This window comes from Lepidochelys kempii, chromosome 20, assembly GCF_965140265.1.
Source record: "Lepidochelys kempii isolate rLepKem1 chromosome 20, rLepKem1.hap2, whole genome shotgun sequence".
NCBI classification, from domain to species: domain Eukaryota; kingdom Metazoa; phylum Chordata; order Testudines; family Cheloniidae; genus Lepidochelys; species Lepidochelys kempii.
This window is the reverse complement of record NC_133275.1, coordinates 6,045,367-6,115,226: the sequence shown is the minus strand read 5'-3', so window position 1 is coordinate 6,115,226 and position 69,860 is coordinate 6,045,367. Positions and strand designations below refer to the sequence as shown.

The following is a 69,860-nucleotide window of genomic DNA, read 5'->3' as shown; positions in this document are numbered from 1 at the left end:
GGGCGCCAGCGTAGCTAGGTGTGGGGGGATCCCAGGGCTGGGACAGCAGAGGGCGGGGGGGGGATTGAGGGGCACCGGCGTAGCTAGGTGTGGGGGGATCCCAGGGCGGGGACAGCAGCGGGCGGGGGGGGGATTGAGGGGCACCGGCGTAGCTAGGTGTGGGGGGAGCCCAGGGCGGGGACAGCAGAGGGCGGGGGGGGGATTGAGGGGCGCCAGCGTAGCTAGGTGTGGGGGGATCCCAGGGCGGGGACAGCAGGGGGCGCCGGGGGGGGGATTGAGGGGCGCCAGCGTAGCTAGGTGTGGGGGGAGCCCAGGGCGGGGACAGCAGAGGGCGGGGGGGGGGGATTGAGGGGCACCGGCGTAGCTAGGTGTGGGGCGAGCCCAGGGCTGGGACAGCAGCGGGCGGAGGGCGGGATTGAGGGGCGCCGGCGTAGCTAGGTGTGGGGCGAGCCCAGGGCGGGGACAGCAGAGGGCGGGGGGGGGATTGAGGGGCACCGGCGTAGCTAGGTGTGGGGCGAGCCCAGGGCGGGGACAGCAGAGGGCGGGGGGGGGATTGAGGGGCACCGGCGTAGCTAGGTGTGGGGCGAGCCCAGGGCGGGGACAGCAGAGGGCGGGGGGGGGGATTGAGGGGCACCGGCGTAGCTAGGTGTGGGGCGAGCCCAGGGCGGGGACAGCAGAGGGCGGGGGGGGGATTGAGGGGCACTGGCGTAGCTAGGTGTGGGGGGAGCCCAGGGCGGGGACAGCAGAGGGCGGGGGGGGGATTGAGGGGCACCGGCGTAGCTAGGTGTGGGGGGAGCCCAGGGCGGGGACAGCAGAGGGCGGGGGGGGGATTGAGGGGCACCGGCGTAGCTAGGTGTGGGGGGAGCCCAGGGCGGGGACAGCAGCGGGCGGCGGGGGGATTGAGGGGCACCGGCGTAGCTAGGTGTGGGGCGAGCCCAGGGCGGGGACAGCAGAGGGCGGGGGGGGGATTGAGGGGCACCGGCGTAGCTAGGTGTGGGGGGAGCCCAGGGCGGGGACAGCAGCGGGCGGCGGGGGGATTGAGGGGCACCGGCGTAGCTAGGTGTGGGGCGAGCCCAGGGCTGGGACAGCAGCGGGCGGCGGGGGGATTGAGGGGCACCGGCGTAGCTAGGTGTGGGGGGGAGCCCAGGGCGGGGACAGCAGAGGGCGGGGGGGGGATTGAGGGGCACCGGCGTAGCTAGGTGTGGGGCGAGCCCAGGGCGGGGACAGCAGCGGGCGGCGGGGGGATTGAGGGGCACCGGCGTAGCTAGGTGTGGGGCGAGCCCAGGGCTGGGACAGCAGCGGGCGGCGGGGGGATTGAGGGGCACCGGCGTAGCTAGGTGTGGGGGGAGCCCAGGGCGGGGACAGCAGAGGGCGGGGGGGGGATTGAGGGGCACCGGCGTAGCTAGGTGTGGGGCGAGCCCAGGGCGGGGACAGCAGAGGGCTGTGGGTCAGGGCTGAGGGGCACTGGTGGAGCTGGGGGCTGTTCTCCAGGCTCAGGGGGTCGTGGCGTCCGGCTGCGGCAGACGAGTGGGGCTGACAGCATCCTGGGGTCCCTGTTCTGGAGTTGGTGGACCTCAGGCCAAGGGGGAGTGGGTCTGGGGCTCAGAGTGGGGCTGGATGGGAGGGGAGAGGAGCCCCCCAGAGAGAAGGTACCGTGGGAGGAGAGCAGGAGACCCCGCCAACTGCAGCTCAGAACATCCCAGGGCCCCCATGAGCAGCAGGATCCTTCCTGCCCTGGCCCAGCCCCTGGCCCCAGCTGGGCTCCCTGGGGGCCGTGGGGCTGCTCAATGAGCCGGCTCTGCTCTCAGCTGGGGGGGATCCCTTCGCGTGTGTTCCCTCCCCCCAGTGCCCATGGGCACTTACCAGCGCTTTGCACCAGGCGCAGCTGGGCTGGGAGCGGATGCAGTCGCGGCAGGAGGCGCGGGGCCAGCAGGAACCTGCAGGGAACCGGGGATACCGTCCGAGTGACCCCGACCGCAACGTACAGCGCAGCCCGCAGCCCTCCCAACCATACAAACCCCCCCACTGGGGATACTCCCTCCCCACCGCACAGCCCCCCACTGCACAGCCTCCCAACCATACAACCCCCCCCCACTGGGGATACTCCCTCCCCACCGCACAGCCCCCCACTGCACAGCCTCCCAACCATACAACCCCCCCCACTGGGGAGACCCCCCTCCCCACCGCACAGCCCCCCACGACTGTACAGCCCCCCAACCATACAACCCTCACCTCCACTGTGTTGACCCTGTCCCCCACCACACAGCCCCCCACTGCGCATCCCCCACTGCTCAGAGCCCGTGACCTACAGCCCCCAGCCCGCCTCCCATCACTCCCATTCCCCAGACATGCATTGCCCTGCAGCCGGGCACTCAGGAGAGCAACCCTGCCATGGCAAAAGCCTTGACTAGGAGTGAGGCCAGGTTGGACTAGTGTCCTGGGCCACGCTGGGGGACGGGGGGGAGAGCAGGGCAGGACTGGGGGAGGCAGGGCAGTGGGGCCAGAGCTGAGGGGCAGGCTAGGGGGCAGCACAAAGCTGGCGGGGAGGCTTGGAGGACAGGGCTGGGCGGGTGAGCAGGGGACAGGCTGGGATACAAGGCAGGGCTGGGCAAGGATTGGGGGGCTATACTGGGCTACCCCGGGGGGGCGGGGCAGTGGGTGGGTTCCACTCAGCCAGAGGCTTCTCCCTGACCTCACCGATGGGGCCCCAAAATGGACACAGGCCAGGGCTCCCCACACGCTGCCCCTGGATTGAGTGACACCCCCAGTCCCTTCCCCAGCACCCACAGGCGTCTCACCCGCTGCAGGGCCCAGACAAACCAGAGACAAGTCTCCTGCCGTGCCCCCCCCCCCCCGGCCATCCCACTGCCTCCAGCAACATGCTGCCCCATGCCCCCCACCCCGACACCCCCATCTCCTCTCCTTACCTGTTTCCAGCGCCTTCTCTTCCTGCCCCATCGCCAGCACCAGCAGGAGGCCCAGCCCTGCCACCAGCCCGGTGCCCCTCATGGTCTGGCAGAGAGGGGAGATGGTTAGGGGTGGGGGGCAGCTGTCTGCCCGCCCTCCCCGCGGCAGGCAGAGGTGTCTCCTGCCCAGAGCCAGGCCTCCCTGCCATGGGGAAGTGAAAGTGCTGAGCGGGGGGCACGGCCTGGCCCCCCCACCCTGGCCTGGGGAGTTTCACTTCTCCCCCCACCACACACACACACACCGTCTGGATCCCTAGACCACTCCCTGGGGCCAGGCAGCTCCAGGATGGGGCCCAGTCCATAGAGGGGCTCAGCTCTGGGCAGCTCCCACAGGGAACAACAGGGAAACCCCCCCTCCTCACACTGGGAATACTGGAGAACCTCTCCCCCCTGCCCCCTCTTCCCCCCCCACACCCCAGGAACGATGGAAAATCTCTCTCAACCCCGTATTGATGCAGATGGAGGGAGGGACACAGGATGCAGTGTGGTAAATGGCCTCCTCCCTACAGCAGGCCCAGACACACACACGTGTATCCAGGCCCCTCACACACCCGCCCTGCACACACACACACACATTACATGTGCACCCAGGCCCCTCACACACCCAGAGACACACACACACACAAGCTACACGTGCACCCAGGCCCCTCACACACACGCCCTGTACACACCCAGAGACACACACACACACAAGCTACACGTGCACCCAGGCCCCTCACACACACGCCCTGTACACACCCAGAGACACACACACACACAAGCTACACGTGCACCCAGGCCCCTCACACACACGCCCTGTACACACCCAGAGACACACACACACACAAGCTACACGTGCACCCAGGCCCCTCACACACACACCCTGTACACACCCAGAGACACAAACACACACACACACACAAGCTACACGTGCACCCAGGCCCCTCACACACACGCCCTGTACACACCCAGAGACACACACACACAAGCTACACGTGCACCCAGGCCCCCTCACTCACACACCCTTCACACACCCAGAGACACAAACATACACACACACAAGCTACACGTGCACTCAGGCCCCTCACACACACGCCCTGTACACACCCAGAGACACACACACACAAGCTACACGTGCACCCAGGCCCCCTCACTCACACACCCTTCACACACCAGGACAAAACAAACACTCACCCAGACACACACTCTACACGTGCACCCAGGCCTCTCGCACACACACCCTTCACACACACACTCTGGCGTCCCTGCAGCAGTAGCCATGGCGTTTGGCCTGGGAGGGAGCCGTCCCAGTGCAGACGGGCCCAGGGGCTTTCACCTCCAGGGAGCTGGTTGGGGTCACCCCAGGGTGGGCTGTGGGGACAGGAGCTGACACACACAAACCCCACCGCTTCTGCTGCAGTGAGGACACTGGCTCAAACCCATGCCCCCACCTGCCCAGCTACACACCGCCCTGGAGATTCCCACACATGCCCTCTCCCCGTGCACTGTGTGACCACATCAGCCCAGGCTTCCCCCCGTGCCCCCGAGTTTTTGATGCTTCCTTTCCACCTAAGGGATATGAGCAGAGGTGGCCCAGAGCCGGGCCTCAGGCACAGCCCTGCCCAGAGCCTCCCCCTGCTCCCCCCACGCCAGGTGCCTGTCAGAGGCAGGAGCTGTGGTTAGCACAGGTTTCGCCCAACTTTCCCTCCACACGCGATCACGGCAGAGCGGAAGCAGGTGGTCAGAGCACATGACTAGACCCAGGACTCCTGGGTTCTGTTCCTAACTCCACCGCTGACTCACCGGGCGTGGCCCTGCTCTGTGCCTCAGTTTCCCCCTCTAGCCGGTGGGATTTGGAGCTAGACACGAATGAACCCAGCCTCCCACCCTCTCCTAAGAACGCACAGGCGAGGAACAGGAAGGTGATTGATTTCGCAGATACAGAATGCGTCCAAGGCCAAGCTGGGAATAGAACCCAGGAGTCCTGACACTCAGCCCTGCCCCCTGCTGCTCTAATCACCGGACACCACTCTCCTTGCAGAGCTGAGACTAGAACCCAGGAGTCCTGACACCCAGCCCCGCCCAGCTAGGAAATTGCATCTTATTGCAACTGCAGCTGCTAGCAACTGGATCTTACAGATTCAGCGATTCCAAGGGCAGACGGGGCTGTTGTGATCCGCTAATCTGAGCGCCCGTAGCCTGGGCCAGAGAACTGCCCCCAGCTCATTTTGAGAGCCGACCTCTTAAACGAACATGCCCCAGCCTGGTTTTAAAAGGCAGCTTCCTTTGGCAGCGAGGTGGAGAGAAGCCTCCAGCCCTCAGCCCTCTCTGCGGCGTGTCAGTACCGGACACACAGCTCAGCTCCCTCTCAGCCTTCTCTCCCATTCAGCCTCTCATCAAAAGGTTTCTTTGTCAGCCCCTGGATCTGTGTTTTGAACTCGCTCCACCCCCGGCAGCGTAGCGCCCGGCACTGGCCTCAGGATTCCAGTACAGCGCCGGGCGCAGAGGTGCGAGCGCGTCCCTACGTTTGCCTACCAGTCCCCTTCAACGCCTAGGGACCGCACTGACCCTTCCGGCCACGGTGTCATGCTGGGAGCTCACACTGGGGCGATTATCTACAATGGCCCCTAAATCCTTCTTGGGGGCACAGCATCCCCAGACAGAGCCCACGCCCTGGAGGCAGTCACCTGGGCGTCCACCTTGCCTGGCATTTGCCTGGGTTAAAGGGCATGGGGTTGCACGGTTCGCATTTAACCAGGCCATAACAGCAGCCCGTCGGGCCCAGGATTGACTCCCCCACCAGCCTTTGGTCCCCAGCAAAGCTCTTGCGGCACCATTTCGCTCATTGCTAGTTCCTCGGCTGCAGAGCGGCACTTCCCCTTTACAACCAGCCGGCCCCTGGGGCTGGTTCTGTTCCCATGAGCACCAAACTTCTAGGAGGAGATGGAAGGGGAGTGGGGTCTAGTGGATAGAGCGGGGGTCTGGGAGTCAGGACTTCTGGGTTCCTTTCCCAGCTTGCAGAGGAGAGTGAGGTGTAGGGAGTTAGAGCTGGGAGTCAGGAGCCCTGGGTTCCATCCCTGGCTTTGGGGTGGAGTCCAATCGGTTAGAGCAGGGGGACCTGGGAGTCAGGACTCCTGGGTTCTCTTCTTAGCTCTGGGAGGGAGGTGGGGTCTAGAGAATTAGAGTGGGGCGGGAGCTGGAGAAGTCAGGACTCCCGGGTTCTCTTCCTAGCTCTGGGAGGGGAGTGGGGTGTAGGGAGTTAGCGCTGGGAATCAGGACCCCTGGGTTCCATCCCTAGATCTGGGAGGGGGTGGGGTCCAATCAGTTAGAGCGGGGGAGGGGCGGGAAGCTGGGAGCCAGGGCTCCCGTAAGTCTACAAATCGGAAATAACAAAAACTCAGTGACAAACAACATCCTCGATGCTCCAGCCCACAGCGTGACACAGAGGCCAGCAACGCCCTGGGAAAGGGCCCCTGGCTTTAGGGGAACGAATTTCCAACCCGGCTGAGAGCCCCTGGCCCAACCCACCAGGCACTGAACCGGGGACGACCAGAGCTAAAAGACAAGATGCTCCAGAGGGAGTGAAAGACCCAAAACTCACTGGTTAGAGGCTGCAACAACCCATCTGCGGCTCGGGCATGGGATGGGGGTCAGATATCCCACTCCCCAGTGGGGTACAACACCCAAACCGCACCCTAGGGCACGACACAAAGGTCTGTCGCCTGGCACAGCCCTCTGCCAGACGTCCATAGGAGCGTTCACCAACGTGGGACATTGCCCGAATTTTTCCATGAAAGAATAAAGGTTTGAACTGATTCCCCCTGGGCCTCAGGGCCAATCCACACACAGGCTTGGCAGCAAAAAGGGCAAATCCAAAGCAACTCTGCCATTTCGGGGTGTGAGCACTCCCCTTCGGAATCAGAGCAGCTAAAGCTGGGGGAGTGAAAGGCAGTTTGTTCCTGACCTCAGCTCAGGTCGGTTTGGGTACAAGTGTTCCCACCCAGACTAGCCTGGAAATAATGGAATTGCTTCGAATTTACACCAGACCAGCTTGAAATGAGCATCACAGCTTTCTGCTCCTGGGGCTGGGGGTCTCTGGGGTGTGAATTGGCTAGCTGGGACCCGAAGGCTGAGAAACCTCAAATTTAACAAAGAACGCTTTTCTCCACAGAGTTCATTGGGTGCTGGAGTTTCATAGGGGCGAAAAGACAGCTAAGGGTTTTAAACAAACCGAATACAAATCTCTCCCCCTCTCAGCATCTGCAGTCAGTGTCTGAGCCCATCTGTCCACCAGCTCCCTAGTCTTCCTTAGCGTTTCCCAGGGGAGAAAAAAATTGAACTTTCTAACATGCAAACAAACAGCAAGGCCAATTCTGGCTCTCACAGACCCCTCCCCAGACCTTGCACATTCAACATCAAGAAGCTAAAAGCCCGTTGCTGGTCACCTTTTTATGGGCCTCAGAGCATGGCAGTGCCGGGGCAGGGGTGGGATCAAAGCCTTTGGATCACACAGGTTCTATATCCCCATTGCATGGGGATCTGTCTGCCCTGGGACCTCACAGCATCCTGCACCACACCCGGGTAAGACAGGGTTTGGTACAGCTGTGCGAACCCCGACAGTGAATGGACAGAGCATGGAGCTGGCTGGAGGCAGATCGGGCTCCTTGCCCACAGTGGGGAAATATCACCCCACCCCTGGGGCAAAGTGGAGAGGATTTAGCAGGCTCAGACTGAGGGGGAGCTGAGGCTGATTTTGGTCCAACGCTCTACAGCCCTGGCTCTAGCTCAGCCCCCGGGGATCGGGGGGATGCAGGGCTGGCTGGCGTGATGTCCCAGGCCTGTGCTGTGGAGTCAGGCTAGTCTATCTCAGTGGGCCTTGGAATCTACGGCACAGCCTTCATCCCATGGGATTCAGCTCCCAGACCCCAGGTGCAGCCACCCCAGCCCAGCTGCAGCCTCGCGACTTTCTGATGCCAGGTGCAACGGCTGACTCCAGTTGCAGAGCACAGAGCTGGGTGGAGACCCCTGCCCCGTGGACAAGTGCTGTGTCTCATAACCCGAGAAGTGGGGGATGGCTCTGGCCTGGCCGGCAGAGACACACCCCTCTCCGGCCCGGGGTAGTGGGGGGCAGCGATCCCAGCTGTGTGTGCAAAGCAGCACAGATGGGGCCCTGGATACTAAGGAGATGAGTACATTACATAGAAAGAAAGAAAGAAAGAAAGAAAGAAAGAAAGAAAGAAAGAAAGAAAGAAAGAAAGAAAGAAAGAAATGGTGTATATTGGGATGGATTGATAGAGAAAGGAAGGTAGAAACAGATAGAAGATACAAAAAGAGAAAGCTAGATTCGTTCTCGGGAAGAAAGAGGCTGTGGATCGGGTGTTCACCTTTCATGCTCTCACAGTATAAGCGCAAGGGAACATTTAACAAGATGTAAAAGGAAGAATGTTTGCAAAGGGGAGAATTTTATCAGTACGGGGCATATGCACCATGACACTGGGGGGGATGGAAAGTGCCGGGGTTCAGAACCCACCTTGTTCAGGGCAGGAGTAGCCACTACCTGAGCGGTCAGTGAGCAGTCCCGTTGGGAGAGTCTAGCCGCTGTGTCAGTTTCCCTACATTCCCCCTGAGCCAGGCTGTCAGATCTGGGCCACTGGACACAGATCAGTGTCACGCCACCCCCACCCCGCTGCGGCCCCTGACCCGCCCAGCCCCGGACAGCTGTTTGGGTCAACACTCACAGCTCAGACCCCCCAGCACCCAGGCTGTTGGTTCCAGCAGTGGGATAGCAAACAAGGGCACTCACCGGCTTGAATGGAGCCCCCGGGAAAGGGGGATCCCAATGTCTCCTGGGGACCGGCCAGCCGTGGGGCGCTGTGTAGCTGCACTAGCCACAGTCCTTCCTCCTTCAAAGGCAGCTGTGCACTGGCTGCAATTTGCATGAATCTTTTGTGATAGGAAACCAAAGCCGTGCAGTGCAGTGGAAATGGTTTGGGGGGGGGGAGAGCAAGGGGGAGGGTGCCATGGGGGCTGGGTGGGGAAGCACAGGGGGCTGGGGGAGAGAAGGAAAGAGCCGTGTGAAGATTGAAAGGAGATACAGGGGCGTTCCCAGGGCTGGGCCAGTGGGGGGGGGGGCTGTCGGGCAGGACTGAGGGGTGTCAGCAGGGCTGGGAAGGAAGCCCAGGGCTGGGCCAGTAGTCAGGACTGAGATGCCCATGGTCAGGCCGTGACACCCCGGGGGCCTGACCTCGCAGCCTCTGGGTTCAGAAGCGAAACCTTCTGTGGGGCACCAGTAAGGCAATAGCAGTCCATGAAACTCTTCTGTGGCCCAGCCACTAGAGGGGGACACTGAGCATGGGTCAGACATGTACAAGCGTCTGGGGGAGGGGGGCTGTATGTATGCAGGAGGGGGCAGGCGTGACCATGTCTGTAGCGGGCTGCACGTATGTGTAAGTGGGGCATGTGCATGGCCGTGGTGGGGGCTGTGAGCAGGACTGGGGGCGGGCAGGGAGGCTGTGGATGTGGGCAGAGCACGGAGGTGTGGGGCTGGGCAGGTCGCAGCTGCTCAGGCTGAGTGAACCGCCCCCCCCCCCCCCCCCCATTGTGCTGGTTTCTGGCTCTTAGAAAACTTCCCGCCCCTGTGGCCACAGAGGGTTTTTTCAGCTTTAACTGCCTCCTGCAGCAGCCCCCCCACCCCCCGCCGCGCCTGCATCCCCCCCGCCCCCACCCCCAGCTTGGAGAGATACATGAACCCCCCTCCAGGCTGCAGGAATGGAGCCAGCTGGGAGGGACACGGGAGGCTGCACCCCGCATGGGGGGGAAAGGGGCTCTGCACCCTGCCCCTCCTGCCCCCCCGGACTAAGATCTGTCACCACTCACAGGCCAGGCAGGGTGGGGCCTGGTCAGTACATGGGTGAGAGACGCCCCGGAAATCCCAGGGAGCAGGGGATGGGCTCAGCAGGGTGCGCTGTCTCCTCGCAATTTGTGCTGGCCCCCAATGCCCCAGCACAGCGCTACAGGGTGCTGGGCTGGGGGGCTCAGTAGGAGGTACCATGCTGAGGGGGGGGAGGGAAGGCTCAGTAGGGGGTGCTGGGCTGGGGGGCTCAGTAGGGGGTCCCATGCTACAGGGAGTGGGGGGCTCAGTAGGGGGAGCTGGGCTGGGGGGGGCTCAGTAGGGGGTCCCTGGCTGCAGGGAACAGGGGGGGTCAGTAGGGGGAGCTGGGCTGGGGAGCTCAGTAGGGGGTCCCATGCTGCAGGGAACGGGGGGGTTCAGTAGGAGGAGCTGGGCTGGCGGGCTCAGTCGGGGGTCCCTGGCTGCAGGGAACTGGGGGGGGCTCAGTAGGGAGAACTGGGCTGGGGGGGCTCAGTAGGGGGCACCATGCTGCAGGGAGCGGGGGGAGGTTCAGTAGGGGGAGCTGGGCTGGGGGGCTCAGTCGGGGGTCCCTGGCTGCAGGGAGCGGGGGGGGGAAGTTCAGTAGGAGGAGCTGGGCTGGGGGGCTCAGTCGGGGGTCCCTGGCTGCAGGGAACGGGGGGAGCTCAGTAGGGGGAGCTGGGCTGGGGGGGCTCAGTAGGGGGCACCATGCTGCAGGGAGCGGGGGGGGGTTCAGTAGGGGGAGCTGGGCTGGCGGGCTCAGTCGGGGGTCCCTGGCTGCAGGGAGCGGGGGGGGGAAGTTCAGTAGGGGGAGCTGGGCTGGGGGCGCTCAATCGGGGGTCCCATGCTGCAGGGAGTGGGGGGGGGTCTCGGTAGGGGGTGCTGTGCTGGGGGGCTCAGTCGGGGATCCCATGCTGCAGGGAGCGGGGGGAGTTCAGTAGGGGGAGCTGGGCTGGGGGGCTCAGTCGGGGATCCCATGCTGCAGGGAGCGGGGGGAGTTCAGTAGGAGGAGCTGGGCTGGGGGGGCTCAGTCGGGGGTCCCATGCTGCAGGGAGTGGTGGGGGGGTCTCTGTAGGGGGTGCTGTGCTGGGGGGCTCAGTAGGGGGCGCTGTGCTGCAGGGGGCTGTCTCCACCCCTCCTTTTCTCTGCCCCCTCCATCACTACAGAGGGACGGAGGTTGTCCCCCCCCCCGCTCTCCTCCCCCTTAACCAATAACCCCCACTGTCGAGTGTTTAGAATCTACCTCCAGCCCCCCCCACCACGCGAAGCTGCCGCCCCTCTGCTGCCCCCTGCTGGCCCAGGCCGGTGGGAGCATGAGGGGAGTGACGCAAAAAGCAACGGGGCCGCACAAAGCTGGGGAATGGCGACCCCCAGTGGCCGGCAGGGGTCACTGCAAGACCAGGAATGGCAGCCGCTGAGATCTGACCTGGACCAGGGAGCGATGTCACCGGGGTCTTCCCCCCCCGGCTCCAGCCGAGGTCTGGCCTCTGGTGGCTGTGCTGGGTTGGCAGGGGCAGCTGCGTTAGCCCCATGGCGTTTATTAGCTAGGAGACCTGAGGCCTCTAGCATCAGCCAGATCCAGCCCGACCCACTGCCAGCTCGAGATGGCATTGGCCGCTGGGTAGCCCAGGGCTGGGAGAGCAGGCGGGGGGCTGTGGGTCAGGAATGAGGGGCACCAGCAGAGCTGGGAGGGGGGCGGGGCTGGCAGGGGGCTGTGGGTCAGGAATGAGGGGCACCAGCAGAGCTGGGAGGGGGGCGGGGCTGGCAGGGGGCTGTGGGTCAGGAATGAGGGGCACCAGCAGAGCTGGGAGGGGGGCAGGGCTGGCAGGGGGCTGTGGGTCAGGAATGAGGGGCACCAGCAGAGCTGGGAGGGGGGCAGGGCTGGGAGAGCTGGCGGGGGGCTGCGGGTCAGGAGTGAGGGGCACCAGCAGAGTTGGGGGGGAGGGGGGCACAGCTGTTCTCAGAATTCGGGGGCACTGACAAGTTTAAAAAAAGTGTGTGTGGGGGGCTCATCAGCCCCACATCAGTCCTGCCCCCTGCTCCCCATAGCTGCTCCTCTTGCATCTCCAGAGTTCCCGGTTCCGGGGGCTGCAGCAGGGTCCCCCCTTCCCAGGCTGGGTGTTGCATGGCAGGCTGGGCAGAGCTGCTGGGGCTCTTCCCACGGCTGATGCAGCAGCCCCCACCCTCTGGCCCTGCACCCTGGGGCCAAAGCAGGGCTGGGGCTGTTTGCAGCACGTCGTGGTGTGTGGACGGGCCCAGCCCATGCCAGGAAGCTCTCCAGTGCGGGACGATGCGGCGTGGCTGGGAGAGCCCACAGCGGAGGGGTGGAGCGAGGGCTACTGCCCGGGTGTGTCTGTGTGGGGGTCATTACTGCAGAACCATCCGCATTCAGGAAGGCAGGGCACAGCCAGGACACCTGGGTTCTATTCCTGCCTCGTCACTCTCCTGCTGTGCCTCGGTTTCCCCTCGCTCCCTTTGTCTAGCTGGATCCTGGGCTCCACCGGGCAGGGAACGTCTCTTGCTCTGGGCAGTGCCTGGCACAGCGGGGCCCTGAGCTGGGCTGGCTAATGGCCAGGCTCAGCAAGCTGCAGGCAGCACTAAGACCCAGGAGGGGTGCTCCTTTCTTGTGTCAACATCGAACCCGGGCGGGGCTGGGGGTACCGCCCCCCCGGTAGATTAGACCTCCAAATCCAGCCTAGCTGTGTTCCTGGGAGGTCCAGCCATGGAGCCTTCTCCCCGCCTGCAGCGTCCACAGGGGTGTTTTATGAGGCAGGATTTGTGCAGCGTTACTTGTAGGCTGTTAAAGAGCTTCACCCCAGAGACAGCTGCATCTCGGCACCGGGCAAGGGAACCCTGTAAAAACAGCCCCCATTCCCCACCCCAGAGGCAACTGCATCTCAGCACCGGGCAAGGGAACCCTGTATAAACAGCCCCCATGCCCCACCCCAGAGACAGCTGCATCTCGGCACCGGGCAAGGGAACCCTGTATAAACAGCCCCCATGCCCCACCCCAGAGACAGCTGCATCTCGGCACCGGGCAAGGGAACCCTGTATAAACAGCCCCCATGCCCCACCCCAGAGACAGCTGCATCTCGGCACCGGGCAAGGGAACCCTGTATAAACAGCCCCCATGCCCCACCCCAGAGGCAGCTGCATCATCTCCACCAGGAGTCCTTTGGAGCAGAGACAGGCTGGTGCCTCCTGACACTAGGCCAGCGCCGCCCATCCCATCAGGCCGCGGCCGGGTGGGTGCTGACGGGCTGGGATGGCCAGGTGGGGGCGCCCCACACACCAAAGCAGGAGCTGGCGGGGCTGAGTTTCCATCACTTTATTTTGCAAAAATAGAAAAGTCCCCTCTGCGAGAGCTGGGCAACAAGGGGGTGGGCAATGGGAAAGGGGCTTTTCTTTTAAAATACCATGTAAAGCTTGGCTGTAAACATGACCGAGGGGAGTGGGGGGGGTGCAAAGCCCCCCTCCCAGATCCCCCCTGTAACAGGGTCCTTGGCTTTGGTTTAAGGTCTGGGGTATTTCTTTTTGGCAGCTCAACAGGATCAGGGAGCAGCAGAGATTTGGGGGGGGGGGGGATGGGGCTGTGTCTCATGCCAGGGCGGGACCCCTGGGGCTCCCCCCGCCCCACTCTCTGTTGGGGTAGGGGGCAACTGGGTCCCTTTCCCAGGATGAAGATAGGCCAATAAATAACACAGGGAAAGTGCTGCCAGGCTGGGAGCTGCAGAGGCTGCAGGGGTCAGCACGTGGCTACAGCTCACCCTGCCCCTGCAGGCCCCCCCCACCCCCGGCCAGGCTCGCAGGCATGGGACACCTGGCAAAGGTGGCAAAGTCTGGGCACCTCCCTTGCCCCCCCCCATGCTACGGGGCCAACCCCTCCCCCCACGATGCAGAACCTGCTTGTGAGGGTGGCAGCGGCCCCCTGCTGCAGGAGTCTGGAACTGCAGCCCCAGGACCAACAGGGGCCTTAGGAGGGGGCGAGCCCCCCGCCCCATTCTGTAGTGTAACAGCTCAGCGACCCTGCAGGGCTCCTTCCCCTACAGCTGGGGGGTGCTGAGGGGAGGGGGAGCCCACAGGGGCTGTGTGCATTGGGTGGGGAGGGCGGATTCAACCGCCACCGCTTCCCCCCCCCGCCCAGCTGGGGGACGACTCGGGGGGTGGGTGACAATATTTCCTCCAGGGCAAGGAGTGGAGTGGAGGTTTTGGGGGACGACGCTGGCCCTAGGGGGGATTATAGGGGGAGTCAGGGTAGAGGTGCTATCTACTTTGGTCCACAGGGGGTGCTGTAGAGCAGCTGGGTCCCAAAGCGGCTGGGGATGATGTGCGAAGGCCCCCCCGCCCCGTGCTGCCCCCTGGGGCCGCGTTCCAGGCTGCTGTGCAAAGGGTTAGGGTGCTCCCCTCACCCCCGGCAGGGAGCAGGGTCCCAGCTGGCAGTGCCCAATGGTGCCCATTTCCGAGGGGCATGGGGGGGGGGGATGTTCCCCATGGATACATCATAAAGCAGCCTTGTTGGGGGGGGGGGGGGCTGAGGCCCTGGGAAGGTGGCAGCTCCCTGTCCCCATGTGACCCCACCAGCTCCTGCCCTCCAATCCCTGCCCCCGTGCCCCCCCCCATCTTTGGTCTCTAGTGTTGTGTTCCCAAAATCATCAGCACCAAGGGGTGAGGCTGGGGAGGGGGATTGTGGGGGCGGGGTCAGGATTGAAGGGGAAGGTTAGGGGGAAATGGGTTAGTCAGGCTATGGGAAGCCATGGGGGGGGGGGGGTTATGGGTAGGGAATCAGAAGTGGGGGAATCACAGGGGCAGGGTTGGAACTGGAGGTTATGGGGGGGTGGGGAGTCAAGAGCAAAAGACGCCCCAACTGTAGCAAACCTGAACAGCATCAAAAGCAAAACCAGATACAGCCCTACAGCCCTGGCCCCCTGCCTCTGGGCCCCCCCCCCATCCCAGCAGAGCCCCCAGGAGACGGGACAGTGACCCCTCATCCCCCACCGCCAAGGAGTTATCCCAAACCATTAGCACGTTATACAACAAAAACATAAAATAAAATAAACCTCCCAAACTTGGACCTCGCCGCCCCCCTCTGAGATCCGCGTCCCCCGAAACCTGCAGGACACTGGGTGACGGGCAGCATCCATGCTGGGGCAAAGTCCCCCACGCCCCCCCCAGCTCAGCCTCCTTTCCCAACACGCCCAGGTGTTCTGGGCTTTCCACGGGCTGGCAGGGGCTGTTCCGACCCCCGCCTGTTCCCCAGCAATCCGCCGCTTCAGAGATCTGCATCAGTTGTCCCGGATGCCTGGGTTCCAGCGGGGAACGTCCGTTTAGGAGGCAGGGTCTTGACTGATCATGAGCCAGGAATCTGGAGGCAGCATCGTTGGGGATGCAGAGTGGGGGGGGCGACACCCCGACATCCCAGCCCAGGCTCACTTCCAAGTCTCTCTCTCTGGCTCCAGGGCACCCCCCGCCGGACGGGCAATTGCAGTGCTGGGACAGAGTGGGGGGCTCCGCTGAACCCCTCTCGGTCCATTTCCAGGGATCTGCCCCACACCCCAGGCAGGCAGCTCCCTGGCCCGGCCTTGCCCCCACTAGATTTTTGGCTTGGAGTCAGACTTTGGAAAACAAAAAAGCTTGGGGGGGGGGAAAAAGAGAGGCTCCAGACTGCCCCCCCCTCCCGAGAGAAGGTTAAGGCAAGAGCTACACCTCTGAGGCAGCACACAGACAATCTCCATTAGCTGCCCCCCAGCCCATGCCTGCCCCCCCCAGCAATGGGGGGCAGATTGAAGGCAGCTTTGGCTTGTTCGAACCAGCTGGGTGTTGGAAAGGGGGTGGGGTGCCTGAGGATGGGGCTTCTCCCAGTCCCCACCCCCCACTCCCCAGGGTGCTAGGGGGTCTCCTCAGGGCTCTTGCTCTCGGCAGGGCTCTCCTCAGAGCTGGGGGGCTCTGCCGATGGGGGCGGCTGCGACGAGTCATCCTCGAACATTTCGGGGTTTTCCAGCATCTCCCGGATGAGGGGGGGCATGGGGCCAGGGATCTCCATCTTCAGGGTGATGGCTCGCTCCGCACCTGCGATGGGGGTGGGGAGAAGAAAGGAGCAGTGAGCCGGCACTGCAGGAGGCTGTGAGCTTCCCCGCAGCAATGCCCTGTCAGTACCAGGTGGGAGACGGGTGCTGGGAGCTTCCCCCCAGCAGTGCCCTGTCAGTACCAGGTGGGAGACGGGTGCTGGGAGCTTCCCCCCAGCAGTGCCCTGTCAGTACCAGGTGGGAGACGGGTGCTGGGAGCTTCCCCCCAGCAGTGCCCTGTCAGTACCAGGTGGGAGACGGGTGCTGGGAGCTTCCCCCCAGCAGTGCCCTATCAGTACCCCAAGGACACTGGTGCCATAAGCCTCCACCCCAGCAGTGTCAGGAAGCACCAGTGCTGTGAGCTTCCTCCCCAGCAGTGCCCAGCGGACAGCCCGCACCTTTGGTGCTGATGCCTCGCAGATCGGTGATTTTCATCAGCATGCGGGGGAACATGTATGGCTTGCTGGGTCTGCGACGGCGGGCGTAGATTTTCAACGCTTCCAGCAACGGCTCCTGTAGCTTGTCCACCTTCTCTGGCTCCTCCAGGTCCATCCGATCTGTGGGGCACACACACGTTGGTTGTCACATCCCCATACCCAGCCCCCTCAAACCCCCATGGCCAGCACTCCCACAGCGCCCTCTGCTGGGAGAGGCCTGGCTGATGTAGCTGGGAGCTCCTCCCATGGCCAGTGCTCTTGCCCCACCCCCTACAGCGCCCCCTGCTGGAGAGGCCAGGGCTGCAGCAGCTGTGATGGCGTCAGTGTGCCCAGCACCCCCGGTACCTCCGCAGATGAGGCAGATGGCACTGAGCAGCCCCGTCTCGGTGTCATCCATCTCCAGGGGTAGCAGTTGCCCCGCGAAGGCGAACACCAGGTCAGTGAGGGGCCCGAAGCCGGCGTTGTGCATCTGGGTGCGGTTCAGGGTCAGCCCGTCCGAGAAGGTCATGGTGTCCTGCTCTGGTGTGTAGCGTGTACAGATCCGCAGCATCTGCCAGGGATGGGATGTGGGGTGAGCGCCGGGACCCACTGGGCCAGCTCCTCCCCACACAGTGGGCAAAGCCTGTTGAGCCCTGGGCTGGGCAGGGGCCCAGGGTCTCACCAAGCCACGGGCCAAGGAAGAAGAGACTCTAGGCAGCTGAGTCCCCCACTAAACCCCCAGGCTGCTCCTCACCAGGATGTCCAGGCAGGCCGCCTTGAGCAGGGTGATCTGGTCGGCGATGGTGAGGGTGGTGAAACCCGGCAGGCGCTTGGCAAACTCCACGATCTTGATGATGCACTTGGTGGCCAGTTCGCTGAACTTGTCCCATAGCCCCAGGTCCAGCTGAACCCGGTGATCGGCGCTGGAGTTCTGGGGGAGGGAATGGGGGAGAGGGGTTAGTGCTGCACCACAGGGCCTAGGTGGGGATCGTCTCCTACCCTCTGCAACTAAGAGCCAGAGGGTGACCTGCGGCTGCTGGGAGATTACCCAGCCGGGGCCAGGCACGGAACCTGGCACCCCGACCTCTTCTCCCTGCCAGGGCCAGGCCTGGAACTAGGCACCCCGACCCTTTCTCTGCGCTGGGCAAGGTATGGATCCTGGGTGCCCCAACCCACTCTTCCCGTCAGGGCCAGGCACGGAACCAGGCACCCCGACCTCCTCTTCCAGCTGGGGCCAGGCATGGAACCTGGGCACCCCAACCCTCTCTCCTCGCTGGGCCAGGCATGAAACCGGGCGCCCCAACCCCTTCTCCCAGCCAGGTCCAGGCATGGGGCTGGGCGCCCCGACCCCCTCTCCCAGCCGGGGCCGGGCACGGAACTAGGCACCCTGTCCCCGTTCTCACTGGGCTAAGCACGGAACCGGGCACCCCGACCCCTTCTTCCAGCCGGGGCCGGAACTGGCCACCCTGACCCCTTGTCCTCACTGGGCTGGGCACGGAACCTGGATGCCCCGACCCTCTCTCCTTGCTGGGCCAGGCATGGAACCGGGTGCCCTGACCCCCTCTTCCAGCCAGGGCTGGAACTGGGCACCCTGACCCCCGCTCCTCACTGGGCTGGGCATGGCATCTGGGTGCCCCACCCCCGTCTCCACGCCAGAGCCAGGCACAGAACCTGGGTCTGTAAGGGGCACCAGTGCCACCTGGTAGCCATTGTGCAGAATCCCGGCGCTGCATTCCCTGGGGATTGCGCACTCGGGGGCGCCGAGCAGCCTGGCTGAGAACAGCTCCCCCTTGTGACAGCAGTGGGCAGCCCGGGGTGGTAAAAGGCGGCTCTGTTATTCCCACAGGCTGAGCCCTGGGGCTCGGGGTGCAGGGACCCGGAGGCACGTTCCAATGACGGAAGCAGGGAAGGCAGAAGGGGGTTCCCAGGTGAGCTAGGGGAGACGGGCAGTGCCATGTGCAGGGGGCTCACCGTGGTGTATTTGCCCAGCTGGCACAGCGAGGGGAAGGTCTCCTGGTGGGCCTTGCTGACTTTCTGGATCAACTCCTCCAGCTCGGGAGTCATTTCGTAGCTGTCCACCACCACCTCCTCCTTCACATCCTTCTTCTTCTTGTTCCTGTCGTTCCGCACGGCTGCCGGAGAGGGGGCGGGGGTGAGGACACGGCCCCGAGTGACCAGCCCTGACCCTGGCTCAGAGTCCGTAGCTGGGAGTGTGTGTGGGAGCCACACGGTCGGGGGGGCATTTGGCCCTGGGGGGTCTGACCCAGCCCAAACACCCCCCACAGCTGGGACACTCCTCTTTAAAACAGAGATCACCAAATCAACCCTATGGGCCAGATCCCTGGCCCGTGTAAACTGGCGTGGTACCATTGACTTCGGTGGGGCTAGGCTGATCTGTAGGAGGTGGGGCTCTGGCCTGACCCCGATGGAGATATGCCCACCTACACCATATGGGGATCTGGCCCCACTGACTCCAACGCAGTGACGCCCATTTACACCCTATGGGAATCTGGCCCCACTGACTCCAACGCAGTGATGCCCATTTACATCATACAGGGATCTGGCCCCACTGACTCCAACACAGTGATGCCCATTTACATCATACAGGGATCTGGCCCCACTGACTCCAACGCAGTGACGCCCATTTACATCATACGGGGATCTGACCCCACTGACTCCAATGCAGTGATGCCCATTTACATCATACAGGGATCTGGCCCCACTGACTCCAACCCAGCGACACCCATTTACACCCTACGGGAATCTGACCCCACTGACTCCAACGCAGTGACGCCCATTTACACCCTACGGGAATCTGACCCCACTGACTGCAACCCAGCGACACCCATTTACATCATACGGGGATCTGGCCCCACTGACTCCAATGCAGTGACGCCCATTTACACCCTACGGGAATCTGGCCCCACTGACTCCAACGCAGTGACGCCCATTTACACCCTACGGGAATCTGGCCCCACTGACTCCAATGCAGCGACGCCCATTTACACCCTACGGGGATCTGGCCCCACTGACTCCAACGCAGCGACGCCCATTTACACCCTACGGGGATCTGGCCCCACTGACTGCAACGCAGCGACGCCCATTTACACCCTACAGGGATCTGGCCCCACTGACTGCAACCCAGCGACGCCCATTTACACCCTACGGGGATCTGGCCCCACTGACTGCAGCGCAGCGACGCCCATTTACACCCTACAGGGATCTGGCCCCACTGACTGCAACCCAGCGACACCCATTTACACCCTACAGGGATCTGGCCCCACTGACTGCAGCGCAGCGACACCCATTTACACCCTACAGGGATCTGGCCCCACTGACTGCAACGCAGCGACGCCCATTTACACCCTACGGGGATCTGGCCCCACTGACTGCAACGCAGTGACGCCCATTTACACCCTACGGGGATCTGGCCCCACTGACTCCAACGCAGTGACGCCCATTTACACCCTACGGGGATCTGGCCCCACTGACTGCAGCCCAGCGACGCCCATTTACACCCTACGGGGATCTGGCCCCACTGACTCCAACCCAGCGACACCCATTTACACCCTACAGGGATCTGGCCCCACTGACTGCAGCGCAGCGACGCCCATTTACACCCTACGGGGATCTGGCCCCACTGACTGCAACGCAGCGACGCCCATTTACACCCTACGGGGATCTGGCCCCACTGACTGCAGCGCAGCGACGCCCATTTACACCCTACGGGGATCTGGCCCCACTGACTGCAGCGCAGCGACGCCCATTTACACCCTACAGGGATCTGGCCCCACTGACTGCAACCCAGCGACGCCCATTTACACCCTACGGGGATCTGGCCCCACTGACTGCAGCGCAGCGACGCCCATTTACACCCTACGGGGATCTGGCCCCACTGACTGCAGCGCAGCGACGCCCATTTACACCCTACGGGGATCTGGCCCCACTGACTGCAACGCAGCGACGCCCATTTACACCCTACGGGGATCTGGCCCCACTGACTGCAGCGCAGCGACGCCCATTTACACCCTACGGGGATCTGGCCCCACTGACTGCAACCCAGCGACGCCCATTTACACCCTACGGGGATCTGGCCCCACTGACTGCAGCGCAGCGACGCCCATTTACACCCTACGGGGATCTGGCCCCACTGACTGCAGCGCAGCGACGCCCATTTACACCCTACGGGGATCTGGCCCCACTGACTGCAACCCAGCGACGCCCATTTACACCCTACAGGGATCTGGCCCCACTGACTGCAACCCAGCGACGCCCATTTACACCCTACGGGGATCTGGCCCCACTGACTGCAGCGCAGCGACGCCCATTTACACCCTACGGGGATCTGGCCCCACTGACTGCAGCGCAGCGACGCCCATTTACACCCTACGGGGATCTGGCCCCACTGACTGCAACCCAGCGACGCCCATTTACACCCTACAGGGATCTGGCCCCACTGACTGCAACCCAGCGACGCCCATTTACACCCTACGGGGATCTGGCCCCACTGACTGCAGCGCAGCGACGCCCATTTACACCCTACGGGGATCTGGCCCCACTGACTGCAGCGCAGCGACGCTGATCTACCCTGGCTGGGGCTGGAGGGGCCACATGACCAGGAAGCTGCTACTGAGGCCAGCCGGATCACGCGCTTTGGGCGCGCCTTCTCAGCCTGGCTGTTCTGAAGCAGTGTGGGCTAGTGATGGGAGCAGCGGCTGTGCCCGCAGGAGAGACCTGGGTTCTAGTCCCAGCTCTGTTGGTTGACCATGAGCGACTCACTGCTGTCTGTATGCCTCAGTTTCCCCAAGTGCTCTATTTAGACAGTGCACCCCGTGAGACGGGGGTATTTTTTGCATTGCCATGGTGAGGGAGCATTTGGTGCATGTCCCAGTTCCTGGGCAGGGGGAAGCGAATCCTGTCTCTGCAGAGGGAAACATTCCCCCTGCCCCGGGGCCAACCTTGGTAACCCAGGTTTATACACTCTGGCGCTCTATCCCCTTTCCCAGCAGTTAATGCGCACAATCGGCACGGGGATGGCCCAGCAAGCATCTGCCCACAGCAACCTGCCAGCCCCCTCCCCTAGCGATGGGTGCCCCTTGAGGCTCATTTTCATACGTGGCCCTGGGGGCAGCCAGCGAGACGATGGGCATGCAGGGGTCGGCAAGGGGAGGGCCAGTAGGAGCTGGTCTGGGTGTCACCTCCTCCGAGCCAGGCTGCACTGGGCTGGTGTCCCCATGCTCCCCCTGCAGATTCTACACCCCTCGCCCATCCTGACCCACGGAGGCGGTTCGGCCAGTCCAGCTGGCCCCTGCCCACCGCGGTTCCCAGCCACCCTCCCCGCCTTCGCTTGGGAAACACCGAGGCTTGTGCTCAGCCCAAGGAAAACAGGAAGCAGCGGACAGGGAGGCCAGATAAAGCGCGGGGGGTGGGGGGGGAGGAGAGTGGGGGGTACTCGGATAAATGGGAGTGGGGGATGACATGGCATTGCCTGCTCCCCCAGGCTCTCCCCCTTTGCCCACAGCATATGCCCAGGGATCCCATCACGCCAAAGCCTGCTGGCTGCTGGCTCATGATAGCTGCCCCCCCTTAGGCCTGCCCGGCACCCCAATAGCCCCTGTCTTCACAGTGCCCCAGCTGGCTAGACCCCTGGGGCATGTGTCCTGGGGGGGAGGCTGGAACCTGATTGGCCGTCCAGCTTCTAACACTGGCAACTGGCAGCCCAGTCTGATTGGCTACCCGGCTTCTAATGTGGGTTAAGAACCAATGGAAATGGATTCTGGTTGGCTGTCCGGCTTTGACCACGTCAGGGGTTCTCAAACTGGGGGTCAGGACCCCTCAAGGGGTCGCGAGGTTATTACACGGGGGGGGGGGGGTGTCATGAGCTGACAGCCTCCACCCCAAACCCCGCTTTGCCTCCAGCATTTATAATGGCGTTAAATACATAACCAAGTGTTTTTAATGTATAAGGTGGGGTCGCACACGCTGCGTGAAAGGGGTCGCCAGTACAAAAGTCTGAGACCACGTGCAGGCGCCCAGCACCAATGGATTCTGACTGGCCACACGGCTTAGCACACGGGGCAGTGCCTGACGTGGCTCACCGGATTGGCTGCCCGGTATCCCCTGTGAAGGATGGGGCTTCCCAGCTCTCCCTCTGCCCCACTCCGGCCGCCCCGGCCCTGCTCCCCGGGGAGCCCTCCTGCTGCACCTGTCCAGGCGGGCCCCTTGCAAAGTACTTTGAGCCCTGACCCGTCCTGGCTTGGCCTCCTGGTGGCAGGGGGAAGGAAGGAGATGAACTAGGCTTCAGCCAGAGGGATAGAGACAGCCCCATGCCCGGGGGGTGGGGGTCAGTTCATCCCTGCCATCCCCAAAACAGGGCACCAGCAGTCCTGGGGCCCAGCGAGCCCAGCAGGGTCCCCCGCCCCCCCAGGTCCCAGCATTCCCGTTGCGTGTACATTCTCCCGGCCCGCCCTGTGGCCGCACATTTCCAGGCTGCACTTCCGGCTCACCCCAGCACGGAGCGCCAGGGGGAATCTGGCAACAGGATACGCGAGCCGGCAGGATATCCACTTATAGCCTCGGCCAGCACAATGCCGGCAGGGAGGGGCTGCCAGCAGAGCTCACCCCCCCCCCCCAGACACCCCACTACCTTGGGGATCCAGCCCCATCCCCCCAGATGCACAACCACCTGGGCTGCCATGGCATGGGGCCGGGGGGGAGCTGCTCTGCCCCCCCACCCTATCTACTGGCACCTTCAGCCCATCGAAAGCCAGGGTGACGCATGGAGGCCGGGTGTGGGGGGGGTTGTTTGAAGAATCAGGTGAGACAGCCAAAGCTTAGCAGGCGTGTGGAGTGGGGGGTAGCAGGGAAGGGCAGTTCAGAGAGGCAGCAGGTCCCCCAGATCCGGGACCTGTGCCAGTCTTCCCATGCAGTGCTGTTCACATGCCCACCAGCTGTCAGGGAGGCAAGGGGGGCAGCCCCTTGATCTCTTTTCGGGGGGGGAGGGAGGGGCGTCCTGCAGCCCATTCAGTTCTAGCTGGGCCAGCGCTGGGGGAGTGGGAGGGATGCCAAGGATACCCGCCCCTGCCCAATCCTGGCCCAGTTCCCACAGACCACCCATTTCCGGTCGCCTTCAAGACATCTCGCCCTCACCGGCCCCAAAAAACCCTCCGCCCTTAAAGCGACAGGGGCCTGGAAATCAATGGCCAGGGCTGAGACAGACATTCCTAATTACGGGCTCTTAAAGAGACAGTGATTAATGGGGGCCCCACCCTGGCCGGCTCGTGAGGACATGCCTTAGCAGTCGGGAGTAAAAGCAACAGCCGCCAAGAGGCACTCTGTCTCCAGATGGACCATCCGGCTGACAGCACTCTTAAAGGGGCAGCCGCCCTCTTCCAAGCCTTCCGCCAACTCCCGCGTGACTCAGCAAAGCGGGCGGGGGGACGGGGTGTGGGTACGAGAGATCACCACCATGGGGGCACGGTTACGGTGGCACCTGTGAACCATGGCTCCAAGTGCTGGGCCTCAAAGCCCACTTTGCCAAGGGGCCAGAACCAAGGATTTGAATCCCGGTGAGATTCGGATCCACTTCTGGCCCGTGTCCTGTTCCCACCTGGTTCCGGCTACCCTGGCCCGGCCAGCCCAAGAACTACCCGTATCGGAAGCATGTCCTAGCGTGGCCTTGCCATGGGCACCAGACTTCCATGAGACAGGCCTCAAACCAGAGCCTGGATCCAAACTCCCACCCCCCCCCCCCCGGCCACAGACCTGAACTGGGCCAAACTCGAACCCTAGATCCAAATGATCCGAAGCCAGGCCTGGATGCCATGCCCTAGCCCCGTCACAGTCCGGCCCCATCTGTGCCAGCTGGGCAAAGATCTCGGGCAAAGCTCTCACCAAACACTATGGGGCTCATGGAGGAGCCCCTGCTCTCCCACTTCTAGTGCCAGTGACTTTCCAGTCTTGGGGCACAGCAGTGCCATGGGGCAGGGCCCTGGGCAACACAAGAGCATGCAGGAGTAGAGGGCTGGGGGGGAGGGGAACAGGTGCATGTGGGCCAGTCTCTCTGCATGGGGCCATGCCCCTGTTGGATCCAACCTTCCATCTGATCCCGCTGCAGGTGGATTCCTCCCCCACCTCCCAGCCGCCCATGGCTGTTGCCCCCACCCTCCCGCTGCTCCCTGGCTCCTCACCTTCTTTGGACATGCCGACTTCAAAGCACTTCTGGAGCCGACAGTACTGGCAGCGGTTGCGGGTCACCTTGTTGATCTGGCAGTTCTTGTCGCGGTGGCAGGTGTATACCATGTTCTTCTGGATGCTTCGGCGAAAGAATCCCTGAAGGTGGTGGGGGGAGACAGGGACATGCAGGTCATGGGGAGCGGGGTTCAGAGGTAAGGATGTGGTGGGGGGAGAAGAGGCAGGGAAGGGGTTACCCCATGTGCCCTACAGCTCCAAGCAGGTGCCTTGGCAAAGCTGCACCCCCAAACGCAAACAGAACCCCCCAGTCTGGCCTGCTGGAGCACCAGTCGCTGCAGCAGCTAAGAGCAATGGCCGCTCCAGCCCGGTGCTCCAGCTCTGACACTCTCAACCCCCTTCTCACAGGCAATCATGGACTGATCCCTCCTGACCCCTGGCTTTTAGGAGCTGGCTTGTGCCGTCAACAGGAGAATGTGTAGGCCTTCTGGCTGGGATCTACAAAGGGAGTGGGGTGCCCAAATGCAGTGCGCCCAACCCCCTGGGCCCCTTTGCACATCCTGGCCTCCTATGCAATTCACTATTCATGTAATTGGTTTTTCATAGAACCATAGACTATCAGGGTTGGAAGGGACCTCAGGAGGTCGTCTAGTCCAAACCCCTGTTCAAAGCAGGACCAATCCCCCAAATCCCTAAATGGCCCCCTCAAGGACTGAACTGACGACCCTGGGTTTAGCAGGCCAATGCTCAAACCACTGAGCTATCCCTCCCCGCCCTTGCCTTTCTCTAAATCCTATAGAATCGTAGAGATGTAGGGCCAGAAGGGACCTCAAGAGGTCACCCAGTCCCTCTCCCTGCACTGAGGGAGCACATATATCTAGGCCATCCCTGACAGATCCTATTGCATAAGAACATCCAGTGGTGGTGAGTTCCACAGGGTCATCATTTTCAAAATGCTCTTCCCTGGGATCAGTTTTAAATGGGTCAAGAGTCCCCCTCGGCCTTCACGCCCCACAAATTGTCTCTATCCTGGTCATTCTTTTAGGGCTTGTCTACATGGGGAAATGGACTGAAATAATAATGACACCTAGCTTGTTTCATCAGCAAATCTCAAAGCACTTTAAAAAGGGGGTACCTATCACTAGCCCCATTTTACAGGTGAGGAAACTGAGACACAAAGAGAGGCAGTGACTGGTCAGGTCACCCAACAGAGCCAGGCCTAGAATCCAGGGGTCCCAAGCCCTCGCCCAGCGCTCAGGCCCTCAGACTGTGCTGCTATTCCAGAACAGTGACCCACTGGACACTCGATTTTGGACTAAAAGCCACTTTTCCTGCAAAATAATGACTGCACTTCCAAAACTTTGTTCCTCTCTGTTTGCACTGTGAGCCCTTTGGGGCAGGGACTGTCCCTGGCACAATGGAGCCCTGATCTCAACTGGGTTCTCTGCAGCGCCTGGCACAACGGGCCCTTGATCTCAGCTGGGGTCTGTGCAGCGCCCTGCACAATGGGGCCCCAATCTCAGCTGGGAGGGGTGCCCAACGGAGAGCCAGGCTCCAGAGGGGCAAAGCAAGGAGCTGGCTGAGCCCCAAGCCGTGCGGCGGGCCCCAAGGGCGGGGGTCCCCGTTACCTTGCAGCCTTCGCAGGAGCTGACGCCGTAGTGGTAGCCAGAGGACTTATCGTTGCAGACAAAGCAGGGCTTGTAGACGCGGGGGGGGCGGGGGTGGTGAGGGCGAGCTCGGCACCATCTCCTCCGAACTCGTGCTCTGGGTCTCCACGGCTGATGAGAGAGGGAATGGCAGGGGCATCAGGAGCCAGCGTCCGGGTAAATTCCAAGGGCCGCAAGACCCAGGCGATCAGGGATGGCCCTGACAGCGTGGGGGAGAGGGGGGTTGGTAAACCCCCCTCCCCCCCAACTTCTGACAGGAACCTTCTCTGAGTGCTGGTGCTGGGGGCTTCCCATCATGGGGGTTTCCTGGGGGTTGGGGAGGAGGGTCAGGAGGGGCCCCAAGGAACATGCTTCTGTGGGATCCCTCCAGCCTGGGGCAGCCAAGGCCACTTGCTAGGTATTTGGCACTGGCCAAAATAACCAGAGGGGAACAGGGAAGGGAGGGGGAATCAAATCCCTCCACAACCTGTCCCAATGCCACAGCCAGCCCCCCAATCCTCTGTCCTGCTCCGCGAGGCCAGAGCCAGCCCCCATATCTGCTGCTCTCCCCCCAGGCCAGAGGCATCCTCCCATCCCCCTGCTCTCCCCCTTGCCAGAACCAGCCCCCACAATCTCTCTGCTCCCTGCAGGCCAGAGCGAGGCCCCCATCCCCTTGCCCTCCACCCCAGGCCAGAGCCAGACCCCCATTCCCCTGCCCGCCCCCGCCCTGAGCCAGCCAGGCGCCCCCAGGCCGGGCTGCAAACTGTTTTCAATTCTGTCTTTCAGCGCAGAGCGAATTTCCTGTAGCCGGGCTCTAAATGCCACATTCCAGTCCAAACAGGTTGGAATTGTTACCAGAGCCGTGTAACCTAATCCCCCTTCCCCCAGGCCCACGGCACGAGGAGGGGCGCAGGGGGATGGAGGGGGCACACCCATACCCCAGGGGGACTGCGGGCTTATCCCTCCACAGAGGGCCGGGCATCATGTGTCCCGCCTCTTGCCTTTTGGCTGTTTTATCCCCACCCTACCCCTTGGAAGGGCAGCTGAGTCCCAGAAACCCCATCAGCCCAGGTGGAGCCCCGCAATGGAACGGGGAGGGGGGAGCTGGGTGCTGCCTAGGTTTGGACAGTCTCCAAAGCATCAGCTTCCCCTGTTTGCAAAGCCAGGGGGCGGGGGGCCAGCATCCCACATTCATTTTTCTTAAAAAAGGAAAACAATAGCAACCCTACAACATTGGGCCTCTGAGCAGCCCTACAATAACAAACCAGCCAGTGCAGCCCAGAGAGTCTGAGCAACCCTACAATAACAAACCAGCGTGTGGAGTCCTATGCCCCTGAGCAGCTCTAAAATAAATCAGTGTGTACGGACTTGTGCAAAGAAGCAACCCTACAACAACACACTAGTACACCCTGTCCAGCACTCACAAGAGACCCAACAATAACAAACCAGCATGGCAGAGTTTGCAACTTCCAAGCAATCTTTCTTCTCTCTGGGTTTTGGGGGGTGAGGGGGTTCTATAAAATTTAAGTTTAAGTTGCCAGGCCTTCAAGTTATATCAATAACCTTCCAAACACGACCACAAGCATGGCCTGAGTCTGCAACCAGCCAGCCAAAAGCAGTAACTCAAACTGCTCCCTTTTGATGTGATGTTAACTCTGGAACTTAATGATGAAACAGACCGAGAAATACCACAGGTGCAAAGTTTCCAGGCAACTACCAGAGTTCAGCAGCATCCCACAGGATACCTGAAAACCAGGAACTTTCTAGGGGAGACATTTTAAACTGGTAGCGTATTTCATTCACTGCTTTGCTCCTCTTGTGCAAATTGTGGCCTGAGTGGCCACTAGCCCCTATATAGTATGAGAGAGGAGCAGAGCTGTCCATGTGTGCAATGCTGCCCTCTACTGAACACAATCGGAACTGTCCAGCTGTGTGCCATAGGCCCTGTACTGTTAGCGGCTAAGGGGGGACGCTCCTGTAGCTCAAGCAGTAGAAGCCAGGGTTATACTAGAACAGGATTAGGTTCTTTCCCTGAGGCTGTAGCCTCTCCCTGAGGTCTTTAGTGGTAAATCAGGCTACAAGGTGAGCCCTCTAGAGAGGAGGGTTTTCCACTGGGCACTGTTCAGCCCACCCAGGAAAAGGGTGGGAATCGGGGAAGCAGCCACAAGCAACGGGACTGAGCCCAGAACACCTAGGTCCTGCTGCTGACCTGGTGTCCACACATCTTTCCAGTCTCATCCTGAAACGCTCAGAGATACACACCCCAGACATTTGCTTCTGGCTGAAAGATGGGACCCTCACCCACACCCCCTTCCCCAGGCTCCCTCCTCAGTACCCTGCCCCGTCAATGGGCACTACCCTACTTCCACTCTGCACCCTCTCCAGCTGCCTTCCTTGGCTACAGCCCCCTGCTCAGATCCTTTCCCCCTCCCTGGATACCAGCTCCCCCTCTACCACCTGCCTAATTCCCCCTGCTCCCAGGATGCTGGCTCTGGCTCTTCCCCAGCTCCCCACCCAACACCCCAGACACGGCCCTTGCCCAGCGCTGGGAGCATACAGCCGGGCTAGAGACGGTGGTAGGTGGCACATAGACTACTGGGATCCTCTCTTCTATCGCCACCACCCCACAGCAGGGTGCAGGCTCAAGGGGCATGTCCTCGCTTGCCTCACTTCTCCCAGCCCCATTTAGTGCTGGCAGAAAGGCAGCGCTGCCCCCAAGCTGGGCCCTGCTCCGTGCTGGTCCCATGCAGGGCACAGATTGCATGGGCAGGGGAGCAGCATCCTCTGCCCGCCCTTGCTGCCCAACAACCGTTGCAAGCTCAGGCAGAAATCCTCAGCGGCCAGGAATAGGAGATGGCAAAGCAACACTCCAGCACCACCACTGCCACTGGCGACCCTGTGCAGTGCACACAGCACCTTGCACACCAGGGCCCCGATCACAGCAGGGGCCTCTCGGCATGACTGTAGCAGCGGTTATAATACTGGGGTGTGGATCTCAGGGCCTCGCTGATCAGCTTCCCAATGCGAGAGAAAGCAGTAGCACAGAGGACTAGGTAGTTTACTTAGTGCATCTTGCATACGGTCCCTTCGCCAGACCTGGAACAGAGGCGGTCACAAACGGCACACAGGCAGCCCCCTCTGTAATAAATCTGAACCCCAACCCCAAAGCCCAGTTCCCAGGGAGCAAGACTCCCTCAAGAATAATTAACCCTGGTTGGAGAGATTAGGGCAGGGAGCAAACCCGGCCACAGCTAAAGTTTACTAAGGAAGGGGGCCTAGATGGAGGGTTTCTATGGGCTCCTGGATGTCATGGTGGCAACCCCAGCCCCTCTAAATCCCACTTGCTCTCCTGCCCCCCATGCATGTGCGCAGTTCACAGGGAATGACACATGGAGGCAGAAACATCAGCCCCTCCCACATACACACAAACAATATTTCCATTAAGTGTGGAGCACTAGCCCCCAACACCACCCCAGTGCTGCCGTCCCTGGGCACCGCTGAGCCTGGCATAGCGCAGAGAGCAGACCCAACTGCAGGGTGTGGGGTTCTGCCTCTGCCATCTGTGGCCAGGGGGCAGCCCCCTTGCACCCTGGGTGCAAACTGTCTCTTGCTGCTTGCAACAGCTCTCTGGGAGATGCATGTCCATCCTCCAACAAACTAAACAATAGGGCATCTCTTCCAAGGCAGAGCACTGCCCGCAGGCTAAGAACTAGCATGACTATGCAACAGCACCACCTGGTGACTCCCACCATAACATAAATAAGAAACAGGCCTCAGTTTCACAGGCCATCCAAGCTGCCATCACTCGCTTCTCCACCAGGCTTCCTTTCTGCCCCAACTTCTGCCAAACAGAATTAGAGCCTCCAGCCAAAACCTCAGCTCTGAACCCCCAAAGATCCACGGGGGTTCAGATCTAGGGGCAAAGCTGGTGGCTGGCCCCGCGGACTAGTTACCTGCAAGCACTCCGGGTCCCACACTCCATGCCCCTCTCCTGCACCCCTTGCACCCCAGATCTCACCCGGGGGAGCATCTAGCCTTTTGCTCTGGCTGATGCATGGGGGAGCTCCTGACTCCATGCATCCCTGTCCCTTCCCCCACAAGGGAGACAACCTCATCTCCATGACAGACAGGCCAAGTGGACGATTAGAGGCTCATGAATCTTAACCCTCTGCATTTTTTCCCTTCTTTACAATAAGACAATAGGGGATTTGAGACCTCTCCCTGTGCCTCCCCTCCCGCCTGGGAGATCAGCAGAGAGACAAAGGAGGGGAGGGTAAGGTGATTATATCTCAATTGCAGGCTCTTATTTACCTGAAAGTAACCCATAAACACACAGGGAGGCGCCTTTGAAAGGCATGGGAATGCTGTGTGTATCTCTACATCAGCGGAGTTGATTGTGAGTCTGCAAGAGAGTGTGCCTGTGTGGATTGTGTTTGTGTGGGTGCAGAAATGGGAGCGCATGTGTGCGCTTGATTGTGTGTTTCAGAGTAACAGCCGTGTTAGTCTGTATTCGCAAAAAGAAAAGGAGGACTTGTGGCACCTTAGAGACTAACCAATTTATTAGAGCATAAGCTTTCGTGAGCTACAGCTCACTTCTTCAGATTGTGTGTGTATGCTCAACCCCTGGTGAGCATGTTTGGCTTTAATTCTGGGGGCGCAGTCCCCGGTGAGCACGTCTTGATTTGATTCTGGGTGTGCACGCTCCCGGTGAGTGCTTACATGCATGTATCACCCACTTTATAGGAACATCTCAGGGCTGCTGCAGGACTCCTGCCCCTTGCTCCCTGCCGGGATAGGCTGCTCACCCCCTTTAGAGCTTCCTCTCCCCCACCAGCAGCCCCATCCCCCAGAGATCTGTCTCCATGGGACAGGGAAGGCCCCTCCCTTACCAGCATCTGACCCATGGGAGCCAACTGCCTAGACACCCAACCCATGCAATATTCCAGAAGCCTCCCGCGGGCCCCTGGGGCAGGGACAGTGCTCAGCTGACCCCAGGAATTAGAGTGCTGGAGAGAAGGTGCCTTGGGGTCCGGGTAGGGTTAGACAGCAGTTCCCAAGCTACATGGGGGGCAAAGGGAGTGGGGAAATCCGATGTGGACTGGATCTTGCCCCAGGGACCAATCCCACCCCATCACACTCAGCCCGAGGCCCATGCAGGACTGGGTCAGGCCCCCCCTTCCCCGCCCCTTCCCCCGGTCTTGCTATGGAGCCTGGGGTCTGAGAGCTGGGACTGCACTGGCCATGTGGCTTCCAGTGGGTCCAAGGTTAAGCTGCAGACATGGGTCACCAACCCATGGATCAGAGCCCTCCTGCCCCCAGCTGCCATCTCTTGATAAGCATGCAAGAGCTGGGCGTGGGGCTGGGCTCCTAGTGATCATTACAGGCCCCAGCCCTTGAAGGGGCATGTGTGTGGAGGAGGCCTGGTCCCCCACCCCAGGGGTGGGTTCAAAGCCACCGTTCGTTGTGTTGCCCTGGCCCCCATCCTCTGGCTGGGACACCAGCACCAGGAGGCAGGTCTCTGGGAAGCAGGGGGCCCAGTGCTGTGACAGGGTCCTGCTGAAAGGTGCTGGGGAAAGGCCTTACCCCCCAGGGACACAGCTGGATTCTGAGGGGGCCCCCTGAGGCAATGAGTCTATCCTGTCCTTGCCCCCAAATCCATTCCCACAAACCATCCCGAATCAGCCTCGTCTGCCCAGCCCCATGATCCATCAGAGCTGGCAGAGATACCCAGGCCTGGCTGTGGGCAAGAGAGAGGGCTGGTCCCCAGGGAGGGGGGCACCCTTCTGGAAATCCAGCCTAGGAGCTCCCTAATCCCTTCCCCAGTACTGTCCCCCTGCATACCGGTCCCCCCAAAATACCATCCCCCCGACACAGCTCCCCTGGATATTGCTCCTCCCGGATATCACTCCTCAGTACCGCTCTCCTGCATACCAGTCCCCGCAAAATACTGTCCCCCGGCACAGCTCCCCCCAGATATCACCTCCCAGTACCACCCCCTGCATACCTGTTCCCCCCAAAATACCATCCCCTGACACAGCTCTGCTCCTCCCAGATACTTCCCCCCAGACACTGCTCTCAAAATAAACCCCTCCCTCAGCAGGCTTGGCAAAACCGGGCTCACCCATTTCATCAACAAGAACTGAGCCACAAAATTCCTGGCCTCCTGATTGCATTTTACAGCCTCCTTCCTTCCTGCCTGGAGCAGCAGAGTGGTGGGAGAGGGTGCGTGTGAGGCAGAAAGAAAGAAAGAAAGTGTGATGGAGAGAGAGAGGGAAATATCTTTCCAACTGGTTGCTCGGGGGAGCCCTCCTAAATCAGGGTGATGCTCAAACCCCACAAACCACAGCCAGGGGCCCCCAACTGCCCTGTGGCTGCAGCCCCGAAGCCAGGCTGACAAGGCTCCAGCATCATTAGCAGAGATAAACCCGGAGCCCTGCAACAGGTGGGAGCAGAGGGGAGGAAATAAATCCAGTGTCAGGACAGTTCATGCTGTGCCCAGGGCCTCCCACCGCAGAGGAGAGGGGAAGAGCCGGGCGGGTCATAAATCCCCCCTGCACCGCCAGCCATCTGATGTTCTGCCCTGTGCCTTTCAGCACCGGACGAACAAACCCACACGTGTTCCCAGCCCTTGCTGGGGACCACTCTGCCTCCAAGCAGGTGGAATAGGGCTGCCAGCTCAGGGGCTAGAGATGTGGGGGCAGGATCCCCACTACTTGTGGGACTCCCAGTCCACCAGACTCACAGCACCGAGAAGTAGCAGGTGGCTGCTGGGTTCTAATCCTGGGCTTGGGTGCGGAGTGTGGCCTAGTGGACTCCTGGATTCTAACCAAAGATCTTGGGGGAGAGCATGGCCTAGTATGTGGAGCCCAAGGCTGGGCTCCAGGACTCCTGGGTTCTAATCCTGGATTTGGGTGAGGCGTGTGGCAATGGAGAACACAGTTGGGGCTTGTGAATCTAGGCAAGTGCGTCTTCTAAGTAAAGCAGGGGCCAAGGAATAAAGACTTCCAGGCTCTAGTCTGAGCTCTCGGAGGCAGTATGGTGGTTAAAGAACCCAGGAGTCCTGACTCACTCTATTTCCAGCTGTCATTGATTCTCGGTGTGATCCTAGGCAAACCACTACATCCCCGAAGTATAATACGATTAACGTGAAGTTCTCTGCCAGTGTTTGTTATTAGATAGAGTCAAAACTACACCCACTTATCCAAAGACACCCCTTCCCCCAAATGCGGGGAGCAGGGACCATCACTGATTCCACAGGACATTCCTCCCAGAGGACCCATTACAAACACGAGCAGTCCTTAGACGCAGCTGCCTCTGGGGAGGAACAAAGCAGCCGGTTAGCAGTGCTGCGTGATGGTTTTAGTGAGGGACCGTGCAGGAGAATCTCTTCTCATTGGAGTGGTTGCCCAAGCGGGGATCTGGTCACCAAGCCCTTGGATTAAGACCCCTCATCTCAGGGGCAGGACACAGGGGAGATTTTAATAAGCAATGCCCAGACGCTGGGAGACTCGCTCTGACCCGTGTGTATGTTATACCTTGCGGTGCTGGAAAAGGAGCATCTCTTCCTGCAGCCGGCACCACGCATCCCGCCACGCTGGCTGGCGGGGGCGGGCCGTTTCCTTCAGCTATTTATTGCTATTTACCAAAGGCAACTTTGGTCTATAAAGAAAGCCCCAGCGATCCTGCTGCCGCTGACATAAATGGGGAAAAGTCCAGGAGGGGAAGAGAGGTATGTATGTGGAGGGAGGAGAAAGAGACAGTTGGGTGCATATGAAGATAGATAGATAGATAGATAGAAGACTTGCAAGCAGCAGTCTGAGCCCATACAGTTGCTGTTATGTTAATTTCAAATCCAAGGCCTTGTCTACAGGGCAAAACAGCATCAGATTAAAAGATGCGAATTGAAACCGATTTAGGCTTTGTCTACACAAGAGATTTTTTCAGTATGACTGAAGGCACCGGTAAAGCTACCCTGGTCTAGCACCCCCCTCCCCCCACCCCTGAGGCACTCCTGGCCTCCATCCGCACTAGGAAGTTGTAGTGGTTGAACCTTACCGATCTAGTTAAAGCAGTGTAACCACACACAGACACAGTTACTGGGCTGGCACAATTATCCCAGTACAAATGGATCTGTGCCGGTGTAGCTCATTCCCAGATGGGAAGGGAATATATACCAGTATAACTGCATCCACCTGAGGGCTTATATCAGTATCACGATCCGTGAAAAATCAGCCCCCCCAACCAACACAGTTATATGGGTACAAACACGGTGTACCAAGCAGGCATCCACCCAGCCAGATAGACGGATTTGATACAGCTGGTGTATCTTTCCTGTGTAGACAAGGTCTCAGATTAAGAGCAGTTTACTGTGGTTTAACTTAAATAGGTTCAAAACCAAAAACATGGGAAGTTATGAGATAAGCTAAGGGATGGGGGCACGTGGGGGGAATTGAAACCACTATAGTTATCCCAGTCTAACATCCGATATAGCTTATGTCACTTTGGAAGTGATTTAAACTGAGTCAGAGAAAAGCCACTCTTATTCTGGACTAAGGTTACGTCTACACTACGGGCGGTCCAGTGGCCCAGCTGCAGCGATGCTGCTGCAGCCCCACAGCGTTAATGCTTCCCACATCAACAGGAGGGGTTCATCCGTTGATGGAGGCAACCCGCTTCCCTGAGTGATGGAGGGTTGCCAAACCTCCAGGATTGTCCCGGAGTCTCCAGGAATTAAAGGTGAATCTTTCATTTAAAGATTATGTCATGTGATGAAACCTCCAGGAATACATCCAACCAAAATTGGCAACCCTAAACTCCCTGCGCTGCAGTGGCTAGATCGACAGAAGAATTCTCCCATCACCCATGCTGTATCTTCCCCCCGGGACCAGGCTGACTTAACTACAGGCTCCGGGGGGTGAAGTTTTTCATAGTGGGCACTGTAGCTAGGTCGATCTACAGTTCAAAGGTAGACCAGACCTAAGAGTGTCCACATAGGAGGTTAAACTGGGGTAGCCAGAGCCCTTTATCCCAGGATGATGATATCAGTATAACTTCCCATGTGGACAAGCAGTTCGTTCCTTGATGGGGAATAAACAAAAATCAAGTAGCGGTGTCTCTCCTCTAGGGCTTCCAGGCCCAACGTAAGGTGCTAGGCTCCTGCTTCCCGGATGGACAACAGAGCTTTGCATTTCTATGGAGACTCTTAGCAACCCTTTATCATCTCCTCAGCCCCCAGAAGCAGTATCCTAGAGACTTTCAGCTATTGGAGGGGAGAAGGATCCTGATCTGAATTAAATTAGCTGTTACCACTTAAGAAAGAGACCAGGTAGTCCTCATGGATAGTTCTCTGAAAATATTGGCTCAATGTGAAGCAGCAGCCAAAAAAGCCAACAATGGTAGGAACCATTAGGAAAGGGATAGAGAAAATATCGTATTGCCACTATATAAATCCCTGGTGCACCCGCATCTTGAATACTGTGTGCAGTGCTGATCACCCCATCTCAAAAAAGGTATACTAGAATTGGGAAAAGTACAGAGCAGGCCAACAAAAATGATTAGGGGGATGGAACAGCTTCTATATGAGGAAAGATTTTAAAAAATTGGATTGTTCAACTTGGAAGAGAGATGACTAAGGGGGGATGTGATAATGGGCTATAAAATCATGAACAGTGTGGAGAAAGTGAATAAGGAAGTGGTATCTACCCCTCCACATAATTTTATTGGCTGATCCCTGTTTTTTGTGTTAATAGGCAGCAGGTTGCAGAAAAACATAAGGAAGAACTTCTTCACACAATGCACAGTTAACCTGTGGAACTCATTGCCAGGGGATGTTGTAAAGACCAAAAGTATAAATGGGTTCAAAAAAGAATTAGCTACGTGGATGGAGGATGGGTCCATCAATGGCTATTAGCCAAGATGGTCAGGCTCAAAATCCCTTGATCAGGGTGTCCCTATACCTGTTTGCCAGATGCTAGGACTGGACAACAGATGGATCACTTGATACTGTCCTGTGCTGTTCAGTCCCTCTGAAGCATCTGGCTCTGGCCACTGTGGATACTGGGCTAGATGGACCATTGCTCTGGCCCAGTATGGCTGTTCTTATGTGCTTATGAATGACCCAGCCCAGTGAGGTGTAATGGCGACCACAATGTGACTTGTGCTCCATTCCAGGGGCATCTGCCTGGATCCTGGATACCTTTTAGGGCATCAGTCCTAGATGGGACTCTGCTGTGAGGAGTATAAAGAGGATTTTGTACTGAGGCGGCTGGACGCAGATAGGATCCTGGCGTTGTCTCTGGGTCTGTCTACATGGCAGCTGCTACAGCCACGCCACTGCCGATGGGCCACTTAAGCACACAGAATCACAGAAGGTCAGGGTTGGAAGGGACCTCAGGAGGTCATCTAATCCAACCCCCTGCTCAAAGCAGGACCAATCCCCAATTTTTGGCCCAGATCACTAAATGGCCCCTCAAGGATTGAACTCAGAACGCTGGATTTAGCAGGCCAATGCTCAAACCACTGAGCTATCCCTCCCCCCATGATGTAGACACTTCCTACTTTGTTAGGTTGATTGAACTACAGCACTTAGGCCATGAAATTCTTCACCGTCCTGAGCGATGTAGCTAGCTAGGTCGACCAAATGTTCAAGCATAGACCAGGCCTCTGGCTCGCTAGCTCCCAGCCTGGGCTAGGTCTTCACCAGGTCACGTCTACACTGGGGCTTTGGCTGGCATAGAAATGCCATTAAAAATCACCCCCTCTCCAATACTGCTGCACCAGCAAAGGGTTCCGGTCAGAGCTGGCCCTGGGCTGCTCCATGGCTCCCCACGGTCTCCCTGAGACATTGCCTTCACCCGGTGGCGTGTAACTGCATGTGGGCCACGAAGCTGGCTGCTACTGGGGCATCTGCCTCTGTGTTTTCAATCCAAACCGCTCTGGTACAGGATGGAAGATGCTCTCATCCCCCCCAGGATCGTTCCTGTGTCTGCAGCAGCTGGATAAAAGGACTGGTTGCTGTTCAAACACCATGGTGGTGGTTAAAGCAGGGCCAGGCAATGTCAGGGAGTCAAAGCGTGGAGCAGGGCTTTGCATTCCCGTCAGGTGGCTGCCGCATGCCAGCAGGTGCAGCGAGCAGCAACCTGCCAGAGTGATTAATAACACTGATCCTTTGCCCTTTGATCTGAAAGCGTTCCGCGGACACTTGTTAATTAAGCTTCCGGGAGGCAGAGCGGGGGTTTCGTACACGAGGAAACTGAGGCACAGCGCGGGGAACTGACTGGCTTAAGATCACATGGCTAATTCCTGGAGCAACCGGGAAGAGAATCCAGGAGGCCTGACTCCCTTCCCCTGCTCTATCCACTAGATATCACTCCTCCCAGAGCTGGGGAGGGAACCCAGGAGCCCTGCCTCCCAATGTCTGCGCTCACTGAGCCAAGAGGGGAAAGGCCAGGGGAGTGTTCATGGTGGTTCTGGTGGAGCTCAGAGCTCTGCCAACCAGCCTAATTGTCAGATGCAAAACCAGATCCAGGCAAAGGCTTAGGTGGGGCAAAACCATGGGGGTAAAGCAGAGGCAGTGCTGCCTAATGGCTATGGCCTTAGACTGGGACTCAGGCTAGACCTGGGTTCTAGTCCCAGCTCTGCTGTGTGACCTTGAGTAAGTCACTTCCCTGTGCCTCGGTTTCCACAGCTATACAATGGGGATAATACACTGACCTCCTTTGTGAAACAGTTTAAAAGCTGTTTATTCTGCTGCTCTGGATGATCAAAGTGCCAGCCCTGGATTTGGCCCAAGCAACAGTGTGGATGGCAGAGAGGTGCCCGCTGCACCCCACCAGCTCCCATTACATGGAGGGGGGCAATCCTGTCTCATACACCCCATTATATTTCAACCTCTCTCCCCACACACAGGCTCAGCTCTGGGGCCCTCTCTGGTCTCTGCCCCTGGCACTGCAAGGGGCTCAGCGATGGCATGGGCACCCAGACAGCACTCTCTCAATTGCACCTCCTCACCCTACAGAGTGAGAGCCGACCCCTGCCCCCAAAGAGTTGACAGTCTAGACAGAGGGTGGAAACTGAGGCACAGAGACTTGACCAAGGTCAGTGGCAGAGCTGGGAATGGAATCCTAGTGCCCTGAATCACTCCTGCTGTACTCTCCTCCTAGAGAGCAGGTGGCCAAGACCCAAGGTCTGTATCTGTAACTGACCTAACACTGCCAGGGGCTTTGTTTCCCCTTTGCGGGGAGTAAGGACTTTGGGATCTAGGAGCAGAGAAGAGCCCCTTGGTGGTGTCTAGTGCAGCCCTCCCAGCCAGGGCAGGGTGGGTCCCTACTACATCGCTTTGACCTAAAGCACCTGGGCTCCTGGCCCTTCCCCTGGAGGGACAACGTGCCTGTCAGATCCATCCAGCTCCTGGCCCCAGTGCAATGGGGCTCCTAGCCTTTCCCCTGGGGGAGAGTCGCTCTCTGGCTGGATCGGTCCTCCTGCCACAATGTTTTTCCACTTTTCCTAATCCCACCCCCTGTAACGCATCCCTCTGCCCCTTGGCATTCACCCACCTCCGCCTACCCCACACATCCAGCTCCCTCTCTCTCCCCTCATTGCATGTCCATCCCTTTGGCCCCAGGATCCAGGGCTGAATGCAACATTTCTCTCCCCCCTGCCCCCCCCATCAGCTTTCCTCCCCTCCTGCCCCTGCCCTTCCCCAACCCCCATCCCAGCGCTTCCTCCCCATCCATTGGGTGAGAGAGAAAAAGGGGCCCAGCTCCTGGCTTCTTATCAGATCTGGAGCCTGCTGGTAACTTTACAAGAGGCTGGGACAGGCTCCTGGCCCGCTGAGGCCACCAGCTATCGGGCCTGTCATTTCCTGGAGAGAATCACATTACAACCCTAACTTAATCCCTTCCTAATAGCTTCTGTACACAACACGCCAACCCTCCCAGGAGCCCTGGGGTGGGGGTGTTACTTTGGGGAAGGGGTGGATTGAACCACCCCACCTGCACCCCTAAATCCTCAACCCCAGAGGGAGAATGCTGGGCGCTCCACTCCCCTGGGGATGCGTGTGGGATGGAGGGACACGCAGACGGAGGGACAGATCCGTGGAGCCTGTCACCCCATTCCCTGGCAATCTGACAGCCCCACCTGCAGACCCAGCGCCGGGAGCCAGGAAGGGCCCAGGCCCCGCGCATCCTGGGGCATAGCACTCAGAGGCAGCCACAGCTGCTGCGGCCCCAGGCTGTTTTACACGGGGCTGCCCGGGGAGGCGCCGACGGGCTCCCGTGATTCAATCTCCTTCCCCAGGCACCAGCTCAGGCTTGCAATCGTCTCTCTGCCAAAGCCACGTGGGCACCTGACGCACGGTACTCCCCTCCTCCCCCCCACGCCCTGCTGCCATGGCCCCGCTGCCATGGCCCCGCTGCCAGCCTGTTCCTATAATGCTGGGTCATTTCCTCTCCGTGCAGCAGGTGCCCCTCCACCACCCGCCCAGTAGCCAATCAGAGAGGGGCCGGGGGTGGCGTCACCCCAGGGCAGGGTCCCTCGCTAGCCAATTGCATCCTGCCCGCTGCCACATGCCCGCGTCAGAGCGGGCACCAGCAGGAGGGTGTAGGCAGGGGAGCCAAGCCACCGGCAGGAAACGTTCAGCACAGAAGAGGCAGCTGCCGAGCTAACTGGGGCTGAGCTCTGCAGCCGACGTAGGCCCCAGCTGGCCAGGGTGGGCTGGAGGGGGAAGGACTGCAGGTGCTGTGCCCAGCTCGGCCCTGCCCTGTCTCTGCTCCCCCTTTGCTTCACCCCAGCTCAGCCTTGTAGCTACCCCTCCCCGCATGCTGCAACCTGGCTCAGCTGCCTGGCATCCCCTCCTCCTTCAGCCCTGCACTGCTTTCCCATCCCAGCACCACCTTCCACAGCTCTGAACCCTCTAGGAGGAGCAGCCAGTGACTCACCCCATAGGATCCCCCCACTACTTAGCAGCCCCCGCCGCCCATGGCTTTTCCAGCCACCCCACTTGCGCGGCACCCGCCCTGCATCTCTCACCCCTTGCACCAACAGGCGCTAGCCCCAGCATCCTCACCCCTTGAGTCTCCAAAGAGCCAAATGCCCCCAGAGACTTGGAGGAGCACACTGGAAGGGGTCATGGCCCACTCCGCCCCACGGCTCCTGGGGTGTGGGGCATTCGGTTCTCAGTTGTTGGGGGAATCCTTTGGGGGCCATCCCGGAGGGTCAGATGGGAATTTGGGCTGCCCCAGGCCGGCCTGTTCAGGCCTTGGCCTCTCTGCCCACCAGCAGGGCTGCTTAATGCCAGTCGCTATGATGGTGTTGGTAGCCAGGGGCCTTGCGTGTGCGGCTCTGGGCTGTGAATCCCCCTGCAAAGCTCGTCTTCCACAGGACACCAACCCACCTTGCTTGCCCCGCTCCTGGACTAGCTGGAGGCATGGCAGGCAGAAGGGCAGGGGCAGTCTTGCCCTCCAGCAAGAGAACATTTAGGGGCACACACCACTGGGGACCAGTTATCTTATCTGGGCTCATTTGTGGTCCCACAGCTCTACCTGGCAGCCAGGACACCCCATGCTCACAGGAGGCTGCAAAGCTCTTGACTGGTATCTGCCAGGACCATGCCAGGATCAGCGGCAATCCACGGCCCTATTGAACCCTTTAATACAAGGTCCCTGGGCAGCCTCCTGAGGGAGATGTCATGGGGTCAGCTCTCCCGCAAGCCTGGTGCTGATGGCCCAGCCCACTTGCTCTTGCTGGGCCCAGCCAAGGTTCCTACTCCCAGTTCTCCCGCTGCCTGACCTGGGGCAGGAAGTTTGGTGGAGGTTGGGGGGTTTTTTTTTGTTTTTTGTTTTTTAAAGCCTAAATTGCTGAAATTGAGGAAATTCCTGCCCTCGCCTCGCACAGCTTCAAACAGGCCATTTATAACCGGCCGTAAAATGTTTGCAGCTGGGTCGCTATATAAGCCATTTGTCTCAGTAACTGCATTCCTGACACTTTACAAAGGGAGTAATCCACACACGGCCCCCCTCTCCCCCGCACACTGAGACACACACCACAGCCAAACACCCACACATGCCTGCAGCCTCAAGCAAAGACACACAGCCCAGCCGGGGGCAGGGCTCCCGGCTCACCCAGAACCGCACCTCCACCCCATGCCCAGACACACCCATGCAAACCAACACACACAAACAAATGCATGCTCCTCTGCTGTCTAGGAGACACACACTCACCCACATCCACGTCCCTGATCAATCACTACAGCAGCTCTTCCCTGCCCGGGAGGTGCCACAGGCTACCAGGCTGGGAAGCTTAGTAGCCACTGCTTTTGCCAGCCCAGCCCCAAATTCCCTCCTACTCCCTTTGACAACAGCCGCTCCGGGGCCACCCTGGTGACCTCGCTCACTGTGGTTTCCAGGACATCTGGCTCAGTGGAACAGGGGGGTTGAAGAGAACTACCCCATAAGTTGCCCTCAGGAAGACTGCTGCCAAGGTGGGGAGGGGATAGGGGCGGGAAGGCAGGGAAATCAAAATAGGACTCTTCCACCTAGGGTCTGGATAGGGGTCCTGGGGCCTGGTCACTCATCTCAGTGAGGCCACGCTGATGTAAGACCTGCACCCATGAGCCTTGTGTACCCTGCTGCCTGAGGGGTGAGGTTGGCCCCAGCTCCCCCAGTGTGCACAGAGCAGGGGCCACCCCTCTACCCAGCCTGATTCCCCCTGCTATGCCCCTTGTAGGGTGATTGGCAGCCAGGCAGAGTGGGATTTCTGATCTGGCAGCACCACAAGCCCCTCCTTCCCAGTGGGGATGACAGCAGAGGAGCCAGCCCCAAGGTGGGGACAACCCGGTTGGCCTGGCTCCACTGGGGGAGATTAGCAGCTAGGCCCTGAGCCAGAGGAGTTGCCAGCCCAGAGATGAGGACAGACAGAGGTGTGTCCTCACTCAGGAAAGGGAGGGGCGAGCAAAGAACAGTTCGGTTGGGTGGGCCAGTCCAGCGCTGCTTCTCCAAACTACCTGGGGGTCAGCTGGGGCTGGGGCTGGGGCTGGGGCAAGGAGAGGGGGGATTCTGACATTGGGTTGCCAGCTGGAACCGAGGGGCAGAGAGGTCGCTGGGGTACAGGGAGCGGTGTTAATGCAAGGGGGGGCACTCATTCCAGGCAAATGAGGAGAACATTTTAGGTGTCACACACAGCCAGTGCCAAGGAGCGACTCATTACACCCAGGATGCGGAGACCTGGGTTCTATTCCCAGCTCTGCCACTGACCCGGGGCAAGACCCTTTGCCTCAGTTTCCCTTCGTCTATGCAGACGTCAATGAGCTCTTTGGGGCAGGGATTGGCTCTGCTGCAGCACCTGGCACAAAGGGCCCCTGATTTCAGCTGAGGCATCTAGCTGCTACTATTCTAAACAACCACAGGAACATGCATGTTCCACCGGACCCCGATCCCTGGACCCCGATCCCTGATTCCCACTGTGGTGAAAGCAGATGGCTGAGGTAACAAGAAGAGAACTGGCTCTCCCAGCTGGGTGGGCACTGGGTGAGCACTCAGCCCTGGTTGTTCTCTGGGGCAGTCTGCACCAGGTCTGGACAGAACCATTCAGGCACATCTGTATGCAGCTGTCCCCCAGCATGGCTCCTGGGAGCAGGGACTGCTGGGTCATTTCCCACCCTCCTGCCATAGAGTGGGGAGGAGACCCCAAGCTGGGAGCAGGTTAATCAGCATCCCCACTACACCTGGGAGAGGTGGGGTCCCGCCCAAGCTAAAAACTCCAGGGGGATGGGTACCGTAGACTGGGAGCTGGGAGCAAATGAAGGAGAGAAAGGAAAAGCAGTCACCCTCCTCCCCCCAGGCACACACATGGGGGCCCCAATCCCCCCACAGTGTTTTGGGGTGTCTTTACCACCTGGCTCTGAATGCTAGACAGGTCCTGGCTTTGCAATGGATTCCTAGTCTAAAAAAAACTCATCTGGATGGGAACTTTGCGGGGGTGGCGTGTTAGGGATTCGGCCAGGCCTCGACCTGCTTCCCAGGCCCAGGGTGCTAAGGAAGGGTTATGTGCCACATTTTGGAGCGAGGAGTTAGCGAGAGAGGGGCAGCCTTGGCAGGAAAAAGCTTGGCAGAGCGGGGTGGGGCTGGCTCTGAAATGAAACCATTGGAAGGGGGGGGCTGAGATGGAACAGAGAAACGGTCAGATTTACTTGGGGGGGGGTGCCCCACACCATCCCTATGCCCATCTCTGCCCTGCTAGGTGCCCGGGGCTGCAGACGGGCGCTCGCCCTGCCCTACAACCGGCTGCTGAAAACAGCCTGTTCCTCAACTTGTAAACAGTAGTGGTGGCTGCCAAAGGCGGAGAGATTTGGCCGCCACTCAAAGGGAGCCTGTGGGCTGAGAGCAGCCCGGGGTCCTGGGGATGGAAGATTCCTCCCCCCCGCTGCCCCCCGGCTCCATTTACTAGTTCCACTCCCCTTCCCTGCTCCTGGCCCTGCCGGGGGGGTTACAGGTGGGGTGCAAGACGCAATGCTGTGCCCCCTATACCTCCGGCCACAGGGCTCCTCTCCCAGCACTTCTCCAATCCCTCATCCTGTTTGCACGGCTCAGTGGATCGCCGCCAAATTTCCATATTTAAAAGAAAGAAACAAAAAATTCCCTGGCTCTGGCTAGTAAGGATGGAAGAAATGACCCCTCTTGCCCTGCTCCCCGCCCCCCATTCACACCCCCACCCCCTGCTCGAGGTCCCCTGGGATTGGCTTCAAAGCGCACCCTCATCTGGTCCTCATTTTCCTGCCCTCCGGGGCTTTTCATTAACGCGCTGAAGACAAAGGGGGACTGGAAAGGGACACGCGCCCCCCCACCCCAGCCAAACAAGGCAGGGGACCCCGGGGCTCCTGGAACCGAGCCACTTTGTCCCCCGCACTGCACCCCACCCCATCAGCAGGGTAAAGCGGAGAGAGGCCATGGATGGAGGATGACGGGGGGGGGGGACCCACGGGCCCCCCCCAACCCCTCTCCAAAAACGCTTCTCACCAAACTTCCCCCCCCCCCGGCGTGAAGTTCTAAAGCAGGAAACGAGCGAAGCGAAGAGCCGGGGCTAGACCGCGGGCGCGAAGTGGGTTCTCTGCTTCCCCCCCCCCGCCCACTCGCGTAACAACCCTCCCCCCCCGCCGCACATGTATAAACCCCGCGCCCCATCCCCCGGGCAGCCCGGCCACACTGGCGCACCGAAGCGCTCAGCCACGGGCGTGCGCCCCTCCCCACGGAAACACCCACCCACGGCCCAGCCCCACGCGTGGCAACCCACCCACGGCCCCACATCAGTCAAGCCGCGGCCCACCCCACCAACCCCTCCCTTCCCCAGGGAGGGACCGGGGTCCACCTACATTGCAGGCTGGCCGGCTGGGGCCAGCCGAAGGGATCCAGCGCCCCGAAGCAGGGGCTGATGCTCGCCTTGCGCAGCATGCAGGAGCCTTGGTTGGTGACATCGAAGAGCTGCCGCGGAGCGACGGCGAACGCCTCCATGCAGTCGTACATCGCGGCGGGGAGGGGGGTGATTTGGGGGTTGAGCGGGGGTGGGGGGAGGGAATCCCTGCTGCGCCCCCTCCCCCACAACACCACAGGGGGCGAGAGCCACACTTCGGCGGGGGGGGGGATGGATTTGGGGGCGGGGGGGGGCGAAGGATCAACTGGGACCTCCCCAAAAGAGCCCGGCACTGGCTAATGGTGCTGCGCGGGACGCGCCTCGGGTGAGCCCCAGCGGCTAGTGCTGGGTACCTATTGGAAAAGCAAACGCCTTTGGCTGGGGGTGGGGCTTGGGACAGAGTGGGCGTGGCTAGCAAGAGGAGGGCACACCTACACACACACACGGGCTTTCGGACACACACACGTGCACAAGCTGCCCCCAGGCCTCCCCCCCCCCCCCGTCTCTCTCTCTCTCACACACATACACAGTCACACAGTCACACATGCACACCATGGGGACCCAGCCATACAGTCTCCCACCTAGTTCCAGCCTCACACACAAGGTCTTAAAAGCACACATACAGTCAGTCTCACACACACACAGTTACACACTCAGTCTGACACACAAAGTGTTTCGCAGTCTCAGACATAGTGTCAGTGTCACACGCAGCCTCAGTTTGTCACACGCAGTTTTGGTGTCAGTGTCACGCGTGCACACAGCCTCATACGCACACACAGCCTCGCAGTCTCACAGGTGCAGTGTCTCAGGGTCACACACCGTGTCACAGCGTGACATGCAAACAGTCTCAGTGTCACGCAGTCTCAGATGTGCCGGCTCACCCAGTGTCACGCTGTCTCACAATCTCACACACACAGTCTCTGGACCATGCACACACCATCTCTCTCACACTGTCACGCACACAGCTGCACACTCGCACAGTTGCACCCGATGAGGTGAGCTGTAGCTCACGGAAGCTGATGCTCAGATAAATTGGTTAGTCTCTAAGGTGCCCCAAGTCCTCCTGTTCTTTTTGCGGAGACAGACTAACACGGCTGCTACTCTGAAACACTCTCACAGTGTCACACCAAGTCTCACAGTCTTGCTCACACTGTCATGCTCACACAGTCTCACATACACCCGGGCACCCACCCACAGGCAGTGGTTTTGTTTCCATACACACCCTCCCCACTGCTCGTGGGCAACAGGGGCTGTGGGTGGCAAAGCCTTGACACCCGGGATGCATTTACACAGCCCCTTGTGCCAACCGGCCCCCCACACACAAGCTGCCCGCACAACTCCATCTCACCCCCACCCCCACCCTCGGGTAGGGCACAGTGATACATTCCTGTGGCTTGAAAGTCTCCATTTCCTTTCAATCTCAGATGCCTCTCAGCAAAAATAAGACCCGCCTTCACCCAGCTCCCCCCCCACCCTCACCCTCCTCTCCTGCCTGGGTTGGCCTGGCCTCCCCCCTCCCTGGCCTTCCCTTGCCCCCTCTGCTGCCTGGGCTGGCCCGGCCTCCCCCCTCCCTGGCCTTCCCTTCCCCCCCTCCTGCCTGGGCTGGCCCGGTCTCCCCCCTCCCTGGTCTTCCCTTCCCCTGTCTCCTGCCTGGGCTGGCCCGGCCTCCCCCCTCCCTGGCCTTCCCTTCCCCCCCTCCTGCCTGGGCTGGCCCGGTCTCCCCCCTCCCTGGTCTTCCCTTCCCCCGTCTCCTGCCTGGGCTGGCCCGGCCTCCCCCCTCCCTGGTCTTCCCTTCCCCCACCTCCTGCCTGGGCTGGCCCGGCCTCCCCCCTCCCTGGTCTTCCCTTCCCCCACTCTCCTGCCTGGGCTGGCCCGGCCTCCCCACTCCCTGGCCTTCCCTTCCCCCGCCCCGCTGCCTGGGCCTTCCCTTCCCTCTCCCCCCCACCCAGCCTCCCCTCTCCACAGCCTAAGCAAGGCCAAGCCGAGTGGAGCCATCCTCCCCTTTCAGCCCCTCCCTCTGCTGCCTGGCCTGGCCTGGCCTCCCCCCTGCCTGGCCTTCCCTTCCCCTCCCCCCTGCCTGGGCTGGCCCAGCCTCCCCCTCCCTAGCCTTCCCTTCCCCCGCCCAGCTTCCTGGGCTGGCCTGTCCTCCCCCCTCCCTGGCCTTCCCTTCCCCCCTCTCTGCTGCCTGGGCTGGCCCGGCCTCCCCCTTCCCTGGTCTTCCCTTCCCCCCCCTCTGCTGCCTGGGCCTTCCCTCCCTCCCCCCAGCCTACCCTGTCCACAGCCTAAGCAAGGCCAAGCCCAGCGGAGCCATCCTATCCTCCCAGCCCCTCCCTCTGCTGCCTGGCCTGGCCTGGCCTGGCCTGGCCTCCCCGCTCCCTGGCCTTCCCTTAACCCCCCTCCCCCCACCCTCTGCTGCCTGGGCTGGCCCGGCCTGCTCCTAGAGCAGCCTCTCCCCTCTGTTACCTGGGCTGTCCCGGCCTCCCCCTCACACCTCCCCTATCCACTGGCTGGGCTGACCTGGCTCCTCCTATTCCGCTCTAACCTGGGTCTCACCAGCCTTCCCTACTCTACTCCCTGGACCACCCCAGGTCCCCCCAGGCTTCTCCCTCCACTACCTGGGCTGGCCTCCTCCCCTCCCTGGCTGGGCTGGCCTCCCTCCTCAGCCTCCCCCCCACACTGGCTGGGCTGGGCTGGGCTGGCTTCCCCCCTCAGCCTCCCCCACACTGCCTGGGCTGGCCTCCTCCCCTGGCCTCCCCCCTCCCTGGCTGGGCTGGCCTCCCTCCTCCGCCCCCCACTGGCTCTGGCTTCCCCCCCTCAGCTTCCCCCACACTGCCTGGGCTGGCCTCCTCGATGGCCTCCCCCTCACGGACTGAGCTGCCCTCCACACATCTCCCCTCACACTGGCTAGGCTGGCCTGCTCCCCCAGCCCCCTCTCCACTGGCTGGCCTGAACCCCTCCTGCCTCCTCCCCACTGGCTGGGCTTCATTCCCCGTCCCCCCCCCACCGCCCACTGGCTAGGCCTGCTTTTCCCCCCCCAGTTTTCCCCCTCCTTGGCTGGACTGGCCTCTCCCCCAGTCTTCCCCCTCCCTGGCTGGGCTGCCCTCTCCAGAGCCCCCTCTCCACTGGCTGGGCTGCCCCCCCCCCCGCCTCCTCCCCACTGGCTGGGCTGGCCCCTCCCCCAGCCTTCCCCCTCCCTGGCTGGACTGGCTTCCCCCCCTCACCAGCTTCCCCCTTTGCTGGCTGGGCCAGCCTGGCTCCCCGCTCGCTCGCTGGCTGGGCCAGCCTGCTGCCCCCCCCCCCCCCCCCAGCAGCTCCCCTCCCTTTCCTTCCAGCGCAGAGGCAGAGCAGCGAGCTTTGCTTGAACTCTCGGAGAACCCCCTTTGGGTACAGTAACCTTCAACTGACCCAGCTCCATGTCAACCCTTCCCTTCCCTGCCTGCAGCGCGCGGCACAGATCCGATGAGGCGCCGCCAGGACACAGCGGGCTCCCGCCTGCTCCTACCGAGCCCCCCCACCCCGCCCCCTAGGCCCCTGCCACTGTTGCCCCCCACCCCGACCCAGGACAGGGGCGACCTTCCCACCCAGCACACCCCTGCCCCAGCCATGTCTCCCGTCTGGAGGGGCCAGTTCGGGATGCGGGGCTTGGGGGTTCCCTGCAACGGGGCATCTGGAGCTGGGGTTTTAGCTCCAGTTTCGTAGCTTGAGGCCCCGGGTCCCCCGGGGGGGTTATGTTGGCGGAGCTGGTTTGAAACACGGTTTTCAGCCAAGACCTAGTCAAGGCTGTGGGGGTTTCAACATGAAATGACTGGGCCCTAATGCCCCTGCTGCCTCCTACAAAGAGGGAAAAGGGGGATTCACAGCAGTTGTGGGGGGCCGCAGCCCCGAGCCTCTGGAGGGGCAGCCACGTGGCTCCACAGGCAGCTTCAGCAATTTATAATTGCCTGGAAAAAATAAACCATCAGCGAGAGCGAGAGACAGACCCGCCCTGGGAGCTGGCCACTGAGCCAGAAGCAGGGGCCAGAGCCCAGTGCCTCCTGCCAGGGGGTGAGCATGTGTGTGTGCAGGGGGCCAAGGGGGGCAGATCTGCTCTACACACCCTGCAGATCTCCTAGAGCAGAAACTCCTGGGAGATTTGGGATCAGGCATCCCCTCCAAAACTGCCCCCATCAGGGCACCAATTCCCCTCCCCCCACATCTGGGGGGAACCCCCTGGACTCCCCACATCAGATCACCCATGGCAGAGCACCCACAACTCCAGTTGGAAGCAGGGCAAGTCTGAATGGAGGGGCAGTATTCCCTTTCCCCCCTCCCCAGCCTTAAATCCTCAATGCACCCTGAACTGGCAAATGATGTATAAAGTGACGCACACATTGCGGCTGGAGAAAGGTAGTGTGTGTGTGTGTGTGTGTGTGTGTGTATAAGGGGGGGCTATAGGCACACACACACTGACCTGTGCCGTAGCGGACCCCTGGGTGGGGCATGCCACGTCGCAGCTGACGTGCTGCAGGGCCCGAAAGGGTTTTTCTTTCCTCCTTCCCTTTCAAATGCATTTGCTGAAATCCAAAAGGTCCCAATTAGCCTGACCCGCCTGCCCGGTAATTAAAACCAGAAGCCGCTCGGCACAAACCCCGGCTCTGTGGAAGGCCTGAGCGTGGAGGCACGGGCTCCCGCTCCTCTCCCAGACTCACACAGACTCTATTAAGCCTTGCAGACATTCCCTCACTCCCTGGGCGCAGAACTCACCCGCTCAAACTCTCGAAGCAGCCCCACATCGAGGGGTCCTGTGCCAGCTAACATTGGGGGGGGGCTGGAAGGAGCCCCTGGACTGGGATGGGCCCCTCCCAGCTCACCCCAGTGGGGGTTGATAGGAATGGAACGGAGCCAATACTTTGCAGGGAATCTAGCGAATTTTGCCCCACAGCTGTGTGGGCCGGTGGGTTTTCGTCGTTCACATTGCTTACTTGTGAGTGTCATGGGGCACGCTGGGACGTGCGATTGCACGAGTCACTGTTGTGCCAGAGGCTCCAGTATCAGCAGGAAGGGAGTGAGCGGGAAGCATTTTGGTTTAATCATCCTAACACGTGCTCAGGGAGTTTTTTGGTACATTATTCACTGTATTCACACTCGTGTTGGTGGGCATATATGTGCGAGTTGCATGGAGCGTGTGCCACTGCAGCACACGCATGTCGGTGCACGCTTGTGGTACAGCACGCCTGTTGGTGAGGTGCGTGTGTCTGCATGTTCATGCTGGAGCATGTGTTCTTTGAGTCAGTGATACCCGGGTGTGCATGCTTGTGTCACTGCACATGTGTTGCATGTGGCTTCACCATATACAGGCTTCTGTCAGTGCAATGCATGTGTGTCTGTCCTGTCAGTGTGGCACAAGCAGACATCTTGGAGTGATGTCTGTGCATCTGTATGGTGTATGCAGACATGTGCGATGTCTGCAGGCCTTTGTGTCCATTTGTCCATGCTTGTGTGGGTGTGATATGATCGTGTTAGCACCGTGCACACGTGTCTGCATGTGCGTTCTCGGAACAGTGTGGCACGCATGTCGCACTGCTGTGTACTTCTGTCAGTGTCCGTGTGGGTGTGCTGCTGTCGCCATGGCTCTCCTGTGTGCTCACATCTGTTCAACACGTGTGTCATTGCCCTCATACTTACGTCACCCTGGTATGTGTTTGCCTTGGGCTGGCATGCATAGGCATGTGTGACGGGTGTGCCCATGTGCTGGGCATGTGTCTGGGCTGCAGAAGCATGTACGTTCCTCTCAGCATGGTGCGTGTGTGCAGTGTATCACGCCCGCACGTGTGTGGCATGGGCAAGGGCATGGGATGTCTGTTGCATGTGCTTGCGTGCAATATCTGTATGGTGTGCACAGCCTTGTGGTGCGTGTGTGTGGCATGTGAAGCCGTGTGTAATGTCTGTTTTTTTTGGGGGGGAGGGGGTCGAGCTTGTGTTTCTGGGGCAGCAAAGACTCTAGCTCCTGCTCCCATTCAGGCCCCCCAGGCCCGCCACACCCCCGCCTGCTCACACCCCACCCTGACAGCCCCTGCATAAGGCCAGGTGACAGCCCTCGAATCACCCCCAGCCTGCTCAGCCTCATCCCCCTCTGCTCGTCACTCCCCACCCAACCGCTGCCAATGAACTGGGACCCCCAACTTGGGTGCTTCTTGCCTGCTCCATGCAGAGCCCCCGACAGGAAGGGCCAGGGCTACCTAGTAACAACCCTAGTGACTCGGAAAGATGGAGCCGAGCTGGGCTGGGGGGAGGGCAGAGGCCGACGAGAAGCCTCCCCCCCCCACCCCCCAGCTGCAGGCAGCACAGGGACCAGAACCCCCTCCCCCCAACCTGTGGCAATTAAAACTATTAGCCTTCTAATGTTTCACGAGAACCAGATGTGCCTGGGCCAGCCTTTGTGGGGGTGGGGCACGCGGCATGGGGCAGGCTAGCGAGATGCCAGCACCCAGGTCCTCTGCAGCCTTCTGCCCACCAGCCAGGAGTCCCCGAGAGCCGCCACTCAGCGGCACAAAGAGACGCAGTCCGGCCGGTGGCCAGGTGCCCCGGAGAGCCTGACTGGAACTCCCAGCTTCCAGTGCCCTCACCCCAGGCAGGCCGCTGGGACCGGTGCATGCTGGGAGTTGTAGTCTCCCTGGGCCGCCCCCCTGAAAGAGGGCAGCCGTGGACTATGGTGTAGGGCTCCCGGTGGGTTAAATGGGGCTGATTGCATCAGCAGGCAGCACCCTTGGCATTAGGGTGTCACCCTGTCACCCGCACCTCAGGGAGCCACTGTCACTCACTCCCCCATCACCCGCACTGAGGGGGGCAACATTTCCTGGGTCACACTGTCACCTGCTCACCCCGTCACTCACACCGGGGGTGGGGAGGACACCTTCTGGGTCACGGTGTCACCTACCCCCCAGTCAGCCGGAGGGGGTGGGGTGGCAGCCTGGCTTTACCATGTCCCCGGGGGTACAGCGTCACCTTCCACCTCGACCCCCATGAGCTGGCTGAGGGGACGGGATGCCGCTGGGAGGGTGCAGGCCTCCAGCCCCTCGCCCGCCCACCCAGCCACGGGGGCTTCCTGTCTGAATAAAGCCCTGTTTGTTTTGCACAGAGACGCTCACACTTTCCTTCTTCTTTCCTTGAGGCCTCCCCCCCCCCCCCCCGTTTATCCCCCGCCGCTACCACCATTAAGCTGACCCATGCCAGAAAGGAATCCCTCATCTTGCCGGTGGCTGGCTCCCATGTGCCCAGCTGACCCGGGGCTAAACCTCTGCTCCCCCCACCCCAGGCCCCCGTGCCCATGTCGCTCCCTCTGTCTCAGGGGAAACTTTTCTTTTATTATGTCTGAAACCCGCACAGCCTCCCAGCTCCAGAAGAGATTGATCCCCAGGGGGAGGGGAAGGAGCAGGCCCCTGCGGCACCAAGATGGGGAGGGTGGGCAACAGAAAGGACCCCCCCAAAACGACTGGTGTTTAATGATATTATAAACACCCCGCCCACCTGGTACTTGCACAGCATGGACATGAACCTTTGTTCCATTAGCAATAGCACTCCTGCTGGGAGGTCCGTCCCCCCCCTCCCCCCCGGGCCAGCCCTCCTGCCCCACTCCCTGCAGTGCCCCTTGCTGAAAGAGGCTGGGCTGGGGCAGCCTGGAGCTCCCCGCAATGGCAGCCCTCCTGCCCTCTTCCCCTGCTGTGATGCATGTTTCTGAGAAGCAGAGTCACTCTGGCAGTGTTGTGCAACAGTGTGACTCATCTCTGCCCAGAGCCCAATCAGGGGCCAGGCCAGACCTGCCAGGCCTGTTCCTGGGGCTCGGTGCATCCTGCCCTCTGCCACCCAGGCCCCCTGGACCGCTCCAGGTGACATCCCCCTTGGCTGGCCACGGTGGTTCCAGGAAGCAGCATATGCTGCAACCATCTGGGTTCCTAGCAGAGGGTGAGGTTGGCATTTCCACTTCCTGTTGTGGCACACTGACTACTTCCTGCGCTGGCCACATGGCCCGGTGCCAGACCCTTCCACCATCCAGCCCTGCGTGCCATGCCCCACCAGGGCACCAGTTGCTGGGAGTGACGCATTCACTGTCTGGGAAGAGGAACCCGACACACTGTCAGCAAACTGGGAACACAGCTGGGTCGCCCCTGACCTCCCTCCATCTCCTCCCCACCAGGATGGACAGACGAACGATGCACTGTCATGTTCACGTTTATTCACAGCGGCACATGAACGGCGCTGGTGTCACTCCCGCACGCTCTCAGATGCAACTCACACTCAGCCCAACGGCGCCCTTTACACATCCATCACTTGATCGCTGGCTCATTGGTCACTCGACTGCTATCGCACACGCTCACAATCACAGCCGCATACCAACAGGCAGACAATCACAAGTCAGTCTTTCTCATTCGTGCCCTGACTCATTCAGAGTCACACCACCACTAGTGTCAAGAGACCCTCCAATGGGTTCCTCATGGACCCTCAAATCCACAGCAAAGAATTTCCCTCTCCATCAGCCACCCCCCAGGCATCTTTGGCAGATCACCCCACCACCACCTCTGTCACACACCCCCCCCTCATATCTCACATACACACAAAGCCATCTCAGCATCATACTTTAGCCAGCCCTTTCCCAGCTCAGAATCCCAGCAGAGCTGCCTGCAGCCCACGTAGGGGTCTTTCACACAAGGCCCAAGCAATTCTGCACAGGCCATGCAAACCCATAGAGGCACGGTCACCCCAGCGCCCTGAGACTGACTGACCCTCTCAGCTCTCAGCCCACATGGGGGAAAACTGAAGCACGGGATGGGACTGGTCTCAGGCCACACAGTGAGTCAGCACCCGAGATTAGAACCTGGGGCTTCCCAGTTCCCTGTCCACTGCTCAGTCTGCTAGGCCACACTACCCAAGAGCAGAGGGCTGCCTATCTTTGGCTAAGATACCCCATCCCCACCCCCACTGTTAAACAGCTGCCAAGCTCTACCTCAGAGGTGGCTGCATTTCAGTGGAGCTCAACATCTGGGTTCACAATGACACAGGCTGTAGATCCACCCCTACTCCCTCCTTCAGGGTGTGAAAGGGCCCCTGACTGGGAGGTCAGGAAGACATCACCCCTGCTATAGTATGAGGGCAGAGGAGATGGGCTACTGGGCACACGGGCCATTGCTTCTGTTCTGGGCAGGACACCTGGCTGAATGGAGCCATGGGTCTGATCTGGGGGCTGTTTGGGCTCTCTTTCATGCATGCCCCAGTGAGGGGACCTACACTGTGGCAGTGAAGGAAAGGCTGGCCCAGGGGGGAGGCGAGGGGCCAGGCCCTCTCTGGAGCCAGCAACAGCCCCAAGGCTCCTTCCCACATTCCAGCCCCACTGATGCCATAAACACTGCAACATTCATGATCCATGTGGTGAGAACAGAGGGGGAGGGGCAGCACCAGCACCATGGGTGGGGCTGGGCAGCCCCGGGCGCCATGCGGGGGGAGCTAGTAATAATCATGTCTCACATTCCTGAGGCCCCCACCCCGCTCCCCGCAGCACAGTGCCCCATACTGAGCCCCCACCCACAGCACAGCGCTCCTGACACCCTCCCAGCAGGGCAGCTACTGACCCCCATCCCACTCCCTACAGCACAGCGCCCCCTAGTGACTCCTCACCCAGCTCCCTGCAGCACAGTGCCCCCTAGTGAGCCTCATCCCACTCCCTGCAGCCCACAGCACCCCCAAGCTCAGCCAAGGCTGACTCTGAAGGAAGAGCACTCCCTACAGAGCCCCCCTCTCTCCCTGCAGCACAGCGCCCCCTAGCACCACACTGAGGCATTGGGATCAGGCCTGACCACCCCACTGGTTCCAGGCGGAGGTGTCCCTCCCCACTCCTGAACACACCCACCACGGCTTAATTTCACAGCTGACAGGCTCGCAGAGGTCCAGGACCAGAGGCTGCCTGAAATGGTCACAGCACCCCTAGGGACACAACCACCCCCTTGGGCCTTGCTCTGGGGCTCCAGGGATCAGTTAGCATCCCGGCCGTCCCCCATCTTGTTAAAGGAGAGGGCGCCCATCAACGCCTGGACAGCTGTGCATCAGTGGGCGGGGAGGGCAGTCAGCTCCCCCTGACCCCTCCCAGGCAGCTGGGAGCGCAGCTCTTCGATAGGGGCCATAATCGTGTCTGATGGATGCTGGCTCACCGGTTTAGTGTGGAAAGGGGGAACAGACCTGGCCTACAGGGGTGCGGGATACACAAGCTGAGCAGCAGAGGCAGGAAATTGGGGGAAGGGACATTTGGCAGGGGGGATCCAACTCCTGCTGTGGATCCAGGATCAGGATGGGGGGGCAGGCCCCCCCCCCAATTTTGGATTCACAGATTCATCCTCTGTTTGCTCCCTGGGTGCGTTCCCCACTCTGGGTTTCAATCAGGGACCCTGCAATGGGGGATGGGGAGGGGACGTCAGCTGAGCGGCGCTAGGGGAGAGGGTCAGTTATTTGTGGATGGGGGGCAGAGGACCTGGGGGTTTCAGAGCTGTGGGGGATTGGGGCAGTGCAAACTTGCAGGGCAGCAGGGTGATTCCCCTTCCTAGAACCACCTGTGCGGGAGGGAATTCCCACAGAGCAGCTCAGCCATGCTGAGCACCCTAACAGACAGGGATTTATTCTCCCTGAAAAGCAGAGCAAGGCAGGTCTAGTGGTTAGAGCAGGGTACTGGGAGCTAGAGCTCCTGGGATCTATTTTATCCCCTGCAGCTTTGTAAAGTAATATCATGAGAGGCAGAGCATTGCTGAGGGGAAGCTCACAGCACTGGAGTCCTGGCTGGGAACTGGCAAGGCACAGCTACAATGCAGACGGAGGGAGGTCTGCATTGGCAGCCCCCACCCCTTGTCTCTTTAACACCAGTAGCCAGCACAAGCGGAGGATCCTGTGGGCAGAGGAGGAAGAGCAGCAGCATTAAGCCGGGAGGAGATGGAGATAAGGGGTGCTCAGCGCTCCCAGAGCTGGGGGAGTCACTCCTTCCCTCCCAGCCGCCAGCACCAGGCCCCTCTCCCAGGGGCATTTGGGTTCGTTCAGGTAGGGAGGAGAGACGCATGCTGGTTCTGCTCTAACCAGAGGGGGAGGGCACAGACCAGTGCAAGGGGGCAGCAAGTGGGAAGCCTAAGGCAGTGCTGTCTAGTGGCTAGAGCATTGGGCTGGGAGTCAGGACACCTGGGTCCTATCCCTGACTCCTGCCACAGAGCATGGGCAAATCGCTGCCCTGCCATGTGCCTCAGTTTCCCTTCCCACTCTTGGTCTGTTTCGACTGTGAGCTCTTGGACGCAGGGGCTGTCTCTCACCCCAATGCGACGGGGTCCTGATCTCAGCCAGGACCTCCAGGCGCTGCTCCTAAGGGCCCTTCCCTGGGCACCATCCCTGCAGGAGCTCTCAGCAGCCCTGAGGAGCAGGAGCTGCCATTGGCAGCCTCTGCTGGCCCTTGGGGGGCTGCATCGCCCAGCCCCTCCTGCCAGTGCTGCGATAGAAGGTTCGTTGTGTCCAGCAGCAATGTCTGTGCCCCTGGGGAGAGCTGCGAGAGCCCGGCGGAGAGGGCAAGGGAGTTAGAACAGGAGACCCAGCGCCCAGGACTCCTGGGTTCCATCTCCAGCTCTAGGAGGGGAGTGGAGTCTAGTGGCTAGAGAAACCAGGACTGGTTGTCAGGACTCCTGGGTTCTAGCCCTACTCTGGGAAGGGAGTGGGGGGGTCTAATGGATACAGCAGGGCGGGGTCTGGGACCCAGGACTCCTGGGTTTTTCTGCCAGTCTTATCACTGGCAGAGTGTGTCCCTGTCCCCCATCTGCAAAGCTGGGATATCACGGAGGGCCGCAGGGCTGAATTAGTTCATGTCCATATGGTGCTTGGAGATCCACGACTGGTGGCACTGGGGCTCTCTGGCTCTCCTAAAAGCAATCAGAGATGAGAGGAGGGGAGCCAAAAGCTGCCAGGGGGCCTGGGGCTGGTGTTTCTGGGGGCACCTCTACTCCAGCCACTACGGCATAAATGGGCCTGAAAGACGCTGAAAGTTAACACTAAAGAAAACAAACCACAGGGTATAGGCGGCCGCCAGCTACATCCCCCACCCCCCCGGCTGGCCTCCCCCCTTGTACCCCTGGCGGGGTTCACTGAGAGGCCAGTATGCTTGGGGCTGGGATACCGCTGGCTCCCCCTGGAGACCCATGGGCTCACTGCGCTCAGGACGGGACAGCCTCACATTTGGGGCTCACCCCCCGGTCCCTCTGCCCAGCTCCCGGGGATGCTGCAGATCAGGGAACCCCAAGTCACACCAAACTGGGTAATCACCCTGAACCCCGTCCCTGCCCCCCAGAGCAGCCAAGTCTCAGCCCTCCCCAGTATCCCAGCCTGGGTGTCCAGTGTGCTACAGAAGCTGTGGGAGGCAGTTTCCGCTCGCTTCAAGTCAAGGGATTTGGGGTGGGGGGAGTTCCGCTTCCCTGGAAATCCCGCTCCCCACCCCCAGAAGGACGATCCCAAACTCTGGAGATGGGGAGCCCCACTGGCAGGTTATGGCACAGCTAGGCAGGCTGAGCCTGGGACTGGAAGCCAGGTCGCCTGGTTTCTATTTCTACCTCACCGCGTCCCACTCATTACATGCCTCAGTTTCTCCATTTGCATAAGGGGGCAGGGAGAGGAGTTTTACCACTTCTCCGGGCTGCCGGGGGCTCCCGATGCCACAGAGCGGCGGAAGGCAGCTGCTTCTGGGGTGTGGAGAGCCACCCCCGAGGGTGAAGTGCCAAAGTAAAGATGTATCCACCGCTGCTCCCGCACCATGCAATGCACTAAGTCCGCCTGCCTAGCTGATCAAAGGAGGCCAGGCCACTGAGCTGGGACCGTCCCTGTGGCTTTGCAGCTCCACCTACCCGGGGGCAGGGGATATGCCCATTTGTACTCCAGGAAGCTCACAGCGCTGGAGTCCCAGCTGGGCACTGCTGTGGGGGAGCTCACAGAGCCGGGATTGCGGGATGCCCATTTGCAGTCTGGGATCTCATTGAACAGGACACAGGAGCTGGGGCCAGGACGTGGAAGACTGGGCTTGGGGGGCATGACAAGGGAGCCACAGGGCTCTGGGGGGTCCAGAGCGGGGGTGGAGGCCGGGGAAGCTCAAGGTGAATCTGGTGCTGGGTCGATCGCCGTGGAGGCTCGTAGCTACAAGATGCACAGGCTGGGCAGGGCAAGGCACCACCTGCACTGCCCCCGAGAGGCAGCAGGAGAATGCCTTCAGTCCCAGCTTTGTGCGCTAGACACCTGCCTCTGCGAGCTCACCTGGGACCCCTGAGCTCTCACCAGCTGGCGCAGGGGACGGATCTGGGTCCCATTAGCAAGCCCAGCAGCTGGAGGGCAATGCCCTCACAGCCCCCTGCCCATATCAGAGCGCTGTCCGTCTCACCAGGCAGTATCAGAAGTGAGGAAGCAACCCAGGAGTCCTGACGCCCATCTCCTGCCCTGCTCCAACAGGCTAGACCCTGCTCCCCCACCAGACTCAGGGACAGAACCCAGGAGTCCTGGCTCCTACCCTGGCTCTAACTGCTAGACCCCACTCCCCTCCCAGAGCCAAGAAGAGAACCCAGGAGTCCTGACTCCCAGCCCCACCCGCTCACCCCCACTCTAAGCCACTCATTCCCTTTGCACATCCCGGCCGCGCCCTCCCACATTAGTCACCTAGCCCCTAATCCCAGCGTCCACCAGATCTGCTCTGCAAAGCCAGCGACGCCCCTGGCAGGGAGCAGCGAGGGGGTTGCTGTACCAGGGCTTGCCCTGCCACTCTCCAGCAGCTAAACCCCAGGTGCGGCCCAGTGCAATGGGCTCAGGCGGCCCCGGGGCCCAGCGAGCGCTGGGATGGGCTAGTGAAGTCCGAGAGCCCCTGCAGAAGGGAGAAAGCAAGCCAGGGAGGAGCCCTGACCCCAGCCCGCTTTGCGATGGAGAGCCGAAGGACTGGGTGGGAAAAGCCGCCTGCCCGCTGCCTGCAAGGGGCTGGCGAGGGGAGCACACAGAGCCCTTTTCACTGCAGCGCCATGCGGGCCCCGCTCGGCAGCTCTCATCTGGAGCCAGATGAAATAATTCTTTCCAGGGGCGCTGCCAGCGCCCGTCCATCAGGCACTGATTAAAGCCGTCACCCTCCGTCGGCCGAGCGAGAGCCGGGCCCGCGGAAAAGCCAGCGTGAGCAGAACAGAGGCCACCTTGCTGCTCGCGTGGAGTTTGACAAAGGGGGTTGGGGGAGACAAGGGGGCTGGGCCGGGGGCAGCCCGGGGGGGCAGATTCCTGCCCACACCTGTGCCAAAAGTGTACCCCTTTCCTGTTTCCTGAAAAATGAGGAGACAGTTCCATGGTCACAAACGCCACCCGGCCTGAAAACTCCCCCCACGCTGCAGCCAGACCTGCTGAGCCCCACATTCCCAGCCCAGCTCTGCCCCATGGGCCCCTCACTCAACCCCAGGCTCCTGCCCCCCATCACAAATGGCAGCTTGACCTCACAGCACCTCTCCAGACCTCGGGGGCTCTCGGACCCCTGCACTGAGCAGCAGGGGGCACTGTGCCCGTCAGCTAACACCCTGGCATAGGCAGAGCAAGGGTTCGCCCACACCTGCCCTCCCCACACGGTGGGGGATCACAGCAGGCACCGTCTTGCCAAGCTGCTTCGTCCCCCGAGATGCCAACGTTCCTGCCCCTCCCACGCAATGTACTTGCCGCTCCGCCGGGCCCCAGGGCAAGCACCACCTGCAGCTGCCTGGGATTCCACTGTCAAAAAGCCCAGCCAGGCTCCCACGCCCACGCGGGCACGCCCCTGGGCTCCCCATACCGCGGCCCACATTGCACAGGCTGCTGGCCAGGTCATGCCAAGCAGGGTGCTCACCGGGTCTGGCCCAGCGCTGGGCAGCCCTAAGGTCCAGTGCCCAGGGCGGGATGGGTCATGCTACCCACCCCACGCTGCCTTCAGATCCAGCCCCAGTGAAAGGAACAACGTTGGAGCCCCTTTAGCGGGCCGGGAGGTGGTGTGGGGAGGAAGGGCTGAAGGTCTGGATTGAGAGGCATCACTGAAGTTGGGGGTGGCCACAGGGGGCATGACTCCTCCATCAGGAGCCCCCCATGCGGGGGAGGACCCTGACGCCCACAGGGATAAGCCCAGTCCCACATGTGGGGCAGACACGTGCAGCCCATGACTGACAGCTGGGGCGGCGTGGGGACGCGGCTCCTGCATGTTGGGATCCGCACACGGGAGACCAGGCCGGGTTCCAGGCCTGTCCCAGCAGGCAGGAGAGGGCTGAGCCCCACGGAGCCCTGAAGCCCTGGCGCTGAGCCACCAGCCCAGCCAAAACGCTCACCGGGGACAGGGTGGGGGGTCTGACCCACCCCTGGCACTATAGGGCAGCAGGGGCTGCTGGGAGACATCCCCCTTGAGAGCCACCCCCACCAGAGGCAGGACTGTGAGCTCCCAGGGCACCTTGGAAGACCAGAGACAGCGTCCCCCCGTCCCCATTCGACCATCAGGACATCCCATCAAAGTATCGCCCACCACATCAGGTCGTTGCGATGGGTCACCATGCCGCCCCCGAAAAGTCCCAGCACCAACTCCCCAGTGACCCTGCCACGGCCCGATGGCAAACCCAAACGTGGCCTAGCACCAACCCTACTACATCAGGGCGATGACCCCATCAGGCAATGACCCCATCACATCCCAGGGCCAAACCTAAAAATATCCCAGCGTCACACCCGCCACACCCTGATGCCAGCCACGCCATGTGCAGGCACCAATCCTGCCACTTTCTGGCACCGACCCTGCCATGCCCTGGCGCTGACTCGGCTGCATCCTGGCAGCAGCCCAGCCATCTACAGGCACCAATCCTGCCATGCCCCGATGACGAACCCAAAATTGTCCTACCACGCCCTGGCACCCACCCCATCATGCCCCTGCGGCACATCCCTCCCGCAGCACCCAGCACAGTGGGGCTCTGATCTGGGATGGGAACTGCAGCTGGTACCCGAATAAAGAGAATGGAGCCCACCATTAGCCTCTACGCAGCCAGGGCCAGCCCCACTGCACCCCGCCATTAACCCCTTCACATCCGGAGCCTGCCCCACTGCACCTTGCCATTGACCCCTTCACATCCAACACCCGCCCCACTGCATCCCGCCATTAACCCCTTCACATCCAGGGCCAGCCCCACTGCACCCCGCCATTAACCCCTTCACATCCGGAGCCTGCCCCACTGCACCCCACCATTAACTCCTTATCATCCAGAGCCAGCCCCGCTGCACCTTGCCATTGACCTCTTCACATCCAACACCCGCCCCACTGCATCCCGCCATTAACCCCTTCACATCCAGAGCCAGCCCCACTGCACCCAGCCATTAACCCCTTCACATCCAGAGCCAGCCCCACTGCACACCACCATTAGCCCCTGCACATCCGGAGCCAGCCCCACTGCACCCCGCCATTAATCCCTTCACATCTGGAGCTAGCCCCACTCGCTCCAGCATGGCACCACCAGTCCCAGCATCAATCCCATCTCAGTCTCGATCCCATGCCAACCCACCCTCAACTCACTGCATGTTATCGCCAGCCCTGCCACGATGCAACATCACAGCCTCAAGCTTCTTGTGATTCCCCTAAACAATGATGAACCCCCCTCCCTCGACACAGGCACCCCCAGCCCCGCCGAGCCCCTGGTACTTACACAGAGACGCCATCTCCTTGGGCAGGTCGGTGGGGAAGCCCCGGAAGTAGCCTGCACTGGTGAGCACCTCAAACGGGGGTGAGCCCCGGATGCTGCTGGAGAAGGCGAAGGGGTAAACGGTGGGGGGGAACCCGTTCATGTGGCCCAGCGGGGTCCCGCTGGGGCAGACCCTCTCCTTGTTTGCTGCCATGGTGGGGAAGGGCCAGCAGGGGGTTGTCCGTCTGCTATGGAGCAATGCCCGGCACCGACCTGTTTTCAGCACCGGCCGAGGATCCTGGTGGCATCAGTCGCCCCCCATGGCGAGCACGCCATGGCCCCCAGGCATCTCCCTTGAAAGACACAGCGGGCAGTGGAATTGGGGTGTCCTCCACCAGGATTGACACCCCCCCCCCCGACACACGACCGGCGTTCCTTCCTCCTGTCTTCGGAGAATCCGGGGCGTCCGCTGGGCCTTCCCGGCTGCGGGAGAAGAAGGACAGAATGAGATGGTGCTGGTGAAACTGCCGACCAGCCCCTCCCTGCCCGGTGGTGGAGCTCAATACCATGCTGCCGCTTGGCACAGATGCCACGGCAGGGCGAGCGAGAGCTGATGAGCCAGCCAGGGGTCTCGGTCCCCTGCAGCCTGGCTGCACTGCACGGGCACCGCCTGCGCCCAGACTCCCAAAGCCCTGCCCCCGCAGGCACCCCTGCAATGGGGGAGAGGGTGGGCAGGAAACTGGGGGCAGGGGGCAGGGCCTGGCCCGGAGGGTTGGTGGCATCCTGCCAAGCTGCCCTGACAGAGGAAGAGCAGCTGCAACCCTCCGAGCTGCTCCAGGTCCAGGCACGGCAGGCGCCAGGGCCAAGTTTTCCTGCTGGGCCTTTCGAGCTAGATTTGCACCCAGGACACGGGCCCCAGGAAGCCCAGGGCTCTGGTACAGTGCCAGCCTGGTCAGGGCACTCCTGACCCTGTGAGGGAGGTGGGGATAGCCCAGGAGTTCAGCGCACACACATAAACACACACAGTGTGCCCACACACACCCAGTACAGGCATGTACACACTCACACAGGCCTGTGCACGCAGCACAGGGAAAGCAGCTCCCCCCACCCCTTGCATAGGCTCTGTGTCTCTCAGCTCCCAACCTCCCACCCCACCCCATGTGAAACAGCCCTGATCCCAGCCCAGCCCCTGCTGGAGGGAGAGGGAGGAGGAGTAGAGTTGCCAACCCTCCTGGATTGTCCTGGAGTTTCCAGGGTGCAGTAAGGAGGGGATGCGCCATTAATACACCAGGGATCTGGCCTGCCACTGCCCCGAACGTTGCCCCCCAATAGGCCTGTGCCAAGCCTCATGCCCCAGGGTAGCCAGGATCCTCTGGCATCTCCTAAGTCAGTGGGGGCTGAGGGCTGGCTGGGGATGGAGCAGAGACCCACCAAACCCCACTCCCTTGGAGAAAGCTGTCCAGCCCCCTCCCCTCCATGGGCCACCCTGTGAGTCCCCCGTGCATCATGGGAGACCAGAGACAGTACTGCCTCCATGGGCCACCCTGTGAGCCCCCAGTGCATCATGGGAGAGCAGAGGGGCTCAGCTGGAGGGGGCCCTTCCAGATGTGCAGAGCAGAGAGCTTGCTGGGAACACAGCTGTCCCAGCATGCTCTCTGCCGGGGAGGGGGCGGGTGACGAGCAGGGCTTCGAGTACCCATGGAAGCCAGTCCCGCCCCGATTACGGAGGGCCAGATGGCTCCGTATGCCCATGGGAAGGGTGATCTGGAGGCCAGTTCAACCAGTAGCCTCTGACCCACGGTGCAGGGGCCATAACCCCAAATATCCAGCCCCACCTGAGGGGAGGGGACATACCACTGTTTGGTTCGACAGTCGGGACACCTGCCTTGTCTTTCCTGCTCATTGCCAGCTAACCCCAGAGGGCTGAGGACTGGGGTTGGGGTGGCAAAGGTTCAAACTGGCTTTGATAAGCTCATTAGCATGTGCCTGACTCCCCCCCGCCACCTCAGTCCGTGGGTCTCAAGTGCTTTGCAACAGATGGGGAGATTGAGGCCCAGCAAGGGGGAGGGACTCACTTGAGGTCACCCAGCAGAGCTGAGAATAGGACCCAGGAATCCTGCCCCCTCCCCCAACAATCCTGTGCCCTAACTCACAGCTCAGGTGGGGTTGCCAAGCCTCCAGGATTGTCCTGGAGTCTCCAGGATCGTAAGATTATGTCATGCGATGAAACCTCCAGGAATATGTCCAACCAAACTTGGCAACCCTACGCTGCTGCCCTGGGAGAGGAGGAGGTTTATTGTAGCCCAGTGGGTTTGAACGCCCCCTGGCTCAGAAATGCATGAACAGAGTCCTAGACCAGCAAGAGAGACCGGCAAGAGAGTCCTAGACCGGCAAGCAGATCAGACCTAAACCCAGGGTCCAAACGACACACACGCCCTTACTCACAAACAAACACACACACACCTACTCTCACACACATGTACCAACTCACATGCACAAACACACCACACCCTGACTCATACACAAGAAGACCAACTCTCTCTCTTTCACACACCCCGCCCCCGACCCTGGGTGTGCTTTTAAAATCCCCATCCAGATCTATATTTTGATGGCAGTCCCCACATCCCAGTGGAGAAACCCCGGGTCCAGCCCCGGGCCACCAAACAGCGCCGTCAGACCCCAACCCAGACCCCCTCCCGCCACGTCTGGACGAGGCCCTGCCTTGTCCCCGCGCCGGAGCGGTGCGTGGTGCTGGCCCTTTAAGCGGCACCGCACAAGGGCGCGTGTGTCTGTGTGCTTTTCCTTTTGAACCAGGGCCAAAGGCAGGCGATTTTTTTGTGCTTTTACCATCTGATTTAAATCAAGAGTCATTTCAGGTTCCCAGATAAATGGAGCTTATGTTCTCGATGCCAGCGCTAGTCTGGGCTTGGCTCGCCCCGCCTCAGCGCGGCCTGTACCACCCCGGGGGCAGAATGCGAGCTCGTCACATCTTCCACATGGAACACTACACCCCAGCCCTAATTCACAACAGCCGCCACTGCGGCTCCCGCTCCCCCCACCCCCCCCGCCCAGCTCTTGCCCCCCGCCCCCGCCCCTGCTGCTGGCTCCTGCACTTGCTCCCTGGGGGCGAGGCCGGGGGGGATCTTGCCTCACCCTAGTTTGAAGCCCTTTGGTACAGCTCCTAGGCCGGGAGGCGAGGGCAGGGAGGTGGCGGGGAGCGTGGCAGGAGTGCCAGTCGTGGGAAATGGGTGAAAGGGGATTGCTGGCATCACGCCTGGGGGAGAGCGGAGAGGCCGTGGCTGGCACAATCATGGTGAACAGCAGAGCCGGGCTGGCACGAGGAAGGGACGTGGCAGAGGGGTTGGCATGCTGGTGGGGAGAACCATGGAGATAGGGCTGCCCAGCCCGGGAATAGCAACTGGCACAAGGATGGGGAATAGCAGAAAGAGATAGCGAACGGCACAAGAATGACCGGCAGAGAAGAAATGGCCACAGCTGAGGGAGAGGCCTGGGTGCTTGGTCTCGGGGGAGGGGGAGAGGCGGGCAGGGGCTGTGCTTGGATTGGGGAGGGTCAACCTCATCCCGCTGCAGAGAAGAGAGGCCCTGATGCTCACCCCAGTGGTGGGGGACTGTTGTCACCCAGTAGGGAAATCCACTTCTTCCCCTTCTGATCTGGGGTCACAGTTTGCCGGGGGCTTCCTTGCTTTGAGCCCCACGGGTCAGATCCAGATCCACAGTGCAGTCAGGGGGTAAATTTGGCCCCATCACCCTGCAGTTCCCCACGGAGTAGGCAGGGGGCTGCACCCCGCATCTCTGTCCTAAAGGCCCAGGGTGCTGAGGTCCAAGCTATCCCTAGGGATGACCTGCCATGTGGTGCCCCCACTGGTGAACGTGGGAAGCTGGAGTGTTGAGCCAGGCAGGAGACTAGAGGATATAAAGTGGAGGAAACTAGCGTCCCGTGAGGAGGATGCTGATGTGCATCATGCTGGCGCAAGACGGCGGGGACGATCGTTGCACACTGGCTCACAAGCTTCATGTGTGAGCTTCCCAGCAGCAGTGCCCAGCCGGGACACCAGCGCTGTGAACTTCCCCTCAGCAGTGCCCAGCTGGGACACCAGCGCTGTGAACTTCCCCGCAGCAGTGCCCTGACATGGCTCTAGCAGGCACCCAGCCCAGTGGCACAAACAGCCCTAGAGGCCAGTCATCTCTCCGAACAGGCCTGTGCATACATCCTACTGGGACGAGAGGATAGTGTTGGGTGCCTTTAAAAATCCAAGAGCTCGCTGGCCCATGGCTCCGTTCCCCCTGCTGCGGAGGACCCTGCCAAGCGGCCTGTGTAGCGAAAGCCATGAGATTTCAAGTGAGCCGCTCACGTAAGGGCTCCGTTTCCGTAAGCTTTTCCATATGTGAGGGCCTCTTGGAGCCCGGGTTCCAAAAATAAATGTGCTGTCAGGCCAAGGTGTCCAGCCCATGGAAACCAGCGAGAGAACCAGCTCACAGATACCCCTCTGCAGAGATAGGGCCCCCCGCTTTCTCTCTAGACTCTGGGCTGGGCTGGCGGGGGGAGGGGAGCGGGTCAGCTGTGGGGCTGCTTTCCAACCACTTGGGGGATCGCAGGTTACATCCACGCAGGGGCGGCCTCCATCACGTCACAAGTTTGCCGTTCTCAGCCGGAACACAATGGGATCACACTCAGCGGCGCTGGCTTCTCCCACCCTCGGCGTGGTGCAGACAAGGCGCTCGCCCCAGCCTTGGAAAAGCCCAGAGGAGGTTTCGCTCCGTGCGTCTGAGGGGAGTCGATGCTTGCAGCAAACCCAGGCTGTTTGGGGTAGGCCTCACAGCGCATGCCTGCCAGTGTGGCTGCCCCAGCAAAGGACCCCCCGGGGCGGACGTAGCTTCGACCGGCAACGCCTCACCGTGCGCTGCTGTCGCTTATTCGAGCCTCCAGCGTCTGCTGCACCAGGGGCTTCTGTGAACGCAGCGACGCCAACCAGGGATCCCACCTCTTCACGCCGTGGTGCCAACCTGGCCTTTGACGCGAACCTCCTTGGCGTGGCCACCGCCCACGCTCCGCCCAGACTGGAGAGAGCTTCATCTCTGCTGTGACCATTTTCTGTATGGCGGGAGTGCCCAGAGGCCCTCACTCAGACCAGGGCAAAGCTATGCCAGGCACTTCCCAGTCACAGAGCAGGGAGGAGACGGTCCGAGGAATCAAGCCCGGGCAGGCGGGGAAGTGACTCGCCAGAGCAGGGAAAACCCAGGTCTGCCCCGGCCCGATCTGCCCAGTTCGGCCCTTTGGGCTCTGGTCCCTCGGAGCAGCCTGGGCTGTGATGTTCAGCTAGGGAGGCCAAGCAGCCCGCAGCCGTACCCCGCTCAAACCCAGGGCTATATTTTTTGGTAACAGAAAAAGAGAGATGTGGATTTTCCGCCCGCCTCCCTCCCAAGGGATTTGACGCAAACGTCCCCCCTCCAGCTCCACCTGCCAAGGGGCTGCTGAGCATGGTGCCTGGGATAACAGTACCAGTGCCTTCCACGCTGCTTCTGCGCTAGTGGAATGAACCAGTGTGAGGACTCAAGGCCAGCTCCTCAGAGAGCTCCTCTGGGAGTTAGGCACCTATGCACCTCTGAGGAACTGGGCCCAAGTGCTCAGAGCCTCCACTGCAATGGGGTCACGTGGCGTAAGAGCCAGGGCCCTTTTGCCCCCTTTCCGACCCATCTGACTGGCATTGGCCTCTGGGTACCTATCCCATGACGCCGGGGAGGCTGGGAGATCTGGCGGGACTTTGGGATGGGGCCAGGAAAAGGGTCAAAGGTTTCCAGGGGGCTCCGCGCTGGCCCGGGGGAACAGCACTGAACCCAGCAGAAAGCACGTCCACTCCGGCACACCCGGGAACCAGCAGGGCGTCCCAGAGCCCTCGGGAGGGACATTCCTCTGGAGCAGACAAGCTGCTAGCTCGGAGCCACGTGCATGTGAACGGGTGGCTCTGGCCGCCGGGCAGCGGAGTCCGGCGAGGTCCCGGTGCACCCTGGAACGGCCCGGCTCAGCACGGACCGTCACTCCAAGCTGCTACTTAAGCCATGGGGCTAATGCAGCTGGGGGGCAGGTGACAGGCACAAAGACTGGGGCCGAGCTGTGCGCGGAGGCAGGTGTATTTCCCACTGAGAGCCAGACACAGCCACTCTTCAGCGGGGCCAGGGCCTGGCATTGGAAGGTGCCATTCCGCTGCCGCGCCTCCCCCTCCCCCCCCCCCCCCGCCCCCATGGAGCTCAGAGTATCACGCCCAGACACACAGAAACAGGCACTGGCAAGGCCAGGAACAGAACCTATGTCTCCGGGTCCTAATCTAAGGCCCCAGCCGCTAGGCCATGCAGCTGATCTTGGGTTTCCAGTCTGTCTAGGACCTCCACCTATGCTGTGGTGTCCGAATACCTCTCAGTCTTTAAAGGATTTCTCCTCCCAACCCCCCCCCCCATGTGAGGCAGGGCAGGGCTGTTCTGCCCATTGTGCAGATGGGAAAACTGAGGCTCAGAGCTGCTATGCCTAAATAGCTTGAAGCCAGGCCTTGGGCTAGCATCCGTCCTTCCTCTCTGCTCTAGGCCAGCTCCTGGCCCTGTTGAACCTCACAGGACTGCTGACAGCGATTTCAATTTGCCCCTGTGACCCACAGCCGCCTGCTCCACACCCTCCCCATTAGGACACTGGCAGCAAAGCTAGCGGAGGTGGAGTGCGGCACATTCCAACCTAACCCCCTTGCCACGGCGTCCTCAGAAATATTTCCCCTCTGGGGTTTGCAAGCCGTTCCAGCTTGTAGGGTGGGGTGGGGTGGGGTGGGGGATTTTCGGGAGGTGGGGAGGGGAGGCCGGGTGGAATCCACTGAGCTGGGCCTGCTTTGGGTTTGTGGGTTTGTATTTTTTTGTTGTTGCTTTTAAAAAGCTACTTGAAGGTGGGAAAATAAATACAGATTTTCCACTTTCTCAACAAACTGTTCCTGGCAAGGGAGACAATAATTAGACTGTAATGGGGGCTGTGGGTGGCGGCAGGTTAGGACTGCAGGGAAAGGTATTTGTAAGGGAGAGATGGGAATTGCCACCCAGGGAAGTCTTGTCTCTTACCGCTGGCACTGCAGGAGCCGGATTTCCAGAGAGGCTCAGCTCCCAGTTAGGCACCGGTGACGAGCTGGATTTTCAGAACATTTTCAGCCTGTGGCCGGGAGCTCTTAGCACTATTGGGCCCTTAGAGACGGGGTGGGGGGCTGGGAGCCTGGACTCCTGGGTTTGGTGCCTGATTCTGCAAGGGGCAGGGTTGTCTAGTGCTTGCAGCAGGAATGTGGGGGGAGGGGGTGTCTTTGGGTATGTCGGTGAGGGTGTGTTGGGGTTGGCGTGTGTGTAGATGTATCAGTGTGTGTGTCTGTGGGGCTGGTGTGTGTGATTTTGTTGGGGTTGGTGTGTTTGTTGATGAGTCTGTTCTGAGGTTGGGGGGGGTGATGTGTGTGTGTGCTGGGATATGTGAGTGTAAATATTGGTAGGTGTCTGTTGGACTCGTGTGTGTGCGTGTGCGTGTTGGAGTGTTGTGTTGATTGGGGAGTGTTGGAGTGTGTCTGTGTTGAGCCGTGTGTGTGTGTTTGCTGGGGGTGTGGGAGTGTGTCTATGTTGAGCCGTGTGTGTGTGTTTGCTGGGGGTGTGGGAGTGTGTCTATGTTGAGCCGTGTGTGTTTGCTGGGGGTGTGGGAGTGTGTCTATGTTGAGCCGTGTGTGTGTGTTTGCTGGGGGTGTGGGAGTGTGTCTATGTTGAGCCGTGTGTGTGTGTTTGCTGGGGGTGTGGGAGTGTGTCTATGTTGAGCCGTGTGTGTGTGTTTGCTGGGGGTGTGGGAGTGTGTCTATGTTGAGCCGTGTGTGTGTGTTTGCTGGGGGTGTGGGAGTGTGTCTATGTTGAGCCGTGTGTGTGTGTTTGCTGGGGGTGTGGGAGTGTGTCTATGTTGAGCCGTGTGTGTGTGTTTGCTGGGGGTGTGGGAGTGTGTCTATGTTGAGCCGTGTGTGTGTGTTTGCTGGGGGTGTGGGAGTGTGTCTGTGTTGAGCCGTGTGTGTGTGTTTGCTGGGGGTGTGGGAGTGTGTCTATGTTGAGCCGTGTGTGTGTGTTTGCTGGGGGTGTGGGAGTGTGTCTATGTTGAGCCGTGTGTGTGTATGTGTGTTTGCTGGGGGTGTGGGAGTGTGTCTGTGTTGAGCCGTGTGTGTGTGTTTGCTGGGGGTGTGGGAGTGTGTCTATGTTGAGCCGTGTGTGTTTGCTGGGGGTGTGGGAGTGTGTCTATGTTGAGCCGTGTGTGTGTGTTTGCTGGGGGTGTGGGAGTGTGTCTGTGTTGAGCTGGGTATGTGTGTTTGCTGGGGGTGTGGGAGTGTGTCTGTGTTGAGCCATGTGTGTGTGTTTGCTGGGGGTGTGGGAGTGTGTCTATGTTGAGCCGTGTGTGTTTGCTGGGGGTGTGGGAGTGTGTCTATGTTGAGCCGTGTGTGTGTGTTTGCTGGGGGTGTGGGAGTGTGTCTATGTTGAGCCGTGTGTGTGTGTTTGCTGGGGGTGTGGGAGTGTGTCTATGTTGAGCCGTGTGTGTTTGCTGGGGGTGTGGGAGTGTGTCTATGTTGAGCCGTGTGTGTGTGTTTGCTGGGG

The 69,860-nt window shown here is 60.8% G+C and overlaps 2 protein-coding genes across 3 annotated transcripts in view; both read right to left on the bottom strand.

Annotated features, from left to right (window-relative positions):
- The window catches only part of ITGB7 (integrin subunit beta 7), a 14,746-nt gene extending 11,637 nt beyond the window's left edge, over positions 1-3,109 (bottom strand). For both annotated transcript variants that reach the window (XM_073318761.1, XM_073318762.1), the window contains exons 1-2: positions 2,928-3,109; positions 1,864-1,937 (exon numbers count right to left, since the gene is read on the bottom strand). In XM_073318761.1, the coding sequence (XP_073174862.1) occupies positions 1,864-1,937; positions 2,928-3,009 (156 nt within the window). In that variant the 5' untranslated portion in view covers positions 3,010-3,109. The remainder of the gene's footprint in view (positions 1-1,863; positions 1,938-2,927) is intronic.
- An 11,666-nt stretch (positions 3,110-14,775) lies between these two features.
- RARG (retinoic acid receptor gamma) lies at positions 14,776-44,889 on the bottom strand. The gene is given in 9 exon segments (XM_073318692.1): positions 14,776-15,879; positions 16,274-16,432; positions 16,658-16,862; positions 17,046-17,222; positions 18,263-18,423; positions 24,481-24,622; positions 26,110-26,196; positions 26,198-26,259; positions 44,492-44,889. Coding segments are annotated over 9 exon segments (1,326 nt in total). The 5' UTR covers positions 44,643-44,889; the 3' UTR covers positions 14,776-15,697.
- Positions 44,890-69,860: the final 24,971 nt, after the last annotated feature.